The 72,089-nt window shown below is 42.0% G+C and overlaps 2 protein-coding genes and 1 pseudogene across 4 annotated transcripts; 2 read left to right on the forward strand and 1 right to left on the reverse strand.

The window, feature by feature from the left end:
- Positions 1-15,275: 15,275 nt before the first annotated feature.
- On the reverse strand, positions 15,276-40,656 carry LOC122906554 (phosphatidylcholine transfer protein). Of its 3 annotated transcripts, XM_044248631.1 has the most exons (7): positions 40,407-40,495; positions 35,269-35,396; positions 24,654-24,771; positions 21,738-21,817; positions 18,624-18,795; positions 17,650-17,717; positions 15,276-16,557 (listed from the first exon to the last, which is right to left on the reverse strand). In XM_044248631.1, the coding sequence occupies exons 3-7, from the start codon at positions 24,694-24,696 to the stop codon at positions 16,492-16,494; spliced, it is 429 nt and encodes a 142-aa protein (XP_044104566.1). In that variant the 5' UTR covers positions 24,697-24,771; positions 35,269-35,396; positions 40,407-40,495; the 3' UTR covers positions 15,276-16,491. The 3 variants fall into 3 exon arrangements, with proteins under 3 accessions (XP_044104566.1, XP_044104565.1, XP_044104563.1); XM_044248630.1 differs by lacking the exon at positions 35,269-35,396 and having other exon boundaries at positions 24,654-24,768; positions 40,407-40,656; XM_044248628.1 differs by lacking the exon at positions 35,269-35,396 and having other exon boundaries at positions 40,407-40,656.
- On the forward strand, positions 25,452-40,303 carry LOC122907277 (annotated as a pseudogene).
- A 28,068-nt stretch (positions 40,657-68,724) lies between the features above and the next one.
- On the forward strand, positions 68,725-71,371 carry TMEM100 (transmembrane protein 100). Its single transcript, XM_044248632.1, has 2 exons — positions 68,725-69,290; positions 70,712-71,371. Exon 2 carries the CDS (start codon positions 70,779-70,781, stop codon positions 71,181-71,183), a length of 405 nt encoding a protein of 134 aa, XP_044104567.1. The 5' UTR covers positions 68,725-69,290; positions 70,712-70,778; the 3' UTR covers positions 71,184-71,371.
- The last annotated feature ends 718 nt before the right edge of the window (positions 71,372-72,089 follow it).

A 72,089-nucleotide genomic window follows, 5' to 3' on the forward strand; every position in this document is an offset into this window, starting at 1 on the left:
GCCAGTAGATGCCAAAGTCAGTATGAGTCCTACCTAGTCCATCACCAATGCAAGTGTTCTTTCTGTTACATGCCAATTTCTCCCAAGAACACAGGGGAAAGAGGCTGCAGTAACCTGAATTACAAAAAAAGTAAAGCAATATAAACAATTTTAAAAAGGGATATGTACAATTGCATCGCTGAAGACTCTAAAAGAAATATAGCTTGTAAAGGATAGGCAAGTTTTCGCCCAACATTTTCTTATGAAGATTTCCAAACATACAGAAAAGTTAAACAACTGTACAGTGACCACCCATCAACCTACCACCTAGACTGTACAATTAACAAACACTGTGCCATTTTTGCTTCATCAAGATTGCTCTTTTTTTTTTTAAGATTTTATTTTATTTATTTGACAGAGAGAGATCACAAGTAGGCAGAGAGGCAGGCAGAGAGAGAGAGAGGAGGAAGCAGGTTCCCTGCTGAGCAGAGAGCCTGATGCAGGACTCGATCCCAGAATCCTGAGATCATGACCTGAGCCGAAGGCAGCGGCTTAACCCACTGAGCCACCCAGGCGCCCCAAGATTGCTCTTTTTTAAAAAAAGTGAAATTCTATGTAATCGCTAGCAATTTTAAGTATAATAGTAAGTCTATAAATGATTATAAAAATGTAAATACTATACCATAAGTCCCATGAGGTCAAGAACTATGTTTGTTTATCTCTGTATAACCAATGCTCAGCTTGGCTCTTGGCACAGAGTTGGCCCTTGACAAAATTTTATAAATGGACGGATAACATAATTCCAGAGAGTTAATATGGGTTTCAGCTCAAGAAGCTCCTATAGTATGTTCTCTGATAAATGAATAATAGAGGAGAAAATTTTCTATAGCTGGAAGGAGCCACAATTCACTGGAAATCAACATATCAGAGGAGTATCAGTTTGGTAAAGGCAAAAATAAGCTGAAGCTCGTTTTTCTGCCAGCATACACTGCACCAGGATGTGGAGGTTAAAACGAACATGGTAGAATGCCTCAGACCTTAGTGTGAAGTCTTTCATTTCAGCGAAGGATCATTACACAAGCAGAGGATGGGGCAAGTGTTGCTTGACAGAATTTATCTATTAAAATTTGGAAGGAGGGTGGAAAGGGAATTGATTATTATGAGATAGTAGTATAAATATGTAGCATAAAAAAGTCTGCCACACTTGGACAATATGAGTGAGCAAGGGGGGTGGGGAGCATAGATTATAAGAAGGAATAGTCCCACTGTACTCTGAGTATTCCTCTCAACACAGCAATCCATAATAGTGTTATTCAGTAAACTAACATGTCTACAGGAAGAGAGGAAGTGGTTTTGGTGAAAAGGGGTCAGAAAATTATCTTAGTTAGCATCATGAAAGGAACTAGGGATATAATAAGGTACATCACGGTGTTCACAGTTAACACTGCTGTGTGTTACATAGCAGGTTGTTGAAGAGTGGATTCTAGGGGTTCTATTGTTCTTATTGTGTGTCTATGTAGGATGATGGATATTGGCTGAGCCTGTTGTGGTGGTCTTTTTGCAATCTATGAAAACAAAGCCATGATGCTATACACCTTAAATGTGTATGCTGATGAAGAAATGGGCAGAGGACATGAACAGGCGTTTCTGCAAAGAAGACATCCAGATGGCCAACAGACACATGAAAAAGTGCTCCATATCACTCGGCATCAGGGAAATACAAATCAAAACCACAATGAGATATCACCTCACACCAGTCAGAATGGCTAAAATCAACAAGTCAGGAAATGACAGATGCTGGCGAGGATGCGGAGAAAGGGGAACCCTCCTACACTGTTGGTGGGAATGCAAGCTGGTGCAACCACTCTGGAAAACAGCATGGAGGTTCCTCAAAATGTTGAAAATAGAACTGCCCTATGACCCAGCAATTGCACTACTGGGTATTTACCCTAAAGATACAAACGTAGTGATCCAAAGGGGCACGTGCACCTGAATGTTTATAGCAGCAATGTCCACAATAGCCAAACTATGGAAAGAACCTAGATGTCCATCAACAGATGAATGGATCAAGAAGATGTGGTATATATACACAATGGAATACTATGCAGCCATCAAAAGAAACGAAATCTTGCCATTTGCGACAACATGGATGGAACTAGAGCGTATCATGCTTAGCAAAATAAGTCAAGTGGAGAAAGACAACTATCATATGATCTCCCTGATATGAGGAAGTGGTGATGCAACATGGGGGCTTAAGTGGGTAGGAGAAGAATCCATGAAACAAGATGGGATAGGGAGGGAGACAAACCATAAGTGACTCTTAATCTCACGAAACAAACTGTGGGTTGCTGGGGGGAGGGGGGTTGGGAGAAGAGGGGTAGGGTTATGGACATTGGGGAGGGTATGTGCTTTTGGGTAAATTGGAAGGGGAGGTGAAACATGAGAGACTATGGACTCTGAAAAACAATCTGAGGGGTTTGAAGTGGCGGGGGGGGGGTGGGAGGTTGGGGTACCGGGTGATGGGTATTATAGAGGGCATGGCTTGCATGGAGCACTGGGTGTGGTGAAAAAAATAATGAATACTGTTTTTCTGAAAATAAATAAATTGGAAAAAAATGTGTATGCTGATGTATATGACTTCCCCAAAAAGCTGGGGAGGGGGAGGAACTTGGGATGTTTAGACTGAGGAGGAGAAAACAAGGGAGAATATGATAATGATCTTTAAGTTATCTGGGGCCAATAAAAAAGGAAGTAGAGGGGTGCCTGGGTGGCTCAGTGGGTTAAAGCCTCTGCCTTCAGCTCAGGTCATGATTCCGGGATCCTAGGATCGAGCCCCACATCGGGCTCTCTGCTCAGTGGGGAGCCTGCTTTCTCCCCTCTCTCTCTGCCTGTCTCTGCCTACTTGTGGTCTCTGTCAAATAAATAAATAAAATCTTAAAAAAAAAAAAAAAGGAAGTAGAGATAATGGTCTCAGATGGCACATAAGCTGACTACATATACTCACACATTTATGGATATAAAATATACACATAGTCATACTTTATATTTTTTAAATACATAAAATATACACATATAAATACATACATTGGGATTCAAACATAGGGGTTGAAACATAAGGACTATTATACTTCATGGTCCAAAAACAAAGAGAAAATAGATGAGATAAAATTGCCAAGAAAGCTGGAGGTCAGGACTCATGGGAAGAAAGCACTTGTTAAGGATAGGGACACAACAAGATAACCCAAGTTCAGAGGTAGGCTACCTCTGGTATCTCCCACAAGAGGAGGAGAGCAGCCAGGCAGGTTAACCACCATCTATCCCCCACCCTCTACACTCTAACACCCCAGAAACACAGGAATCTGTCTCCAGATTCCAATGATGAATGTGGGAGCTTGAGACAGAAAAATATGGTAGCTCCTAGGCGCTGCTGCTCCAAGAAACCCTGTGATGGCACCAGAGGTCCTGCCATGCCCACTGGAAACTGGGTGGGAAAAGGGTTACAGCTACAGCTCACACACTGCCTCTCCAGCAAGCAGAAAGATGAACTTGCAATCTCAACTGCAAAGATGAGTACAAAATGAAGAAACACCAAATAGCTAAGAAAAGTTTCGAGCATGAAAGGAGACAATAAATTCAACAAATAAAAACTTAAACCTGAAGAAGGAGAATTAATAGGGCAATTAGAACAGTGCTTCTGGGGCGCCTGGGTGGCTCAGTGGGTTAAGCCGCTGCCTTTGGCTCAGGTCATGATCTCAGGGTCCTGGGATCAAGCCCCACATCGGGCTCTCTGCTCAGCAGGGAGCCTGCTTCCCCCTCTCTCTCTCTGCCTCTCTGCCAACTTGTGATCTCTGTCTGTCAAATAAATAAATAAAATCTTAAAAAAATTTAAAAAAAAAACCTATAATCGCTGGGTCTGACATACAATAGCCTACAGTAAGTATTTGTTGAATAAACTTAAGCACTACCAGGGCAAATACATGTCCATCTTCTTCAGACATGAATAAGTGTTCGATATTCACACCTAGCGGGTACTGAGTTTTCACTCTAGTAAAAAATCCAGCTAATAAATAAATATGTAATATAAATGTGAGTGGTCATAACTGTCATGAACAAAAATACAGACGGGTAAGGCTACAGGGAACAATATATGATTAATTTTGGGTTGTTCATTTTCTTTTTCAGTTTAGACTTCTTCAGAGAAGGAGACATCTGAGCAGAGGCCTACCTAAAGTGAGGCAGTATATTAGTTATCTGTTGCATGTAACAAATTACCCCAGAACTTAGTGGTTTAAAACAAAACCTTTACTATCTCGTATTTCAGAGTGTGTGCACCAGGGCATGGGTTAGCTGATCTGTGTCCCTGGTTCTGCGGCTCCTGCTAGGCTGCCATCAAGAAGTCCTCTTGGACTGCAGTCATTACAAAATCTGACAGGGAAGGATCAGCTTCCAGTCTCACTCAGAAGGTTGTTGGAAGGATTCAGTTCCTCCCAGGCTGTTGGAATGAATGTCTCAGTTCTGACTGACTGTTGGTCAAGAGCCCACCTTCGGCTCTTTGTTATACCAGCCTCTCCATAGGGCAACTTGCTTCACTGGAATAAGTACCAAGAAGAGTCAGAGAGTGTAAGCAAGAATGAAGGCAGTTTTTGATAACCTGAGGCCTATATGACATCACATCACAGTAGCTACTCTTGACAAAGCCTATTCTATTCCATTCCATTCTTTAGAAGCATGTCATTAAAGTTCAGCTCACTTACAGGGCAGGGCAGTTACACAAAGGTGTAACTACCAGGAGGTAGGAACACTGGAAACCATGTCAGAAAGCTGCCTACCATGGGCAGAGCACTGTATACAGATCTGGGGAAACAGCATTCCAGATGTTGGGAACAGCAATGCAAAAAGCAAGGCGAAGTTGAGGTACAGAGAGAGGGTTGGAGAAAAGTAAGAAAAGGAGATAGAGCTCAAAAGGCAGGCAGGGGCCAGATCCTAGGTCACATGGAACTGTTGAGGTCTTGGCAGCTTGGATTTGATTATGAGTGGTGAAGAAAATTACCTGGAGAGATCTGAGCAGAAGAGATTAAACTAACGTTTTCCTTTATGAAATTGTGGTGATAGTAAATGGCACAATCTATTCACTTATTTGTTTGGTTTGATTTACTTATAATGACCTTTCTGAGAGGAAGCTGGCAATTCCATGTCCATAGTTGGTCTCTATATTAAAAAATTATTTTATTGGTTCCTACCATACTGAATCTGACAAACTGGTGTTCTATAAAGAGATGATTCAAAACCACAGACTTTCTGTCATGTGAGCTCCCCTTTGCTGCATTTGGGGAACAGGGACTCATTAATTTATTATCATTATTAATGATTATTTTGTGATTATTTACTGCAATCAACTGAGCCTGTCCCACTGCAACCTCAAGCAAATGTCAGGGAACACAAGGATGAGGAGTAATACAGTGAAGGCGATCCTGACTGCGTATGTGGAGTCACTGGGTAAGTCCACCCATAGCCCATGAATGTTCAGGGAATGGAGGGTCTACTTCCTCCCAGAGAACAAACACGCTTAAATTGCTGATACCTTCTCCCTAGTCATCTGGGTCAATTACTCCAGCACAGAGCTGCCAGCTGAGCTCTTCCCTGGCCAAGCTGCTCTGCTTTGAAATTCTTCCCCAGGCTACCTCGCCCAATGATGTCAGCCAGGGTGAGCGCCCTGCCAGCCCTTCCCTACCACAAGATGATGTGCAAGGGGAAATGCACACTGTCTGTGCTCAGGAAACATCTGGTTGATCTGCTAGTCCTCAAGCAGGTCTCTGGCTGTTTTATAAGTTAGGGGAACAGAATAGGATGGGAAGACATGGAGCTTCAGTGATTAACCAACCTCAATGGCGAGCTACAAGCTGAAAGGAGATGTGAGGAAATGGCCTCCCTGGCAGGCCCTCTCCAGGGACCTTGCACCACTGCCACACAGTCACATTTCCTAGCTTGTAATGGAAAACAAATGCTGTTTACAAAAGCTCAAAGTAGCTGAAATGGGAATGTGAGCCAAGCGGTATAGTGGAGGGTGAACTTCTACTTGGAAGCTTTCAGCAGTCCAGTAATGATTCAGTACCAGGCCTGAAACACAGGTTCCTGATGAGAACTACTATTCACTTTCCCTTGAAAAATGAAACACCACATTCACTGGTACGCAGAATCCATGACCACCTAAAAACAGATCCAGCCCCTGGTAAGCTGTCTGACAGCAAACAAAAGATGCTGTATGTCCTTTGCTGAGCTCTAAGCACTGTTTTTGTCCTGCTTGGTGTCTACTGGTTTTTTTCTCAGTTTATGAACCACTAGAGAAATCAGGTAAAATAGATAGGAAAAAATGGACTTGTGTGCTGCCCCCTCCCCCACAAGCCTCCATACCTGTCCCTGGGGGAATACAGGTTTTCTGAACATTCAGCATTCTGGCCTGCAAATGAAGAGCTCTTCTCTTCTCCTGCTTTGCCTCCTGCATCCCCCGCTTCCCCAGTTCAATAAAAGCTTTCCAGTGTGAGGACTTTTAGATAGTCAGTATAAGTCCTTCAAGGGTGTTGAATCCAAATGGGTAAGAAAAAGGATTTTTTTTTTTTAATTTTAAGTAATAAAGAAAAAAAAAATCCCTGAAAGACAAAATGATTCTAGCTTTAAAAAAAATTCTAAAAATTCATTGGTTCTCAAAGGCCGGTAAGAATTAGGTGGAACACAGGATTAAGCATAAATGTTTTGGGGTGCCCTTCTTTCTGGCATAGTGGTCAAACTGAGATCATGGGGCTTTAGGGTTGCTGCACCACGGATTCATTCATTCCTTTAGCAGACACTCTGAATATTTTTTGTGTTCTGTATATCAAGAATATAGTTTGGAACAAGACAAGGTTCTATTCTCTCTCAGAGTCTTTATACATGAACAAAGGTGAAATGATCTAATGTATGCAAAGTGCTAAGCCTGTGCCTGACATTTCCTAAGTGGTCAATAAATGTTAGCCGTTATTAGCTACTATGCCCAATTGCCCATGTCTATCTGTTTCTCACTCTCCAGCCTCTGCTTTGCCGCTCCAGCTTTGCTTTTGTCTGTGAAGAAAATCCTAAGTTTTGTCAAATTTCTGTCCAAATGCAAGATTTATCATAGGAAATTGGCTCACATGATTATGTAGGCTGAGTGGTCCCAACAAAATTCTGGAAACTAATTTTAAGTAGACCTATCATAAAATACAGTTACTGTAAAGTCATTTATTTATAAAGGTCACTTATAAATTTTTGGCTTACTCAAATCTACTTTATTTACTTGTTCATAATAATTACTTTTAGATTACTCACGAAAATTTCAGGAGACATGAAACAGCTAACCATCTAAAGTTACCTTTATTGCTAACAAACTCTGTGACAGAATTTGATGTGAATTTAACATGAGTGTATTTGACTCTTAGTAAGCTGAAATAGAATAAAAGTATTATATTTAATACTGATAACTCTAAAGATATTCCTGTTTTAATTAAACCAATAAACTTAAACTAGCTTTTATTTCCTGAGGACTGTCATAGATCATGTGAACTCGCAAATTATTTGTGTTAGTTTCTGTATCTCTGAGAGTGTACTTATGTAATGCTTATCTGTCTTTAAGCCAATTAAGTAGAACGCTTTACAAATTAATTTTTGCAGGTTAAAAATAGAACTACCCTACAATCCAGCAATTACACTACTAGGTATTTACCCAAAGGGATACATTCACCTAGGGATTATAGCAGCATCATCTACAATAGCCAAATTATGGAAGTAGCCCAAGTGTCCACTGACTGATGAATGCATAAAGAGAATGTGGTGTATATATAATGGACTATCACTCAGCCATAAAAACGAATGAAATTTTCCCATTTGCAATGACATCAATAGGGCTACAGAGTGTTATGCTAAGCAAAGTAAGTCAGAGAAAGATAAATACCATATGATTTCACTCATAAGTGGAATTTAAGAAACAAAACAAATGAGCAAAGGGAGGGGGTAGAGAGAAGCAAACCAAGAAACAGACTCAGCTATGGAGAGCACACCCATGGTTACCAGAGGGAAGGGAGGTGAGGAGATGGGGAAGATAGGAGATGGGCATTAAGGAGTATGCCTGTTGTGATGAGGGTGATGTGTGCAAGTCCTGAATCACTATACTGTATGCCTGAAACTAGTATTACACTGCAAGTTAAATGGAATTTAAATAAAAACTTTCTAAAAAATGCTAATTTTGGTGATACCAGAGATACAAAAAAAAAAATTTATCTGTAGCATACATACATAACTATACATACATATACAAACAGTTTGAAAGGATCTTACAGCTTTCATTTTATTTAAAATTTTAGCCATGAGACAGGTATGAAACACAAAAGTTTATGAAAGGACAGGAGCTTATAACAGGACAGCTGGATCCAAACTGTGTTTCCAGCAGATGGAATAAGCTTACCTGCTCAGATAGCTTTTTATTAATGTTTGTGAAACAGACTTAAGACTTTTCATATAACTAGTTTTCAAAATAGCCTTTTCTTTTTTTCCTCTTCTGTTAAAAACTGTCTTGGTTCCTGGAAAAAACTACCTAAAATACTTATATCACAATAGGCACAAAGAAAAATGCAAGCTCCCTCCAGAAGAATTCTTGTTCCCTAAGTCCAGATCTTTCACAATATCTACATACCTTTTGAGATGAATACTGGAGGTTTAGGGACTGGTGAAAAAGACAAGTGGACTTGGAATTTGTTTTCGAAACCACATTTCTGTTCTTATAAAGACTCGATTTGTAAGATAAGTACAACTGCTTTCAATGCCTCGAAGAACTGAGTTGCAACCTGAATGATACAGAGACTGCTCCACCCATTCAACGATACTACCCTCAGCCTGCATCTTTGTTTCAGGGAGAAGACTTTCCATTAAGGTGAAAACCGAAAGATTCCGATGTTCTAGATTCAGAGCTATGTGTCTTTGGAATGTTCCAGTAAATCCTTATACAAAGGCTCCAGAATGTTATTCTTTCTTTTTGGGTCCAGAGTTTCATTTACCTTAGGGAGAAGGCCTAAACTAACATTTCCTGTCCGGCTCTAAATACCAGCTTCCAGTCTGGCCAATGTTTGACCACAGAACTACTTAAAAAGGAAGAAAAGCAAAAAAGGAATCCTTTCGAAGACCTTGTCAAGTTTCAGTCTTGGACGGGCAGTAAATACTCCCAGCAGAAGAACCCCATAGGCACAAGAGGCAAAGATCCTACCCTTCAAGATTCATGGTCACTCTCCTAAGAAAGACAACTGCCCTGAGAGCTGGAAACCGTCCGTAGGATCCCAGCCACAAACGGAGAACAACCCACATTTCTGTACAGCCATATCATCCGGGTCCCCAAGGTGACTGCTGCCAAGCCAAGTTCTCAAGACACAAAATGAGACCAACAAGAAGGTAAACAGCTGGGGTGCCTGGGTGGCTCAGTGGCTTAAGCCTCTGCCTTCCGCTCAGGTCATGGTCTCAGGGTCCTGGGATCAAGTCCTGCACCCAGCTCTCTGCTCAGTGGGGAGCCTGCTTCCCCCTCTCTCTCTCACTGCCTCTCTGCCTACTTGTGATCTCTCTCTGTCAAATAAATAAATGAGACCTTTTTAAAAAGAGAGAGAGAGAAAGAGAAGGCAACAGCTGTAGCCGGGAGGGAAGGGACTGGCCACCAGTGAGTACCCTAAGTACACATTCACCTGTGGCAATTCAGAGACCTTGTTCTTTCAAACTTTTTTTTTCCCCTCCAGTCTGAACTTAGAAAGGAAGAGACAATGTGAAATGTTGCCTTTTTCTCTCTCAACCACGCTCCACAGACACAGACAGAAGTGGGAGAGCTAACTTTGGTCAGAATTCTTACCTTCCGCGGGCTTCTGCCAGTTTTCTCCGGATCCCATCCGCAGGCTCCGCGTGGGCGAGGGGTGTCTTGGTGTGTCTCATCCTCGCCACCAGAAACGTTAGTGGGGGGAACAACAGTTTTCCCTCTGCCCTTTAAAGGTGAGTGCTTGGTTCTAGGGCACCTCCTAAGTGGAGAAGCTTATGTAGGTTAAAAGTTCTCCATTGTGGCCTCGGGAACTCAAGATTATCTTTGGTAAGCAGAGCCTGCTTGTTCAGCCCCAGAACCTTTTATTCACCTGAGGCCTCTCGCGGGCCACCGCCCGGCCCTGATCAGTCAGGTTTCTAGGCTGGACCCAACCCGCCCCCATCCGGTCCGGCGTCTAAAGTGCACCTGACGCATCCCCATCCGGTCCGGCTTCTCAGCCAACCCGGTCCGCCACAGCCCGGTCCGGTTTCTAAGTGGGCCTTTCCAGTTTCTACGACGGACCTAGGCCACCTCGGGCCTGCTCCGTTTTCTAAGTCGGGCCCAGTCTCCTCAGACTGACGCAGGGTTCTAATACGGAACCAGTCTGCCCTCGCCGGGTCCGGTTGCGAAGGGGGACCCAGTCTGTCCTCGTCCCGTTTGGTTTCTAAACGGAACTGGTCGGCCCCCGTTGGGCCTAGCTTCTAAGGGGTACCCAGTCCGCCCCAGCCCGGTCTGGTTTCTGAGTGGGACCCAGTGCGCTTCCGGTTTCTAGGACAGACACAGGCCGGAAGAGAGCTGCTCTGCTTTCCAAGTCTGGCCCAGGCTTCTCAGACCCACTCAGGGATCGAAGTTGGACCCGGCCTTCCTCTGGTCTCTTCTAGTTTCTAAGTCGAACCCGGGCTGACCCAGCACCTGGTCCAGTTTCTAAACAGAGCCAGTCTGACTCCAGCCGGTGTCCAGACTCAGTCCGCAGAAAGAAGTCTGAAAGCAAAGCTGCAGAGCCAGGATCCAAGAGGGCCTTCAACCTCCCTAGGCAGCGGAAGAGCCGCAAGCTCAGGGGCCGCACCAGGTAGGGGAGCCTGGTTGCTGCTTGCTCCAGGAGCCTGTGGAGGGTCTCCTTCTGTTTCCTCTTCTGATCAGAGCTGTTAAAAGATAAGCAGCAATGGCCATGGTCGCCCAACTGTGGAAAGAACCAAGATGCCCTTCAACGAACGAATGGATAAGGAAGATGTGGTCCATATACACTATGGAGTATTCTGCCTCCATCAGAAAGGATGAATACCCAACTTTTGTAGCAACATGGATGGGACTGGAAGAGATTATGCTGAGTGAAATAAGTCAAGCAGAGAGAGTCAATTATCATACGGTTTCACTTATTTGTGGAGCATAACAAATAGCATGGAGGACATGGGGAGATGGAGAGGAGAAGGGAGTTGAGGGAAATTGGAAGGGGAGGTGAACCATGAGAGACTATGGACCCTGAAAAACAATCTGAGGGGTTTGAGGCAGTGAGGGGTAGGAGGTTGGGGGAACCAGGTGGTGGGTATGAGGGCATGGATTGCATGGAGCACTGGGTGTGGTGCAAAAACAATACGGTTATGCTGAAAATTAATTAATTAGTTAGTTAGTTAAAAAAAAAAAGATAAGCCGAGGCACATTAAAACGTTTAAGAGCTTGCTTGAACAAAAGTCGATTCAAATTGGGCAGCATCCAGTTGAATAGAGAAAAGAGCTCTAAGGAGCTGTACAGGATAAAAAGACAAAGGCAGAAGGAAGGGAGAACAAGGAAGTTACGCTGCACAGCAAAGCAGGTTGGTTATTGCAAGGTCACTTTTCCTTTAGGAAATGGCAGGGGTTTATCAGGCAGATTACCCAACTAGCGCTGATCAGATGATTCCTGATCTTAAAAACCTGACTGGACAGGTTTAAGAGTTCATTTCCGGGTGAGCAGTAGCTGTAGTCAGGTTAAATCTTCGTTTGGTGAGTGGCGTTTAGCATAAGCGGTTCCATTTTGGACCTTTTGTCCTCTTTTAACAGCAGTTTGCCACAAACCCCTAAAATACTGCATGTTTTCTTTTCATAAGCTGGTGATCACATTCATTATCATGAACTGTGCATATATGTCACATGCTCTCTAGACTGCTAATTCCCTGGTAGAAGAATGTATTCCACTTTTAAGAACTCCGCTGCCTAACATGGAACCTGGCTTATGTTAATGCCACTTAGTTGTTCCATTATTATATCTTATGAAATGAAGTACATTGTGTACCCACGCAGAGACATACAAAAATACACATAGATTAGCAATATAAATGACTTGAAGCCCTCCCCATTTTGTTCTAAACTCTGAGAACCTAAACAATATCACTGTCTTCTCAAGAAAAAAAAAAAAGCTCTTCTTTTATAGTTGGGCAGGAGTGTAGAAAAAACAGCTTTAGCAAAAACAGGCATGCTTGTATTTTTTATGCCTTTCTTTTTTCTCTCTGTCTTCTGGATCTTGAAATGGCTCTGCTCATATGGGCTGCATGATACAGCCATTGGAGGGTATGTCATATACACCAGCATGGGCCGGGAGAGACAGAGGGGATGTGCGTGCATGTTCCCTGCCTCTCTTTTTTTCTGGTTAGACTTCAGAGGCTGATGCTCCACTTTGCAATCTATATGTGGGTGTGGGCTACTCTGCCTGCTGCCTGCTGGTGAAGAGGATTCCAACTAACAAGTCTTAAAACACTGCGGAGAATATGCCCATGATGTTGGAGGGACAGTCAGAGGTGGTGAAGAAAGAACTCTGGGTGGGGGACAGGGGAATGAGCAGCCATTAAGAAGGAATAAATTCATCAGGTCAATGCTGATATTAGGTCAGGCTACAATCCTTCAAAGCTTATTGGTGTTCTGAGTATAAAGTCCCAAATCATGGCTCTCACAATCACCCATGGCCTGTGTTCTTCAGTCATGGGTGAGGTGCCTTTCTTTCACACCCATTGCTTTGGCCATACCGGCTTTGGTAGTTCCTCACATGTGACTGGCTCTCCAGCTGGAGGAGCTTTATGCCAATAGTTCCTTCCATGCAGAACAGTTTTGTTCTCCAACCTTCATGCAGCCAAGTACAACGTGTTCTTCCCTGACCCCTCAGATTTGGTTAGTGCCCCCAGTTTTACAACATCTGGCACACTTTACTTGCCCTGTGTCAAAGCTCACCAGTCTTTCAACAGCCTGCCCAGTTTCTTAAGCTCCTTGAGGGTAGACACCAAGTCTGTCTCATTCATCACAGGAACTTCCATGTCTGTCCCTTTGCCGGGTAGACACCATACTCAAGATATATGTTAGGTGAATGCACGTCTCCACACTTTAAAGTATAATTCTCTGACCTGACTGATAGTATATCAATATAATTCTCTGGTGCTACCAGAAACATGAGAAGTGAATGGTTTTTTTCTGCTTTGTCTCTCCCAAATCCAGCTGGGAAGCAGGTTTGAAGGACAGCATTGTAGATAGCAACTCTGGGTGAGGACTCCCACTATGAAATAGGAACATTTTCAAGGGAAGTGACCCTTTGCTGCAACCCCTCAATTCCACTGTGGTCAATAACTTATTGGTATGCAGTGTGAATAATTCACCTGTGGAAGAAATTAGGTCCAAGAGTAGTGCTACTTCTTCACTAAAATCCTGAAATCCTGGAGCGCCTAGGTGGCTCGGTTGGTTAAGTGTCTGACTGCTGATTTCAGCTCTGGTCATAATCTCAGGGTCATAATATGGAGCTCCGCTTCAGGCTCCATGATGGGCATGGAGCCTGCTTAAGATTCTCTCTCTCCTTCTCCCTGTGCCCCTCTCCCTGATTATGTGCCCACTCTCTCTCAAAATAATAGTAATAATAATAATGATGATGATAATAGTGATCCTGACTAATCTCAACTGGACTCAGTCCAGACTGTGCCTTTTACATAACATTAAAAAATAACCTATAACTGGGGATGCCTGGGTGGCTCAGTGGGTTAAGCCTCTGCCTTCGGCTCAGGTCATGATCTCAGGGTTCTGGGATCAAGCCCCGCATGGGGCTCTCTGCTCAGCATGGAGCCTGCTTCCTCCTCTCTCTCTGCCTGCCTCTCTGCCTACTTGTGATCTCTATCTGTCAAATAAATAAATAAAACCTTAAAAAAAATAACCTATAACTATACCAGCGAAGCCACCCTTTAACAAATAAAGGACCAATGAGAAAGAGCCTGAGGAATCTAGAACCCCCTCCCCCAAAAAATGATGACTTGGGGAAATAATTTGGCCTGAATTATTAAATAATAGCAATTGTTGTTTAAGGTAATCAAATTAAACCACCATGTCTAGATGGACCTGGCCTTCTGGGTGTGTGTTATTTGGTTAATCTTATCTAAATTATTTAGTCACTCATTTGAGTGCCTACTGTATAGTCCCCTAGGGGGCAATAATCAAAGTGAAATAACTCTTTCTACCCACAGAGATCTTATTATCTATTTGGAGACAGGCATGAAAAAACAAGTGTACATTTGCAACTTCCAAATTCCAAATGATACACCCAGCCCTTGTAGAGAGGCATACCCTGAGGAATCAGGAAAACCTCTAAAGCATCAGTTCTACATTTTCTGCATCTCTGGCATTTACTTACTGGCTCACAGGTTCTGTTTCCCACATAACCTTGTATTTCAATGCTGTATAGTCTGTGGTCTTCAAATTAGCACACGTAAATGCCAAAAGGTCAAAACTCTACTGATTATTGCAAACTCTCTTTTTTGTAAATATTTAGACACCCCATATTCGTAGCATTTTTGTAGTTCTTAACAAATTCTCAAACACTGTTTAAAGATACAGGTTGCATGACATCAATTCATGTTAATTCTCTGATCAAAAACTGTAATTTTAGTGCATATGTTTCAATGACTCTATACTTAAAATTTCAACCTGACCCTCTATTACAAAAGACATTTAGATTTCATTTATCTAAAATTAAATGCCAGGTACATTACTGATAATATTACTGATATTTTTAAAATTGGTAAATATATGAGGGAGTCAGTTATTTGCATAAATCTATCCATGTGAGCACAGTGACTAGGGAAGGGACAGGCACATGGTTGAGAGAAAGTCATAGAATGGTGTGGGATTTGCTGGAAAGAAATGCTGTCTTTTTGCCTCAGCATGAGTCTGGGAAGATGAAGGCCTACCTTTTGCTGTCAGCAGCAGTCCTGCCACCAGACACAGCCCAACATCAAAGATAACCTGAAGATGAATGTAGCCAGATTTTAATGTCCGTTTGAGCACCTGTATCAACCCGAACATGAGGCCACTCTGCCCCGGCCTTGCATGCAAGTGTGCCTAAAATTCTTATGTTCAAGTTCATTAGTTAGGTTGGATGTGCCATGCAAACAGAGGAGACCTTATTGATTCCATCTCACAAAAGGAACAAGGTAGGAAGAAAGCTGCAAGGAGGATATTTTTAAGTCATTCTGTATTTATTGGTATTCAATTTATTTTTCCCAGAGAGCAGACATACAATCTGATGTATTCCATTTTAATAAATCCTCTGCTTCTGGATTTACATCCTTAATTTCTGTGACCTCTAATTAAGGAAAGTGCCATCACACAGTGGTTAAAATTATTCCCTGAGATCATGAAGGCTGTGCTTTTAGCCACAGAATATTTTGCCTTACCAAAATTCAGAAGAAAACAGAAAACAGGAAGTCTTTTAGTAGTAGAAGAGACAGGCAACTTAGGTAGAATTCCTGAGAAAAAGTGTAGAGTCAATTAATCCACTAATTAATATTTCCCTGACTATGAACTATTATCTGTTCAATATCGCTAAACATTCTAGAAGGGAAATTCATTTTATTGCCTAGAAAGACACTTTATCACAGTGCTGTGTGAGAGCATCTTGACTTTTACTAACTGTCAGAGTTGTCATGATGCCTCAGTTTCCAATAAAATGCAGAGTTAGTACTAGTGGATGTGGGAAAAAGAAATCCAGATACAGATGATGAGAAAAAATGGTCATTACATTTAGTGCTTAGCCACGTGCTCGCTTCGGCAGCACATATACATTTAGTGCTTAGCCAGGCCTGCAGTGTTTTTCAGAATGGTTTGAAGTCAGAACAGCTCATGATCCTCCTTGACAAGTAGGAACGGCAGAGACACTTCCTGGATTATCACCTCAAACCCCAGCCAGATCAGCACACGAAAGCATAAGGCATACGGACATCAGCCAGTGTCTTCCAGTGTTGGTGCACAGACAGTCCATTTTGAAGGGGAAGGGGCTCCCAGCAGCCCCCTCTGGGTTTCAAGAAGCCACATTCCGGGAAGGAGCCAGCTCTGCAGGATCGGCTGCTCTTGCATTGTCATGGTTCCTCCGCCCACCATCCCCTGAAATGGCACAATGGAATGACTGTGTTCTCTATTGAGGACTTCCCTTTTTAAAAATAAACAAGCAAAAGTTTCCCTAATCTGACCCATATTCAATAGTGGGAGAAGGCAGCCAGTCCCAGGGTGGGGAGTGGGAAAGGAAGCCAGGCGTCAGGCAAACACACTCAGGGACAGGGACGACGTGCAGGACAGTGTGCAGGCCTCTGAAGACAGAAAAGTGAAAGGAAAGCTGAGCGTCGATGGGCTGTGGCACTCCCAGATCATCGTTCCGTGGACACACAATTTCCTTTCTTAGGTTTTCTTGCGGTATTTCTGACAGGCTTTTGCTATATCCTTCAAGAAGTTAGGAACACCATTCTACAAAACAAAGGAGACTGTCACTTCTATGTCTTCACGGTCATTACTCCTGATTCTTTAGGCTATGGCAAAGGTAAACAAAGATGACTCTGAGAATGATAAATATGACTGTCCGATTTCTGCAGAACATGACAGAAGACCCAAGGCACAGGTGAGACACTGTTACATATCTTGGTTTTTGCTAGTAAAAAGATAAGATGATTTAGAGAGACTATTTTTTGAAAAGAAAAAACACAGGAAATGGTATTGGGTTGGACTTTTGGGATTCTAACCTAGTAATCATAGAAAGGACTTCTTTTACAGAATTAGGAAATGGTGAGGGTATGGGGCAAAGGGTAGACTATGTTATTTCTTAGTTCATGCTGAGCATTGTGCAAGACATTCCCCAGATACTTCCTTACTTGCCACTACTCTACAGGGTGGTAATACCCGTCCCCATTTTCCACAGGGAAGAAATCAACAGCTTCCCTAGATTATACAGACAGAAGCAGGACAAGGACTCAAAATCACACGTGTTTGACTCAAAGCCTGTGTGCTTTGCACTCTCCCAGGGAATGTGCTGAGCCCTCTGGGCAGTAAGTAGGACTCCTACAAAGCATTGAATGGTTCCCATAAAGCCAGGTTCTCCGGCAGTCTCCAGCAATCTGGCCCCTACTGCAGTCCCCTCTCCTTACAGAGAAACAAAACAATAACAAAACTGGAGGCTTCCAAGCTTGGACACATCTGGTTGTCTCTTGAGCCAGGTGCCCGTCAGATTCCTCCCTCCAGAAGCAGACAGAGGTTCAAAAGGCACCATTTTTCATTTTTCCTACAAGGAAAAGGCTACTATCCAGAGGATACAGAGTGTGATCCTGGCAGGGTCTTGCTGGTAGGAAGGGTCTAACATTCCAGCTAAGGATTCTTCTCTTTCGTCCCAGCCTTCACATCCTGGGTGTTGGCAACCTTAGTCCCAACTGTAGTCACTCAACCAAGGTGCTTCATAAAAGAGCCTCGTTAGGCCGGAGACACAGTGTCTCTTCTGTCTGACAGCCCTGTGAGCTAAGTCAACATTTGTCAAACACACTTCCCCCCGCCTGCCTCCTGGGATCTCACCTTGGCGACCCAATTAATGAGCCAGGAAGGAATTTGGCCACCCGGGTTATCGAAGTAATACATGAAAACTAGAAAGGAAAATCAGGAGGAGGAGAAATGTTAGAAAGACAACAATAAACCCTGCAAAGATTCCCCCTCTATCTTCAGGTCCCAAAAGTAAGGAGGGAGGGAACATGGGATTCAGGAGAACTTCTCTCCTCTGCCTTGCCTCCCAGAATATGTATGTATGTATGTGTGTGGGTGTATATATACACACACAGTTTTGAAAACATAGCCACATGCACATTTTGCTGCTACTTATTAAATGCCTGTCAAGTGCTAGACACTTGGATATAGTCTCTCATTTAATTATTTCTCTCATTAATTATCTTAATAGTACAAGGGAGTTGGTAAGATTAAACCCCCACTTATAAAGGACAACATGAAGACTCAGAGCATTTGGGTGGCATGTCCAAGGTGAGAGATCTGAACAGCTTCAGTATTATGGTTCAGACATTGCCTCACACACAAAGCCATACTGATTCCCGTAGGGCGAGTGGCTGGCTGCCCCTGCTCTACTCACAGCTTTTCTCTGTGCGGCTGGAACTCGAGGCAGGCAGGTCCTGAGTCTGCTGAGCAGGAGCTCTGTCCTCAGGGGCAGTCATGCCAGCCCCCTTGCACCCCACCCCTGAAGCCTGATGTATGTATCCCCACAACTAGCCTGAAGTGAATTTCTCATGGTTTGATTTCCTCTGGGCAATGCAAGAGTCAATAAAGAATGGGCTGAGTCAGATTTAAACATCTACCGTACACTCAAGCCAGGTTTCTAGGGGTGAACTAAGTCTTTCCCCAGGTTTTGATTCCTTATTTGTTTTATACTCATGCCTGTTCTCTGACCTCAGAGAATAAGCATCATGCATTTTACATGCCTAACAGTCAGTATGGCCTACATATGGTGGCCCCAGCTGCTTTGCCAACATGCTCCCCAGCTTTACCTTTGCTCCCTTTCTTGCCATCACTCTTGATCACCAGGCTCTGCTTATACTGATTCACCCGGATCACACCAGACCTCTCAGGAATCTGTGGCACAGAGGTGCTCTGGGCCAGGACTACATGGATCTTCTGCCCGTCCATGTCCAGGTCTCGCCGCTGCCGGATGTAGATGTACTATGCTGTTAGTCAAGGCATGATATCAATGCCAGCATTTCAGATGAACAAAAGGAAACCCTACAAGCCAGAAGCAAAGTGAGATGATTCTATTCCTCCCAACTGGCCCTTGCTCCCTTTAATGGTTCCTCCATTTCTCAGCCCTGTGTCCCTACCTGCACTGAAAGACAGGCCCCATACAACCTGATATTCTCATTTGACAGCATGCATTACCTACTTGGGAATGATTCCTTGAGGCTTTCAATTATATAGGGAAACTACTCCTCCTTTCTCTAAGAAGGCACTATGAGATACGAGGGACTGCTTGCTCACCAACGGTGTGATTCTGCATTTGTTACTCAACCTTTCTGAAGCTGAGTTTCCCTCTGTAGGGAAAGGGGGCTATATTCCCCAGCAGGCAAGCTTAGTGGGGGCACTGGAGAAAGACTGGGGCAGAACAAGTACTCGATAAACACTATAGTCATTTCACTTTGTCCTGCCCTCCCGCAAAGCTCTGGTTAGTGACCTCTATGCACAGAAGATGGTCAAGCAATGTTACTTACACCTAGTGGTCAGAGGAAGAGCATGAGAACCTGAGTATTCAGTAAGCAGAAGTCCTCTCTGGGTTAACATTGGTTAACCAAGAATAACCAAGCCATTTCATCTCTATAAACACAGAGCACTCACTATGTCTATGGTACTATAATAGGGAAGGCAAGTGACTCCTAAGAAACAGTGAGAGTTACCATCTATTAAGCCCTTACCATAAGCCTTACATATAGCATCAGTTTTGATTCTGAAAAGGTCCCTCTGAATTTGGTGTAAGTATCCTCATCTTACAGATAACAATATTAAAGCTCCAAGAAGTAAAGAAATTTGCCAAAGATCCCATCGCTCAACTGGAACCTGAGTGCAAACCCAGATCTGGCTCTGAAACCTAGCTAGACTTTCATAGCTGGACAGACCTCAACAGAATTTTAGGCATTCTGAAGGAATTCAAAGCCTAAACAATAATATTTTTTTTTAAAACTCTAAGTATTACGTAATACACTCACTGTAACAGCAGCAACCATAGCCCCATGCCACCGCAGAATCTCTGCAGCACCCACGGGTCCCAGCCCTCACTCAGGCACCCTGCAGGATATGCTACTGCCCCCGACTCTGGGGACATACAAGTAAAGTTCTTAAATGTTTTGCGGGAGATATGATGTTTCTTTGGCTCTGGATTTCTGACATCAAGACCTTTTACATTTTCCTCAAAACAAAAATTGTCCCACTTTTTCTCAAAACTTGCTCATCTCATGTGACAGGTATCACCTGACACTTCATTGAGGAAAAATCAACCTGATGTATTGATTAAAACTTGGCAGAGTCTTCAAAAAGTTGGAAGGTCCAGCCTACCAGAGGGCTTATGACCAGAGAACCACCAGTTCACTGAGGCCCAGAGAAGTGAAGGGACTTCCAAAGTCACACAACAAATCAGAGAATGAGCTCACTTTCAGTCTGGGATCTTTGGTTCCAAACGAATGTTCTTTTCCTTTGCACTATTCTCTGTTCTCAAAAATTTAACCACTAGTGGAGAGACATGCACATAGAAAGGTTAAAAAACTCATCATCAGATTGTGTGGTATTGGAAAACCAAATATATAGAACTTGAAGTAGTCCCAAGTATCTACCCCTAACACCTAACCATCAGTGTCACACTGAAGTCAGAGAGATGGGATCATGGTCACTGCCTGATCAAGGTCACCACCTCTGGAAATAACTGGATGTGCTTCCAAACCTACCTCTGCCACCCACTAGTTGTTAACCAGAGCAAAGTTCTGGACTTCTCTTTGCCTCAGTTTCCTTAACTGTGAAATGAGGATGATGGTTCTTACTTTGCACAGATGTTGGCAGGATCAGGGAAAACCACATAAAATCTGAAGGATTACTTAATCCACAATTGGTTGAAATACATACCATATGTTGTACAAACTACCTAGCAGTATGTGAACAAGAAATAAGCCCTTATGGAGTTTATAATCTAGTTGGGACCAAGGAAAACACATAGACTTAGACACAAAAACACATGCAAACAATATACATAAAACACAGCAACACTCTCCTTCTCTTTCCAGAGAATAATTATGTAGGAAATACAGACTTATACAAAGCTAAAGCTAGAAGAGATCCCAGTGATCATCCAGTTGGGTGGTTTCCAAACTTTTTTTTTTAATCCACACAACCCTTTGTTGACAGGATCTTCTGTGGAAATTCAGCGTATGACATACTCTGCTGCTGTGATTGAAGAGGACAGTGAAGGAGTGGAAATCTCACCTATCAGTCACCCTGCCCCCTCCCTGCTTGTCCTCAGATTTGCATCCCCCTTCCTAGGCTAGTCCTGAGAGGGCTTCTTAGAACCTTGGAATGTTAGCTAAAACTTCCCACAGTCCATTCAACTGTTTTAATGGTAAATGAGGGGAAGAAACATACACCCAATCTGCAGAGCCAACAGTCAAGTAGGGATCATGTGGGATCAATAAAACAGGAGGGGAGAAGGGGAGAGCTGGAAAGTGGGGCCTGAATTCGAGTTCCCACTTGGCCAATCATCTATACTTATGCCTCCATCACTTTATCTCTCTGGGTGCCCACTTCTACCTCTGGATTGAGGGAATGTATTAAACACTCTATAAAAAGTTCTTTCCAGGTCCCCAATTCTGTGGCCCCAAAATTTCAAGTCTTAGAACACCTCTCAGGAAAGTTTGAGCTGCCCTCCAGGACCACAATCACAGAGGCTCCACATGGTCAAGCCCAGACATCACACACACTGAGGTCTCCAAAAGTCACATAAGAAGCAACAGTTTTAGCATATGCTTCTACAAGAATCAAGGACAATGCTGTCCACACCTGCTGGGCATGCTACCATTGGGCTATGACCAAGGGGCACAAGAAACACTTAGAAAGCCAAGTAGGAAGGATACGTCTCTGTTGGACATGGGAAAAGGGTACTTCACTTGCCAGTAGACCACGGTTTCTCCATTGTATTCGTTTTCATAGAGTTCTAAGGAGAACAAAAGAAGTTAATGTATCTGGAGCTTCTGGGCTCCAATTAAGCCTAGGTATGATGACCTCTGAGGATATGATAAACCACTAACTCATAAGGCACAGAATTCTAGAAAAAATCAGACATTCATTAATGCCGAAAGTTTATTGCCCAACAGCAGAGTCTGGTAGACATAAAAACACAATAAAAAAATAAAAAATAAAAAAATAAAATAAAATAAAAATAAAACAACTCAGCAAAACACGTGCACTGTATAGCACAAGCAAGATCCCCAAAAAAGAACGCAATAAAACAAAACCAGGCATCCAAAAATGAATGTTCAGGTTTTAAAATCAGGGCAACCACCAGATGTCACTAGAATCCCAATAGTTTTGCTTTTAAGACCTTCTCTCTTTAGATTTCTTGATCTTTTACAACTAGCCTGGGACTGAGTCACCCAGTCCAGTGTGTTCAGCTGGGAAAAGAAGGTTCCAGGGATGGCAGTATCCTTCCTAAACAACTAGAAAGTGGCGTAACTGTGGCAAACCCTGGGTGTCTTCCTTCTCTCCTATTTCTTTACATTTTACCACAGCTATAAGGACCAGAATTTCTTAATATTCCATCATTATATTATGTGCAAATAGCAGCCGACTCTCAGTTGGAGAAAGCAAAGGAATTCAATGACAAGCACACCCTCTGACCCCAAGCTGTGCAGTAAGCTTCAAACTAACCATTTAGAGAAGAAACTAAGTCAAGGCTGCTGAAGTAACCATGAGAACCACTTGAGGAGCTCCTGAAGGGGAAATGCATTATTTAATTCAGCTTTTTAAAGAAAATCTATTAGAAGCAAGTCATGGATTAAAGAGCTTGCCAGGGCACTGGTGCCACAGGAGGCTAACAGCAGCCCTTGAGAGGAAGGGAGAAGTGGACATGTTACCTTTGCACGCTCAGCCTCACCTCCCCTTTCCTGGACCAGCAATCCCAATTCTCCCCCAGGGAATCATCCTTCCCCTCCTCCTTACTATGTAGTTTAAGCAGGACTCGCTCAGCATTAATTTCAGGGCTGGGAAAATGAGCAAGACATGGCCCAGTCATTTGTTCAGGGATGGTGCGTCTGGCCAGAGTCTAGCCTTGTCACTCTAACAAAGTTTGGGCCAAAAAGTGGTTCAGTAAAGGCTCTCAGGTAACTCACAAATATCTAGAAGGATCAGAGTTGGGCTTAGAACCTAAGGACTGTACCAGAGAAGCCAAGCTACTGTTGTGACTAGACTAGACACCCTAGCGTGAATGGCTAGGCTCTGTGGTATCTCCCCCAACATCAGATACCTTAGCCCTACGATCACCAGGAAATTGATCATGATGCTCCCCGCTTGCTCATGTTGTGCTCTCTCAAATTGAAGCTGCATGTTGTCTTATGGGCAACATCTGTATTACACCACTGAACCATGGCTGCTAAGGAGACTGGGACGGAGAACATCTGGCTTCTTCCCTAAACAGAGGAACATCACAATTCACCCCAGACAGGAATGGTATTTGAAAACACTAAGAGAGCAAAACCATGACAAACATCTACAGGATGCCATGACAGCAAATTGTGGGAATCTGGCTACCATGAGTAGAAAAGTGGAATGTTCATTTCTGTTCCTGTGGGGTTATTTATATGGTGAGACTATAAGTCTGGATCATCTGGGGGCCGTATTTGCCATGATATAACAATCTGCCTGAGAACTGGGTCAACTCAGAAGAAAATTAAATCCAGATGGAGAAAGCATTTAAACATTAGATGCAGTGTCCTGGAGGTCAGAAACCCCTGGACTTTTTAATGCCATGAGCTGATACTCTTTTTCCTTTTCTCACACTGGCATTTGTTAAGTTCTTGTTGCTTGCAACCAAGCATCCTGACTCTGGCAAGAATCTTTTCAGTGCCCCAGGGCTAGTTCTGCAGTTCTAGTCCTCCATGACTGAATGGTGGACGCCAAGCCAGCTCTAAGTGACAGGAGGATCACCTCTTTCATGCCTTTGCTAGTTGTCCATCACTTTCAGGATCAAATCTAAGCATTGTAGCCTGGTGACCAAGATGGGCCCCTGGGGATCTGACCTTTCTCGCACCCTAGCTCTAGATTCTGCTACCCCAACAACCCAATAAAACCAAATTGCTCAGTTTTTTAACATGCCGTGCTGTTTCATGCCTTCCTTGCTTTACTCATGATCTTCCCTGGGCCTCAAATGGCCTCGAACCACTCACCCCTTTACCCTCTCAGCTTCTCACCTTCTCTCCTATACGTGTTCTTGTTTTGTGTTTGTTGTTGTTGTTGTTGCTTGCATTCCTGTTGTTTATAAAACTTTGATTCAACTTCCAAAACAAAGCTTGGACACTACCTCCTCCAAGAAGCCTTGTGTGACTACTTGGATATATGGGTTGATGACAAAATTACAGTGAGAACAAAGTAGGCCTTGGAGCAAACTGAAGAATGGCATTTGAGAGTATGCAAGGAATCATAAAGACATGTTTCAGCCTAGGATTCAAGACTTTCATGCCAAAATTAAAAATGAAACAGTAGAGATTAAACCGGTTGCTTTCTACTGGCTAGAGTAACAACAGATTCTACTTTCTATATGACTTTAAAAAACAGTAAGTCGGGGCGCCTGGGTGGCTCAGTGGATTAAGCCTCTGCTTTTGGCTCAGGTCATGATCTCGGGGTCCTGGGATCGAGCCCTGCATGGGGCTCTCTGCTCAGCAGGGAGCCTGCTTCCCCTTCTCTCTCTGACTGCCTCCCTCTACTTATGATCTCTGTTCCTCTCTCTCTGCCAAATAAATAAATAAAATCTTTAAAAAAAAATAAGTGTCACTCACCTTTAACATATTGGTCCCACTGCTTTCTGTAGTCTAAGTCCATATAGATATCTGCCAGCACAGCCGGTGGGCAATCATCCAGAATACCAAAGACTTTATACGCATAAAGTCCAGTCTGCTATAAAAACAGAACAGGCAGAAATAACCTATTGATTCCCAAATTGACAGACAGCTGGGTTACACAGCATATAAAGAACAGCTGTACGCGCAACACCATTAGTGACTACATCCTCTGTGGTCTTGGTGACATGATGATGAAAAAGCAGATGAGGTTCCTGCTCTCTCATGAGTCTTATATTTTCTTGTAGACATTGGTGGTGGTAGTGGCTATAAATGCTATCTAGGAAATTTGAATAGAATATTAGAAAAGTTCTATATTTAGTGGTGCCTGGATTGGTGGGGAGGGGTTTCCCTATGTAATTAGGTGGTCAGGAAAGGCTACCATGAGAGATAACCTTTATCTCTCAGCCAGCCATGGAAAATTAAGGAAAACTCATTCCTGGTAGGGAAAAAGCCCTTAGACTGATGGACTGGCATGCTGATAGAACAGAAAGTCACAGGGTCCAGAGAACCATGGATGGGGGGAGAATGGTCAGAGTTGAGTTCACAGAGGTAATGAGAGGCAGACTTCAAAAAGGCTTTGTAAACCAGGGAAAGGGGTAAGGATTTTGTTCTAACTACTAAGGAAAACCAATGAGTGACTTTAATTGGGGGGAATAATAAATAAAGAGACGATTCTTGCTGCTTGGTAGAAAGTAATCATAAGGGAGCAAGGAGATGGATTTGAAGACCAGCGTAATGGTCCAGATAAGAGATGATGGGGATCTGAACGAGGAGGTGACAATGTGATGGAGAGAAGTCCAGTGATTTAGGGATATATTTAGAAGTAATGTCAGCAGGAAGTGCTGGCAGATTGCCTGTGGGTAAAGAGAAAAAGAAGAATTACGTCTTAGAACCTCTGCTTGAACACCCAGCACGGGAGCTCCATGTTCTAAGACAGAGAAAAGTTGGGAAGAGGTGATTTGTGGGCTGTGGGGAAATAAAAAATTCTACTTTTGAGTTTGAGATGCTTATTAAACATTCCAGTGAGAGTGTCATATAGGCAGCTAGCATTCAGGGGGACAGGTTACTATTTTGGACATCCACAGGTCATAATGAAACCCAACACGTTGTTTTTATCAGTTCCAAGACAAAATTTTTCAACAGCTTCTTTTTTACTTAAGGAATTTGTGTATAAAGGAAATAACAGCAGTGTCAAATCACATTACTCCCCTTTATTCAGGGGGAAAAAAAAAATTTCTAGATTTGAAAGTATAAGAGAGTCTCCCCCCACCCCTTTTTTTTTTTTCAGGTGAGGCTGTGAGGTTCTGGGCTGGAGTAGGCCATGCTACACATTTCACTATCTGTCCAACAGCAGCTAACAATTCCTGACTCTCCCATTGCCTAAAGGCTCTGTCCTTAAGATTAAACCAAAGGCTTTTAGATTAATTTCCATGCAAAAGCAAATAAAAATGATGCTTTCTGAATGACACATTATTCCACGTGTTAAAGAAATGTTATTGACTAGTGAACATGAATAAAACTATCCTCTTAAACCCAATGCCAAAGAGTTACATGAAGTCAAGAGGTAACATGGTGAAGCTTTCTAGAGATCTTGAGGCTGCAAGTGCTTCCTTGTTCAGGGAGTATAACCCAGGGAAATACACTTCCCAGTTCAGGAATCTCACAGATACATTAAAATACCTGGTAAGAAATAGAAGATGGCATTGGAACTGAATTCATAAAATTCTTCCAGATCTAGAAGTATATGACTTTATACCAAGGGTTTCCAACCAGCAAATGACAAACTAGTAGATCTGAACCCCTCACGCGCTTCCATGGATACCCCAAAGGAAGGGCAGACATCAGGAGAAACATCTCCTTCTCTCTTCTGTCCTTTCCCCTACACATACAGGAAGATAGTGAGGGTTTATACATACCCACTTGCTTATAAATCATCTTTGGAAGAGAAACCATTAGTTCCCTATTCGAACATATTGGGGCCCCACTTTCTGTACATACTGACTGAGCAAAAGGGATAAATATGTGTTGAGATGGTCATCTCAGCTCACATGAGTTAACTGGTTATGTGGATAAATTAAGACAAACTGTTTCCTTAAAGTGGTTCCCTTCCCCCTTCTGAATTTAGTCACTGACCTAAGTGACCTCAGTCCTATACATTTTACAAAAAAAGAAAAACAGAAAGCCCTCTTAGGAAGAGAAAAATAGAACAATGTGATTTACGTGAATACAGAAGAATGAACTATTGTTACAATTTCCTTTAAACACTCCCTTCGTGGCAGAACTGAGAAATGCCAGGACTCAGAGGAACAAAATACTTGGTACCACTTCCCTCACTTATCAGTTAAATGTTCTTTTCAAGTAATGTAGAGGCCACCCAAATTCTTGGATCAAGGCACTTTTTCGCCCATTATTTCTTTCTACAAAGGATCTCAGCAAATTGTCTTTAAAAACTGAATTTTTTATAACTGTAGAAATAATATTCATTATAGGAGAAGTAGAACATGCCAAAAAAAGAGAGTAAGGAAAATAAAAATGGCACGTTACTCCATAATCCACAAAGACCTACTTTAATATTTGACATATTTAAGCACATAAATACTTGTGTATGTTACAAAATGGGAATGATACAGTTTGAACTTGTATTCTTATTTTTAACAAGCTATGGAGAGATCAAACCTAATTTAATGCTTCTCATGAGTCAACATCCCCAATATTTTTAAAATATAAATATTCCTGGAATAATCTATCGTTTCATATGGACCAAGTTTGTCCACAATTCTAATTTTTTCATTACAAAAACTTCCTTAGAAGTTTGGGGGTAGATGTTATTACCATTTTAAGGTTCTTTTTTTTTTTTTTTTTAAGATTTTATTTATTTATTTATTTGACAGAGAGGGATTACAAGTGGGCAGAGAGGCAGGCAGAGAGAGAGAGGAGGAAGCAGGCTCCCTGCTGAGCAGAGAGCCCGATGCGGGACTCGATCCCAGGACCCTGAGATCATGACCTGAGCTGAAGGCAGAGGCTTTAACCCACTGAGCCACCCAGGCGCCCCATTTTAAGGTTCTTTATGCTTAGAAACCTTTAAGAAGTTTGTACCAATTTTACTCTTGCCAGTAGCACAGGAGCATCTCAAAAGGATTGGGTACCATTGTTTATACAAACAATTTGATAGGGAAAAGGATGAAACTTAGCTTGATTTGGGCAGTTTTTATTACTGATGTGTATGGTCTCCTTAAAATTGGAAGATGGGGAGGAGAAGTGAGCTGGGGGAAATCGGAGGGGGAGACAACCATGAGAGACTGTGGACTCTGAGAAACAAACAGAATTTTGGAGGGGAGAGGGGTGGGGGGTTGGGTGAGCCAGGTGGTGGGTATTAAGGAGGGCACGTATTGCATGGAGCACTGGGTGTGATGCATAAACAATGAATTTTGGGGCACACACAAAAAAATTAAATTTAAAAAAATTAGAAATAAAATCTTTCTGCATATATGTCTCTAAAATTACCAGTACTTCAATAAATGATTCCAAAAAAGTTTAGGCAAGAGGTTACTGCCTTTCCTGAAGTTCCTCCAGAAACCATTTCTAAGCATGTCTCCATTTCTTTATCATGTTGTAAAACATGGTGTATACTTTTGTAATGCTCCATTTATAAATAAAGTAAAAATTATTCAGTGGTAGAGAATCAGTAAATATCTTCTGTAGAATACAAGAACCAGAAGAAACAGAAGATTTCGCATAGCATACAGTACCTTCTTTCTTGCTAAGAGAACCTCTGTGGCAGTATACATAGCTAACTTTGCTGGTCTCCTATGCAGGTTTGAATATGGATGTTTGGAGCTGCAGCAGCTGTTTTGTAATGAAGAGGTAACCAACAGGAGGATAAAGAGTAAAAAGACGCAAGCGTTTTACTGGCATCACTGATCAGCTACAACAGTGCCAGCAACCACTGACTTCTGCCCTACTTTTTTTTTTTTTTAATTAACATATAATGTATTATTTGTTTCAGGGCTACAAGTCTGTGATTGATCAGTCTTACACAAATCAGAGCGCTCACCATAGCACATACCCTCCCAAATGTCCATCACCCAGCCACCCCATCCCTCCCACGCCCCTCCCCTCCAGCAACCCTCAGTTTGTTTTCTTAGATTAAGAGTCTCTTGTGGTTTGTTTCTCTCTCTGGTTTTGTCTTGCTTCATTTTCCCCTCCCTTCCCCTATGATCCTCTGTCTTGTTTCTCAAATTCCTCCTATCAGGGAGATCATATGATAATTGTCTTTCTCCGATTGACTTATTTCACTCAGCATAATACCCTCTAGTTCCCTCCACATTGTTGCAAGTGGCAAGATTTCAGGTTTTTTTGGTGGCTGCATAGTATTCCTGTGTGTGTGTGTGTATATACACTCACACACACACCACATCTTTATCCATTCATCTGTTGATAGACATCTAGACTCTTTCCATAGTTTGGCTATTGTGGACATCGCTGCTATGAACATTGGGTGCACGTGCCCCTTCGGATCACTACATTTGTATCTTTAAGGCAAACATCCAGTAGTGCGATTGCTGGGTCATAGGGTAGCTCTATTTTCAACTTTTTGAGGAAACCCTATACGGTTTTCTAGAGTTCTGCCCTACTTGTTAAGTGAGAAAATTAAACCCCATTGAATTACTGTTAGTACAGTTTCCTGTGGTATTGCGATGAGACATATAAGAGAGGAAGATTTGTGTCATAAGATTCATATTTATATTGTGAGTCACATGGGTGTTTACCATGTAGACTTAGACCACCCTTCAAAGTAAATCTGCCCATAAAGTACACCATACCAGATAAATACCAAAAAGTCTTAAGTATATCCTATTCAAACTTAGAAAAGAAAAAGAGAAAATTGACCTATAGAGGAACAAACATGTGGATTACACCAGGCATCTCATCAGAAACCATCCATGTAAAAAAAGAGCCTGCTTCCTCCTCTCTCTCTCTGCCTGCCTCTCTGCCTACTTGTGATCTCTCTCTGTCAAATAAATAAATAAAATCTTAAAAAAAAAAAAAGAGTGGAGTAAAATATATAATATACTGAAAGTAAAAAGCCATCAATTTGAATTCTATATCCAATGAATCTGTCCTTCAAAAGTGAGAAGAAATAAGTTTTTCAGACAAATAAAAACTGAAGGAATTCATCAGCAGAGACCTATTCTGGAAGAAATGTTAAAAGATGTTCAAAGAGGGCGCCTGGGTGGCTCAGTCGGTTAAGCCACTGCCTTCGGCTCAGGTCATGATCTCAGGGTCCTGGGATCGAGTCCCGCATCGGGCTCTCTGCTGAGCGGGGAGCCTGCTTCCTCCTCTCTCTCTCTGCCTGCCTCTCTGCCTACTTGTGATCTCTGTCTGTCGGATGAATGGATGGAATCTTTAAAAAAAAAAAAAAAAGATGTTCAAAGAAAAAAAATGATAAGTAAGGAACTCAGATCTACATAACATAAAAAAATTCCTGTTTTATTGTCTTGAAGCTTCCTGAAGGTATGAACTTTGTCTTACTCATCAGGTATCACCAAGGCTTAGCATAATGCCAAGTACACAACAGGTCCTAAAGACCACTTGAATGAGTACATGGACAAATAATTTGGAGTTGTTTTTTGTTTTTGTTTTTTTTTTCATTAACCCAAAGGTAGCTATGGAAACATGCCTATCCTAAACTAAATGGCAAGATAAGGTTGTTAGGTTTATCTCTAAGCTTTTTAGGGTCTTAAAAATACACTAAAACTCCCAGGCTAAAATTCAAAGATTCACATTTGCATGGATGCTCCCTTTTTTATATATATAATTTTTTTAAAAGATTTTATTTATCCATTGGAGAGAGAGAAAGTGAGAGAAAGCAGGAGGGGGAGAAGGTCAGAGGGGGAAGCAGACTCCCCACAGAGCCGGGAACTCTATGCAGGATTTGATCCCAGGACTGGGATCATGACCTGAGCTGAAGGCAGTCACTCAACCAACTGAGCCACCCAGGTGCCCCGGATGCTCCCTTTCTTACAAGAATATATCCATTTGTGGGGCACCTGAGTGGCTCGGTCATTAGGCGTCTGCCTTCAGCTCAGGTTGTGATCCCAGGGTCCTGGATGGAGCCCCGCGTTGGGCTCCCTGTCCAGCAGGAAGCCTGCTTCTCCCTCTCCCATTCCCCCTGCTTGTGTTCCCTCTTCTGTGTCTCTGTCAAAATAAATTTAAAAAAAAGAAAGAAAAGAATATATTCATTTGCATAATTTCTCTGAAGGATAAACTAGCCTCACAAAATAATGTCAGGGGATGGTGAGCTTGTGAAAAAACTAACTATTCCCACTGGAGGTCCACTAGAATTCTCCTTCTGCCCACACATGGTGACTCTGATGTCAAAAGAAGGTTGGAAGACCAAGCAAGAACCTTATTTCACTCTCCATTGCTCTAATTCAGCCCTGGTTCACCCTGATATTGGTATGGTATCATGACCAAGGATCCAGAATGTCCAGATCCTTACTGACAAGTCACTTCTCCTCTCAGAGGGTGCCCAAGGCCCAATGACAATCAGAGTTTTATTAATAGTCACCTCCTGTGAATCCCATATAGGAATTTGATGAAGGACAGGGTAAGGGCACAAAGCTTGGCTTATATCTAGAGACAGAAGGGGGTGTCCTAACCCCTCTACTCTCATCCCCCCAATTTAAATCTTGGGACCAGCATTCTCATACAGTCTCATACCACATGTTCATCCTGAGAGAAGTGAGGAGGGGAAGACCTGAGGCTCTGACACATCCAACCAGTTGTGTGCTCAGGAAGATGGAAAAGGATGAGGGAGAGAGAGTATGAGCAAGAGAGCGTAAGAGCTGGCCTCCATCTCTACCAGGTAGAAGCGTGCCACACATGGGTGCTCTGCACTCAGACATGGCCCACTAGTAAAATATGACTTGGTAAGTGTCTCGGGTTCAATAACTGTTCTATCACTCATGGTGATAACTCCTCTTCCCTTAGCAGAGAGGCAGAAGGGTGAGAGAAGGGGCAGAACTGTCCTAACATCTGGGAGGCACTCATGACGCAAATCAAATTATGATATCTCCTGTGGGGGTGGTACTGAAAACTTTTCATCCACAGAGATAAATCTGTTCTTGTGGGAGTTTAATCTGTGTTTCCCTCTGAAAGCCCAGACTTTCTCTTACTCAGCCTGGCTAAACACAATTTTCCTAAGAGTGCTGGGGTTTTGTAATTCAGTAGGTGCACAGCATTGAAAAGAACAGTTCCTGGAAAAGAATGTCTGCTCCTCACCACACTCTTTGATTAGAAGACCCGATGAAAGGACAGAGGCACAATGCAGACAGTCCCTTCGCACAGTGCCACACATTCAGACTTATAAATGTTAAGTCAAGCCATTAACCAGATCAGCTCAGACCACTATTCGCTTGGTCTAAATTGAGGATGTGAAGCCCTGCAGACTGCTTTCAGACTGTCTGTTGGCATGTCACAAGGTCCACTAGGATGGTAACACAGCCCAAAGCTCCAACAAGACCTGACTGTAGATCACTGGGAAGGCTTTTGTAAGTGGCCTGTGGCCCTTCTCTACCCGCAGGACTGACTGCTCAGCACAGCTCAGAGGTCAACATTCACTCCCAAGTGGCCACTAACTTAAAAATCAAGAAGAGTGAGCCATCAATTGGACGTTGCTTTTGTCTTACAATATTCCTTTTTTCCACTCTAACCTTTCCATTTCTACCTCTTCTATAAGGTACTCCCCTCCTCTTGACATCAGAACCCCCACCCTCCATCCCCCAACACCATGCTGGATGTCCCATACATCAGTGATACTCAAAGTGTAATCCCTGGACTGGTAGCTTCAGCAGCACTTGGCAACTGGTTAGAAATAAAACACCAACAGAAAAAGAAAAAAGAAATATAATGCAAACTTTCATGCCCCATACCAATCCACTGAACCAGAAACTGGGAGTGGAGTCTGGATGCTTAATTTTAACAGACCCTATGGGTGATTCTGCTGCATGCTGAAGTCTGAGTACCACACTGCCGTATATCATTTCATTTCATGACTGTTGAAAGGTCAGTATCATCCTGAAAGGTAAATACTGCCCTTGTTTTGTAAGAAAAAGTAACTTTATCACCCTACTAAAAAGTGGGGCCTGGCTCCTGGCTAGTCTCCAACCCTAGCTTTACCCATCTGTATCCTTCTGGCTCTCCCAGGAAAACACGGCAAGCTCAGCCTGGCTCAGGGACTCACACTCAGCATTCCCTCCACCATGATGATTTAAAACCCAGCATGTCCATTTGAATCTCATGGGAAGCCTTAATGTTAAAAACAACAACAACAAATCATTTTATTATGAAGCATTTCAAACACGCACAAAAGTAGGGGGGAAAAAGTAGATGAGCCCCAATAATGAAAGGGGAATTTTTCCAAAGGACTACCCAAGCCCCAACCCAGATCAATTAAACCTGGGATTCCAGGATGGGGTGGTCATGTCTTTATAGCTTCCTGGGTGATTCTAATGTGCGTGAGCTTTGACAAACACTGTCTGGTACCTTTCTGCTCCAGAAAGTTGCATGATGCCATCTCCCACTTCATTCCTTTCTCCACTCAAATGTTAATCTCTGCAGAGGGGCTCTCCAGATTCCCTTATCTTAAACACATCACATCGCCCACAGCTACCACTCCCACACCACCTTTCTATCCCTTCATCCCAGTTTACTTTAATCATAGCATTTTTCACCCAACATTTCATTATATACCATGCGTTTATTCTCATCAGTGAGTGTCATTCGTTCAAACAGTGGGCACGTCTTCCTGTTCACTGCTTATCCCCAGTGCCTGTGAGGGATGGGAGGCATCTGGTGAACATTCTCTGAATGAAAAGATGAATGATAGTGGATATAATGGGGATTTTAACCCAGGACAAGCTGCTTCCAAAACCCATGTTCTTCCCATAATACTACATGGCAGCTTGGGGCTGGTTTCCCCCAGTCTCCAGAAAGTAGTTCTTGCCTTGAACCAAGCTGTAAATCTGGTGCTGAGCTTACCAAAGTAGGCTGGTTCGTGTCTAGTTCCCAGTCACAAGGTCTCATGCTGCTCACGTCACAACTCTGGGTCTTATTTCTAACTATAAAATAGGTAAATAAGCCTGTCCCTACCTACCTTCCAGATTGGTTTACAGGGATAAAGGAAACTTAACACGAGACAGCATTAAATTAAATCACCATGTAAAGGTAAGTTATTCATATTACTACCTGGGGAGGAGAAAAAGAGAAAAGAGAATGGAAACAGAGAAGGCAAAGGGAGTACAGAAAAGAAGTGAACGGAAAAGATGATGGTGTTGGACAGAATGGTTTCAAAGAAACTATCAAAGTCCAAAAATTCTGTGATTTAATAGGAAAGGAGGAAATTAAAAAGTATCCAAATATTGTATATCAAAAGTAGCCATCTGTCCAAGAACATGATTCAGAATTAGTTATCTACTTTTAAAAAAAGCTATAATCTTTTTAAATGCTAAAATATAATTTAATTGTTACAGTGGAAAACTCAAATGCCTCTATACTTACTTCAACCTTTTCAAAACATGCAATAAAAGATCATCATCAGAGCTCACGATGGACCAACATAAATGGCTAAACATGATCCAGATGTAGGCCTGGCTTTATTACAATGGGGATACTCATCTACAGAATATGGTCCTTGGGGCGCCTGGGTGGCTCAGTCTGTTAAGTGTCTGCTTTTGGCTCAGGTCACAATCCCAGGGTCCTGGGATGGAGCCCTGCATCTGACTCCCTGCTCAGTGGGAGGTGTGCTTCTCCCTCTCCCTCTGCACCTCCCCCACTGCTTGTGCATGCACTCTCTCTCTGTCTCTCTCTCTCAGTCAAATAAATAAATAAATAAAAATCTTAAAAAAAAAAAAAAAAGAACATGCTCCTTACACAAATCATGGTAAACACTTTGATAAAGAGGGTCCCTTTTGCATGGGCACTACATGTAAATTTACTCCCGCAAAACTCAAGCAACCCAACAAGATTTACCAGATTACCTGTCTCAGTTTCCCTTTATGGGTCTTACAGATGCCAAGAAAAATTAGAGTAACTAGGGGCGCCTGGGTGGCTCAGTGGGTTATGCCTCTGCCTTCGACTTGGGTCATGGTCTCAGGTTCCGGGGTCAGGCCCCACATCGGGCTCTCTGCTCAGTGGGGAGCCTGTTTCCCCCTCTCTCTATCTGCCTCTCTGCCTACTTGTGATCTCTCTCTGTGACAAATGAATAAATAAAATCTTTAAAAAAATTAGAGTAATTAACAAGAAAATGGGGAAAGACGGGGGACTCAAGGCACTCATCTCAACAGAGTCAAAATCTTTAGATGGCTCTTTAGAAACAGGATGAATAAAGCAGATATTGATGGGGTTGAGGAAAAAGGCTTAATACAGCATCTTCGAAAGTTAGGGACCCCCTGGTGGCCCTTCAACATTAAAGGGTCCCAGATAAGTCCACTCTGTTTATCCCAGTTGTTGGAAAACAAAGACTATAGTAAAAAACCTTACCTGGACTCACCTGCACAAATGGTCAGGTAGATTAATCAAGATGAAGATTGACAGAGGAGCCCTGGTCTTCCGGTCTGACCCCCAGCTGAACCTTGGCCTGAGGACCCACGGCCATATGCACTCATGTGGGTAAAATGGCTTGGGTGGGTAGAAGAAAAGACATGTAACAGTAACATGAAGAGTGAATTAAACACCACTGGTGCATAAGACAGATAAAGGGCTTTGGGGCAGATAGGGGCAGGTTTACCCAGAGTGTGAGGCAAGGTAATTTCACTTTTGATAAGATGTGGTAGTCAGAGGAAAAGATTTCTTAACTAGAAATTAGAAGGAATTCCTTTCTGGGAGTAAGGTAAAACATGGGAGTCAACCTGGAAAGAAAATGAAGCTTTAAGCAAAGTGGGCCAGAGAGCAAATAATGCTGCTAAAACCCAGTAAGGATTCTAGGAAAGGGCTCATACCCTGACCCAACAGAGCCTCTTGCTATTTTAATACAGACGGAATTCAAAGTGGCCATGGATGGCCCTTCATCCTAGCTGCTGAGGCCCAAGGGCACACCTAGGAGAATCCCATGGCCCTTTAAACTTTAGAGCAGTTACCTGGGAGCACCTGTGATTTACATCAGTGTAGCATGACCCCCCCCCCATCACAGAGCCGGTTGAAATAAGACATATACTATGCTTAGTAAGGGTGGGAGCTATTCTAAAGACCACTGAAATCCTCCCACCAGAGGGAAGCGGGCCCTGCTACGGAAAAATACACAATGAAAACAATACACAGTATGAAGCCAGGCACTGCCTCAGCTCACAGGCACAAAAGCAAAAGAGCACAGATCCGGTGGAGGGGTAAAGAGTAGAGTGGTCTGGGCTGGCTAGAGGACCAGGGATGTGCAGATGAGTCAGGGACATAAAGCTGGAAATGTAAGTTGGAACCCAACTAGTTCAGTACAGTCAACAATTTCTGACAGTACAGCTTACCATTTTTCCAACTTTACAAAATCACAAAAGCAATATGAATTCAGTAGAAATTGTACTTTGAGTTTGGAATTTTGATCTTTCCCAGGGCTAGTGATACGTGGTACAGTACCTTCTCCTGTTGCTGAGCAGAGGCTGTGAGCCACAGGGTCAACAACTGATACAACTGTTCTGCACCCATACGATCATTGTTTCTCACTTTCAGTACACTATTCAATAAATTACATGATATTCAACACTTCAGTATAAAACAGGTTTTGTGTTAGATGTTTTAGCCCAACTGTAGGTTAATGAAAGCATTCTGAGCACAGTGAGGATCAGCTGGGCTAAGCTATGATGTTTAGTAGGGGAAGTGTATCAGATGCATTTTTTTAAAAAGATTTTATTTATTTATTTGACAGACAGAGATCACAAGTAGGCAGAGAGGCAGGCAGAGAGAGAGGAGGAAGCAGGCTCGATGTGGGGCTCGATCCCAGGACCCTGGGATCAAGACCTGAGCTGAAGGCAGAGGCTTTAACTCACTGAGCCACCCAGGCGCCCCAGATGCATTTTTTTAAAAGATTTTATTTATTTATTTGACAGACAGAGACCACAAGTAGGCAGAGAGGCAGGCAGAGAGAAATAGAGGAGGAAGCAGGCTCTCTGCTGAGCAGAGAGCCCGATGTGGGGCTCGATCCCAGGACCCTGGGATCATGACCGGAGCCGAAGGCAGAGGCTTCAACCCACTGAGCCACCCAGGTGCCCCTCAAATGCATTTTTGACTTAAGATATTTTCAACTTATGATGGGTTTATCGGATGTAAACCCATCATAAGGTGAGAAAGATCTATATAGCCTACGTGGCAGCATTTGCCTTCTTTCAGAGAGGGAGAGCAGAAAGGAGCCTATTTATAGCACAGGTATGGAAGTAGACCGCTGAGCTCTGATTCCAATTCAAACCCTCAGCAATCAACCTTTCCACATACCCCTTTTCATATAGGTAAAAAAGGTGATAATTACAGTATCTTATATTAAGGCTGATGTGAGGCTACTAGGTATCTATTCATACAAGATACCAAGTGCTGACTGGAAGAGGCACATACAGCCCAACGTCTACGGCAGCATTATCAATATAGCCAAAATATGGAAAGAGCCCAAATGTCCATGGACTGATGAATGGACAAAGAAGATGTGGTAAATATACACAAAGAACTATTACTTTGCCACCAAAAAGAATGAAATCTTGGAGAGGTGTCATTTCTGTTCAGGCCCTATGTACTCTAGTCACGGCATGATGTTTGTTCTCGACTGCAAGGTGTTCAGATTCTGTAAATCCAAGTGTCATAAAAACTTTAAAAAGAAGCAGAATCTTCGCAAGTTCAGGTGGACTACAGCATTCCGTACAGCAGCTGGTAAAGAGCTTACAGTGGATAATTTACTTGAATTTGAAAAACGTAGAAATGAACCTGTCAAATACCAGTGAGAGCTGTGGAATAAAACTACTGTTGCAATAAAGAGAGTTGAAGAGATCAAACAGAAGTGCCAAGCTAAATTTATAATGAATGGATTAAAGAAAAATAAAGAATTAGAGAAAGTTCAGGACATCAAAGAAGTCAAGCAAAACACTCATCTTATCCAGGACCCTCCTGCAGGCAAAGAAAAGCACCTGGAAGAAAAAATGGTGCAGAAATTACAACAGGATGTGGACATGGAAGATGTTTTTTTAAAAATCTCACTAACTCTTTCTATAAGCGCTTTTGAAAATCTCCTTAGGAGACTAAGAACTTCTAAATCATCAATTTATATTTTAAGTAAGGTCACGCAAATGAAAGGTAATTAAAAACACGTCTCTCCGACATGGATGGAACTAGAGGGTATTATGCTGAGCGAAATAAGTCAATCGGAGAAAGACAACTATCACATGATCTCCCTGATATGAGGAAGTGGAGATGCAATGTGGGGGGTTTGGGGGGTTTGAGAAGAATAAATGAAACAAGATGAGATCAGGAGGGAGATAAACCATAAGAGACTCTTAATCTCACAAAACAAACTGAGGGTTGCTGGTGGGGTGGGAGAGGGTGGTGGGATTATGGACATTGGGGAGGGTATGTGCTATGGTGAGTGCTGTGAAGTATGTAAACCAGGCGATTCACAGACCTGTACTCCTGGGGCTAATAATACATTATGTGTTATAAAAAAATTTAAAAATTATATTTTAAAAAAAACACATCTCTCCTACATTTCTGTCATTATGGATGTTAGATTGCATCTCCATTGTTAAACCCACTCAGAGTTGCATTTATGTAAGTCATCAAAATTCTCTTTGTAAATACAAGTGTGGACATAAAATGGTCCTGCCACTTAGATAGTGGCACTAGGCAGATTTATGTGAACCAACGACAAAAATTCATGGCTAGCAATATGTAAAATGAATTTTTTTTGCAGTTAAAAAAAAAAAGAATGAAATCTTGCCATTTGCAACAATATGAATGGAACTAGAATGTATTATGCTAAGTGAAATAAGTTCGAGAAAGACAAATATCAAGATTTCATTCATGTAGAATTTAAGAAACAAAAGAGATGAACAAAGGGAAAGGCAAGGGAAAATAAAAACAGAGGGTGGCAAACCATAAGAGAGTCTGTAGTTAAGAGACTGGGGCTGCTGGAGGGGAGGTAAGTAGGAGGATAGGCTACATGGGTGATGGAGGGTACTTACTAGGATGAGCACTGGGTGTTGCATGTGAGAAATAAATTACTAAATGGTTCTCCTGAAACCAATACTACAGTATATAAAAATTAACTAACTTGAATTTAAATAAAATTAAAAATTAAAAAAAAAAAAAGACTGACGTGGAGAATAGGTCAATACCTATAAAGCACTTAAACACTTCCTGGAACATAAGAAAGCCTGCAATGTGTGAGCTATTACACTAGATAGTTTTAGCATTAATTCTGCAACCAACAGTGCCACTGAAAGCAGAGTAGTTAAGACCACAGGTTGTCCTTCAGGTGCTTGAGCAGACTGTAACATGTAGGAGGGAAGGGATCAGAGAGGTGGAAGGCCAGGAAACTAGTTGAAGAGGTCACGGCAATTTTAGGTGAGAGGTAGCATCCGAAGTGGCAGCCACAAAGAAAAGTAGAGGGAAGGGAAGTGGGCCAGTTACCAGAATGTCTGAGCAGTCACATTGACAAAACCTGGCAAATGCCTGAATGTGGTTGGTAAGGAAAATGAAATAGAAGAATAAAGGATTTTGTCTGAAATGATGTCCATTTTTGCACCAAGCCAACGAATGAAATTACACTCAGTAATTAATTCTGCCTGCTCTGGGCTGTGAGCTTGTTCATCTTGTACACCCTGTGGCTCTGCTACACACACACTCAGAATGCCTCCTTACTTCTCTGCCAAGAAGCCTTGATTTCACTTACCCTGCCTAAAGGTGACTTTTTAACCTGTGCGTCATAAAGCTGCTGTCACAGGGTAACTGATAACAGATCTCAGGTGCACTGCAATCTTTCCACCTGGATAGCTTGCTACCTAGCTTCAAAGCTAGCTACCTGGTTTCAAAGGCCTCTGGGAGCACCTGGCGACTTGCTTAATAACCAACTCCATTCCTCTTGCCCTTTAAAGTAATCTTTCTCCTAAAGCTTCAGCCGAATGTATTAAGTGCATCTTGCAAAGATGCGGCAGCCGTGAACAGAAACAAGCCACTAAAATGGGAGATGACAGTAGCTTCCTTCCCAGGCACGCTGCTCCGCACTCACACGATCATCCTGCACACCCACCCAGTCTCCGAGAAGCCCAGTCTCCTTGCCACCTATATGCAAACCCTAAGGTCCCCCCACACACACACCAGTGGCACCCACCCGGGAGGGGTACCTACGTCCCTTGCAGGAAAGTGCATGGGGCCAAGACTCAGGAAACCCACGTTTTAACTCCACGCTTAACTTCCAGAGGACCACTCCCCCTCCTTTATCCAAAGCCAAATGCAGTGCTCGGGCCCTCAGACCTGAGGTTGAATTGGATGCCCTCCCAGCGGCAGGGGGCAGTCAGCTGTGTTCGCTGCCCCCTGTGTTCGCTCCTCCCAGCTCCGCGTGACCAACTCAGGTCCTGACTTCCGCGTCCGGAACCCCACACTCCCCCCGGGAAGCGTTCCCCTGGCGAGCTACAGCCCAGGCTCCTCCAGCGGGCCAGGTGCTACCTCGTCCAGCCGCCTGTAGATTTTGAAACCTTCGTGCTCCATCAGCAGCTCCCAGTCATTCCCAACCCGCCCGAACTGCTGGAGCTCGTCACAGGCCTTCTGGAACTGCTCCTCGGAGAAGCCTCCAAACGCACACTCCATCTTTCCACCGCCCCGGGTTGTCCGCCTGCCGCCGAGGCCACTGACCTCCGGCGTGTGCGTTCGGGGCGGGCCGAGAGGGTGGTCCACCGTGATTGGCAGGGAACAGAGGCAGGACGGGGAGCTAGCAGGACTACGGGGAAGGAGGAGCCTAGGGAGAGGCGTGGTCACGGAGGGGCGGGCTCAGAGAGGCGGGCGGGGCTGAGCTGGAGACTGCAAGGATGGGAGGGAAGTAAAATCGGAAAAATATTGGACTCGATCATGAGGGAGGACAGAGGGGCTGGGGAGGTGAGGAGGCCTCTCGACAGAAGGGAAATGAAAGAAACTAATGTCACTTCAGAAACCTCTCCGTAGCCCATCTCATACTCCTCCCCACCCCCATACCCTCCAAACCTGCTTGAGTGTCCCTCCTTTATCTTCTCTGAAGAAGATAGGGAAAGCCTCTGAGGTGATGGGTACACTCGGGAGGTGAGATGGACAGAGCAGATATGCTTGAAAATCTCAAGCATGCTAGATGCTAGCATGAGTGCTATTCAAGGATCAGATGCTAAAACTGAATGCTCAAAGATCTTTTTGTTCCCTCAGACTTTGGGGTATTACTATATGTCCTACCAGCGCACTGCATTTGGCTTTGGATAAAGTAGGTAGTTTAAATATAACACCACATGGGTGCCAATAAATTCTGAAAACTCATGTTTCCTAATCCATAAAATGGGGTAAGAACTGTGCAACCAGTGAGAACTGAGGAGGTGACTTAGAACATAAACCCAGAACATGTTTGCCCATGTTTGGGCAATGCCTATCAAAGTAAGTAAATTTCAATTAAAAAATTGCACTTATTTTACATTACTATATTGAAATGTTTCTCCTTCTAAACGTACAGACTTGAAATTGAGGACAAACTATGCTCATGCCAGTTTCCAAGAAGAGAAATAAGATCAGTTGTGTCAGTAAAGATAAGTTCTCTATTCAATTCAGTGCTGGTTCTGTTCTGTTTTATGAAGATGGGAGAAGGGATGTGGTATTTTCCTAGACTGCATGCACAAGAGATGAGAGACATACTTTCCTAGTGTTTTTAGAATGTCTTTTAAGTTCTCCTTTATATAAACTGCTCCTTAGTATTAAAACTAAAATGCAATTGCTTGAATAGAGCAATTTCATCAAAACCCATTGGCTATGAACTATTTTCAAAAATCTTCAAGGAATCCCACTATAAAGTTGTGCTTTGATGAAGCTGCACCTTTATCACAACAGATTAATGAAAACAACATAAGAGTGTAAATGACACTGCGCAAAATATGAGATATAAGACCAGAAATTCAAATTGCATGCATCAAACATGTTTAAGAGTGTGTTTACCTACTAGGCTCGGCAAGCCAATACACATATATTTGGATATGTTGAGATCTATACCCATGTTTATTATAGTTAATAAAGGAAAGAATCATATTAGCAAATAGCTTTTATTTGGTGCAACCTCCAAAGTCTAGAAAAGACCTGGAGAGAGGTCTAAATCAGCCTGTTCTCCTTTAGCACTTCCCTATTTTAATAGACCATCCTGTTTCCTTTGTGAAAACATTCTCTAGAGGAACTTCCAACAACATGACAGCTGAAGCTCCTGGCCTCAAACATGGAAATTCTGGGCAAAATATATCAAAAATAGTCTTAAATATGCAGTTTAACTGAAAATAAAGCATATACACCAGATTTCAGAAAGGAAAAAGAGAATGAAAGCCAGACACACAAGCACATTGGATAGCTTTAGAAGGGATTGACTATCCCCCACCCCACATGCTCATGGCTTGTTTCTCAGTGAAGGAACTTTCTTCCTTTAGAGTAATACTCTTGGACTCACTCATTGGCTCCCTCCTTCTCATAAGAAGAGGGGTGATTTATGAGTTTGAAAAAAGGAACTGCCAGGCATGTCTGGATCAAGCCCTTCTGGCTGCTCCTTTCTGGTACCTCTCCATCTGTAGAAAATGTGCATTCTCATCTGTCCTAGGTTATACTGTAAACTCAAGAATGCAGGTGTGCTACTAGAACTGAGACTTTCCCATGCTGCCTGTGCCTGGAGGGCAAGTTTGGTTATAGGCAGTGTTGTAATTCTTTGTTGCCTCTGTTCTATAAACTGCTTCATTGTAGTAAAGGTGAAATGCTCATTTCCACTGTCAGACTTCCCCATCTATCTCAGTGGATTCTCTTCAGAAGAGAGGAAAAATGTATTTGGAGTTTCCTAAATTCCAAAAAGACAGAGGCTCCAGGGACTGGGGCTGGGGTTAATACTCACCCAGGGACTTAAGACTGAAGACATGGCACTGGGCCATAAGTGGTGGGAGGTTGGCAGGGGACTCCTTCATAAAGCCTGGATCCCTTGGGGCTCCTGGGTGGTTCAGCAGGTTAAGCATCCAACTCGGTTTCTGCTTGGGTCATGATTCCAGGATCTGAGATCAGACCCCAAGTTGGGCTCTGCAGGCTCAGGGTATGGAGTCTGCCTGAGATTCTCTCTCTCCCTCTCCCTTCTGCCTCTCCTCTCCTCCCATGCTCTCTCAAAAGAAAATACAAAATAAAGCCAGGATGCTTCAAGATCTGCCCCTTCCACTCCCAGGAAACCAGAAAGCTCCCAGCCTGTACACTGTGGGGGCCTCAAGGAAGCACATCTTTTTTCTGAAGCCTTAAACAGAAAGAAATAAAAAGACAAGTGGGAGAAACTAAACCCCAAGTGTATGCCAGAGATGGGACCTAAATTCATGTAACCTGTACTGTATGGGAACCACAAAGAGATAAATTAACACCAAATCTGATTCAGGACCATTGAAACCCCTGGGATCCTGTGGGAATCAGAGCCAGGGACACTTTCACAACTAGGACATATGGAATTACCCGGGAGAAAACAACACCCACAGAAGATGCCTATATAATAAGTGAGTTATGAAGATCTGAGGGAACAACTCTCCACATGAGAGAGTTAACAGATGTGCAGACAGGACTATCAGACCAAAGAACTACAGATAATAGGCCAATATGAGTAACTTTCTTTCTTTCCTTATTTTTTTTAAATTTTATTTATTTGACAGAGAGAGAGAGATCACAAGTAGGCAGAGAAGCAGGCAGAGAGAGGGGGAAGCAGGCTCGCTGCTGAGCAGAGAGCCCTATACAGGGATCGATTCCAGGACCCTGAGATCATGACCTGAGCCAACCAGGCGCCCCTGAGTAACTCTCAGTATGCATTTCTGACAACTAACTAAAGCAAAGAAGGTCTAGAAAAGGAATACTAAGAAAAAGATAAATGAACTTGAAAAAGAAACTTCCACAAATGAAAAATACAATAGTTACTAAAATTAGAACTTTAAAGATTGATTGATTGATTGATTGATTGATTGATTTGACAGAGAGAGATCATAAGTAGTCAGAGAGGCAGGCAGAGAGAGGGGGAAGCAGGTTCCCTGCTGGGCAGAGAGCCCGATGCGATGCGGGGCTCAATCCCAGGACCCTGAGATCATGACCTGAGCTAAAGGCAGAGGCTTTAACTGACTGAGCCACTCAGGCACCCTAAAATTAGAACTTTAAAAGAGAGGTTGTTCAAGAGAAGTAAAGGGATAAGAAGGTGGCAATGAGGCCGTTCTCTAGAAAGCAACAGGGAGACAGAAAGACATGGAAAATGTGGGGCACCTGGCTGGCTCAGTCAGAGGTGCATGAAACTCTTAATCTCCTGCTTGTGAGTTCGAACCCCACATTGGATATAGAGATTATTCAAATAAAAACTTTAATAAAATAAAATCAAATCACAATGAGATATGACTATGCACCTATGATCAAAGCATGTATTGGCAAGAATGTGGAAGAAACATAACTCTCATACACTGCTGGTGGAACAGAAATGATAGAAGCACTTTGGTAAACTGACAGCTTCTTTAAAAGTTACAGGCACCTGTGTGGCTCAGTCAGCTAAGCATCTGACTCTTGATTTCGGCTCAGGCCCTGATCTCAGGGTGGTGAGATCAAGCCCTGCATCGAGACCCACATCAGGCCCCACACTCAGCAGGGAGCCTGCTTGAGATTCTCTCTCTCCTTCTCCCACCACTCTCTTTCTCTCTCTCTAAAATAAATAAATAAATAGGTATTTTAAAATAAATAAATAAAAGTTAAACATATACCTACCATACAATCTAGCCATTCTATTCCTAGGTATATACCTAAGAGGACAGAAAAATAGCATTGTCCAAAAATGACTAGTATATAAATGTTGATAGAGTTTAATCTGTAATAGTCAGAAACTGGGGTGGGGGTGGGGGGAGGAAGATGTCCTTCAGTGAGTGAACTGATAAAACACATTGTGAAATATCCATCAGTGACTTACCAAGAAATAAAATGTTAAATGATTCAAATGTGTGTATATTATTGTGTGTACATATGTGCATGTAACATTATATATAAATTATACATCAATATTACATATATAAAAATTATATATAAATTCACAATCACAATGGAACATTTTAAGGCTCTTTTCTAGGAAATCTACTGATTGAGCAGGCAAAAAATTGGCAAAGATAAAGAAAACATTATTTGCAAACTCTCATCAAATATTCATTAAAATTTATGATCTTGGTACCCACAGAGGATATTTTCAACAAACACTAAAGAATACATCATTCTCTGATGACAATGCAAAAGCAAAAGGAAGAAAAAAGAAAAAAATAGCTAATCCCTGCCCCCAAATATTTGATAGCCAAACAAACAAAACAAATACATACTTATTCTAGGAACCTAGCTGGCAATTAAGCCTCTGCATCAAATTCCTTTCTGCTTAAAACACCTAAGGAAGGGTTCTTGTTTTCAGTCCTTACGCCTGTGTGGTATCTTATTCATAGATTAGGATATTTAATTTTTTAAAAAGATTTTATTTATTTATTTGACAGACAGAAATTACAAGTAGGCAGAGAGGCAAGCGGGGGTGGGGTGGGAAGCAGGCTCCCCATTGAGCAGAAAGCCCAGTGCAGGGCTCGAACCCAGGACCCTGGGATCCTAACCTGAACTGAATGCAGAGGCTCTAACCCACTGAGCCATCTAGGTGTCCGAATATTTAATGTTTTTTAAAAAGACCATTTCTATCAATTTAAACTGTAAATCCAATGAAATTTAAACAAAAATCCATTAAGAGTGTTCAAGGAATGTAACACACCAATCCTAAACTTCACAGTAAAGGTACAGGAATCAAGCAATTTGAAAAAGTAGGAAAGCAACTTTTTAAGGTGTGGGTGGGGGGGAGAAAACTGCCCTATCGGATATAAGGATATATAAAGGAAATATGATAATACTGACTAGGAAAAATAAATAAATAATGAAAGAGCTTTTCACCTAGGAAAAAATCCATATGCATACTGAAACTTAGCATGTGAGAGAAAATGGACAATATGAAAAATAGTATTAGGGGCACTGTATGGGGGTGAGTGGTAGCTACACTTGTGGTGGGCAGAGCATAAGGCAGAGAGTTGTCAAATCACTACATTGTACCCTGGAAACTTATGTAACATTGTGTGTCAACTATACTTCAATCACAAAAAATGGTAAAGAAAAAATGATATTGGAATAATGGACTATCCTTATACAAAAATGAAGTTACATTATCTTATCACATATAAATGTGAATTACAGATGTACAAAGAACTAACTGCATAAGGCAAAATGTTGAAATTTTCAGGAGACAATATAAAAGTAAATATTTATGACTTAAGGGTTAAGAATGATTTCTTGGGGCTCCTGAGTGGCTCAGTTGGTTAAGTGTCTGACTCTTGATTTTGGCTCAGGTCATGATCTCTGGGTGTAAGATCGAGCCCCACATTGGGCTCCACACTGGGCATGGATCCTGATTAAGATTCTCTCTCTCTGCCCCTTCCCCTCACCCTCTCTGTTTCTCTCTCTCTCTTAAAAAAAATTTTTTTTTCTTAAAAACATAAAATAGCACAAACCATGAAAGGAAACATTAACTGACCTACATTAGAAAGCAAAAACTCCTGTTCAACTATACACTATAAATAAATCAAAACCCAACACAGAGTTTAGTAGAAGACATTTGTTACACTGACAACAAAGGATTAGTATTGATTATATAAATGGAATTCCTATAAATCAATAAGCAAAACCCAGTAAGGCAATTAAAAATATGAATAGGGGGAAAAAACCAAACGGCATATAAACACATAGAAAATTGTTTAACTTCCACAGTAACTGGGGAGATGCAAAACAAATCACATCATTTCATTTCTATTAAATTGTCCAAAACTTAAATAGTAGAAGTTGGTAATATACAAGGAAATGAAAGCTCTGACATAAAATGTTCTGGTTAAAATGTAAATGGCAGGGATGTCTGGGTGGATCAATTGGTTAAGCATCTGCCTTCGGCTCAGATCACGAACTCGGGGTTCTGGGATCGATCCCCACAGGTAGGGCTCCCTGCTCAGTGGGGAGTCTGCTTCTCCCTCTCACTCTCCCTCTTACCTCTCTCCCTCTCTCTCAAATAAATAACTAAAATATTGGGGCACCTGGGTGGCTCAGTGGGTTAAGCCTCTGCCTTCAGCTCAGCTCAGGTCATGGTCCCAGGGTCCGAGGATCGAGCCCCGCATCGGGCTCTCTGCTCAGCGGGGAGGCTGCTTCCTCCTCTCTCTCTCTCTGCCTGCCTCTCTGCCTACTTGTGATCTCTATCTGTCAAATAAATAAATAAAATCTTTAAAAAAAATAACTAAAATCTTTTTAAAAAATAATAAAATGTAAATGGTAGTTTGAAAAACGAATTGGGAAGACCTGTTAAGACTGAGTATCCACATACTTCCTGGCCCTGCAGGAAGGCACACTTCAGAAAGTGTACCTGAGAGAACCACTAATGCTGTGTGAAGATACACATTGTTCTAGTAGCAAAAAAATTGGAAACAACATAAAATATTCAACAAACAGAATAAACTGTGGTATATTCATTTTATAACTTTTGATATAAAAAAGGAACCTATTTGTATATCACGGATAAATCTTGAAAACACATTTGAATGAAGAAAGCAAAAGCAAGTTGCAGAAGGATGTATGAAGTAAGATACTTTGTATTTATAGCATTTAGTCTGAAAACTTCACAAGTGAATGGCAAGGATTCATGTCAATGTCAAAAGTAGCTGTACCATTCTTATTTCTTTAAAAAATTATGGTGTGAGTAAGGTGTGATATTAATGTATGTGCTGGGTAGTAGGTTGATGAATGTTATATTATTCTCTGCACTTTTCTATATATTTGAGACTCATGTAATATAAACAAATTAAAGAAATAACTCTAATAAAGATATAATACTATCATTCTCATTAAAAATAGAAGAAAAAGAAAAACACTACTCTGGAATACCTAGCAAAATGAATGAGTGAGTGATAAAGGTTCACAAAGGCCTAACTTTGCACAGAGAACAAATACAGATTACCTGTTGTGATTGATCAGTTTTGTTGTTGCGTGTGTGTGTGTGTGTGTGTGTGTTTAATTGGGGGACTAATTTACTAGTAGAAGCTGCTGGTCATCAAGCAACGGAGAAGAGAATGAACTATAGGGTCTCATGGATAAAACAAATGGGTAAAGATCAGAACTTCTCACTTTCCGTAGGGGTATTTTTCACAGGATAGAAAGAATTTGGTTTGTGGATCCGCAAGACAGAGTCATGATCATAAAAGCTAGCTTTGCAATCAAAAGATTGGGGTTCCAGTCACTCTAAGAAGCAGGCAGATCACTTTAATTTTTTAAACCTATTTTCTCAACAGTGATATAAAATAATATCTGTCTCGGGGATTTGCTGAGAGGATTACAAAAATAATACAAATGAAAGCACTATGTAACGTGAAAGAGGACCTTACAGAAATGTATTCTCTCAGTAGTTGTAGATACATTCTACAGCTGAGTTGAATTTAATCTGTCTCGCGGGTGGTCCAAATCAGTTTACTTCTTTTCTATTTAACTTGTACGCTTGAATGTCTGCTCCTACTAAAATGATCAAGAGTTTTGCCTTGCTAGGGCAGTGAGAAGCAGAAGAGGATGATGAGGCTGTTCTGGGCTCCAAAGCTTATAAAATAACATCCTGTAAGTCGCTTAATAATACCTTAATCCTGCTGAGTACTCATTATGAGCCAGAAACTATGTTAAGTGTTTTCTTTTAATCCTTGCAATATCCCCTCTATAATCAGTTCCATTATGATCTCTAGGCTTTACATAAAATAAAGTTTAAAGAAATGAAGTAACTTGTCCAAGGTCACATGGGTAGGTCAAAGGCAGAGTTTAGGCTGAGAGCTGTTTCTATTGGGTTTGAGAGTCTACTTTCTCATACCTGCATCACCTACTACCAACACAGGATCTATAGACATGAAACACTGAAAGTAGCTGCTAATTCAATTCTATCTGTAAAGGTTTCCACTCTTAAAAGACTTTTTATGAACCATTCTAGCCATAAAACTATAACATTTAATACCAGAAAAGGATTTAGATATTGCCTTTAATTTGTTCTCATTTATGTATTCATGTACTCACTTCTTTGACAAATACTGATTAGTAAATATTTATCAAATAAGTGAGTACATTAGTAAATAAAAGAATAAATTAAAGGCAATATCTGAATCCTCCTTAAGTATGAGTTTAAAAAAAAAAGATTTTATTATTTATCAGAGAGAGAGCACAAGCAGGGAGAAGGGCAGGCAGAGGGAAAAGTGGGCTCCCTGCTGAGCAAGGAGTCAGATGCAGGACTCAGTAGATCCCAGGACCCTGGGATCATAACCTGAGCTGAAGGCAGATCCTTAACTGACTGAGCCACCCAGGCACCCCTAAGCTTTTATGCTTTTATGCCCGTAACAGCAATTGTAGGGTACAAAGAAGATGCAAATTCTCATCCTCAGCTTGCCATCCTCATGAACACATGAACAATTAATTTGAGAAATTATTTTATGTATGTATTATATATTATCTAGTCCATCACTTTTACTTTTTGGAACCAGTACCATACTGTATCTGTGACTAGAGCTTTGCAATATAGCCTGAAGTCTGGAACTGTGATGCTTCCAGCTTTGTTTTTCTTTTTCAAGATTGTTTTGGTTATTCATGGGTCTTCTGTGGCACCTCTTTTATTTTATAAGGAAGAATTAGAATAAGAGAACAAAGGCATAAAGAGATAATACCTTGGATAACCACCTGGTTATCTGGTTAATCAAACCATGTGGTCACAGACCCACACAGACTGAAGGTCCCTAGTCCATTTAGCCTGCTAATATAAGGAAAATAAGATATACAAATCAGGTGTTAAGAGAGGTGAGTTTATAGCTTTGTCTTTTGGGACAGATATTGTATGTGAGCTTGATTAAAACTGACAGTTCAGAAAACCAGGTGTTTGAATTCTGCAAGGGATCACAGAATAAAGTCATCAACCACCTTCCTTCCAATAAAGGGATTCCAGAGATGAACTGGAAGTATTGTATTTCTCAAGCCCTTCCGCTGCCCTGACTAGTCACTGCGGGGGATCAGAGTTCAGCACTAGGGCATTTCAGACAAAAGTTTAGGGTTTCACTTGGGCTCTGGTCCCCAGACTGCACGCTGATACTCATCAGCATAAACACCACTGCCCTTTGTTTTCTGCACACCTGGAGTCCTCTCTCAGTGGGCAGGTCTCAAGTCTGGGTCAGAAGGCTCTCTGTCTTCCCCCAGAATATAAACTAAATTCTTCGTGAAGTCAGACAACTGACAGCTGAGGTCAGTTGCACCCGCAAAGGACTCATTCGGGTCACCTCTCCTTGCCTCCATCTCCCTATGGTGGCATGCCCATCAGATCTGTTTGGAAGTCTGAAACCTCACACTGATACTGCTTTCTTTCCTTCAAGCCTCGTGTACAATTAGTCAATAGTTTTTCCTATTGATACTTTCCACATAGCTTAGGTTTGTTCACTTCTATCGGCACTGCCTACTCTCGCCAAAGCCACCATCGCTGTTCCCCTGACAGCCTGGAGCTCCTTCCAACCAGTTGGTAAGAAGTCACCCGCCCCCCAATGGAGAGATAGAGAGCACTGTAATACAATTCGGAGTCCACTGCTCCTGGCATTCCTCTCCTGACAACCGTCCACAGGCTTCACGTTGCGAAAAACTTTCAGAGTTCTTACCCCAGCTTAGAGCATCCTGTGCCACCTGTCTAGACCTCCCTGATGGTCTTCTAGTCCGGTTCCCATCTTCCCCGTTCTCCCCACTCTGCCTTCCAGCCCTCCAGTTCCCTGGTGTCTGGGGTCAGGCCACATATTCCCTCAGCTTCTCTCAGTCTCAGCCGCCCTCCCCACACTCCTCACTTATTCCCATTCTCCATTGTTTTCTTCTCCAGCCTCTTTTATGTGCTATCTCAGCCTCTGGCTTTTTTTTTTTTTTTTCCTCCTGTACAAAATTGATTTCCAGCGCCTGGGTGGTTCAGTCAGTTAAGTTGTCTTACTCTTGATTTCAGCTCAGGACACAATCCTAGGGGCCCGAGATCGAGCCCCGTGCTGGGCTCCCTGCTAGGCATGGAGCCTGCTTAAGATGCTCTCTCTTCCTCTCACACTGCCCCCTCTTTCTAAAAAAAATTTATTTCCACCTGTGATTGGACCTGCATCCCACTGGGGGCACGAGGAAAACAATAAAAGGTAAACAAATAAATGCTAGTTTATTTCTAGCACTGATCTTGATCTGTAATTAGCTGAGCATCTTTCTCCCCCACCAGAGCATAAGCTCCACATGTCCATCCCTCTCACCACTGTGTCCCCAGTTATTAGCACACAGCTGGTATATAAACATCTGTTGAGTGAATTAATAGAAGAATTCTGTTGCTCTGCTTTCTGATATTCATTATTAAGGGATATTCATATATTCATTATCAGAATATATACACACATTTATATGAATTGTATGTGTATATATTCTGTTGATCTTCATATATATGTGTGTATATAGATGAATACATATATTTGAATATATATGTATAAACTGACCACCATACTAATTCTTTTGTTTGTTCCGTTTTTTTTTCCAATTTATTTATTTTCAGAAAAACAGTATTCATTATTTTTTCACCACACCCAGTGCTCCATGCAAGCCGTGCCCTCTATAATACCCACCACCTGGTACCCCAACCTCCCACCCCCCCGCCACTTCAAACCCCTCAGATTGTTTTTCAGAGTCCATAGTCTCTCATGGTTCACCTCCCCTTCCAATTTACCCAAATTCCCTACTCCTCTCTAACGCCCCTTGTCCTCCATGCTATTTGTTATGCTCCACAAATAAGTGAAACCATATGATAATTGACTCTCTCTGCTTGACTTATTTCACTCAGCATAATCTCTTCCAGTCCCGTCCATGTTGCTACAAAAGTTGGGTATTCATCCTTTCTGATGGAGGCAGAATACTCCATAGTGTATATGGACCACATCTTCCTTATCCATTCATCCGTTGAAGGGCATCTTGGTTCTTTCCATAGTTTGGCGACTGTGGCCATTGCTGCTATAAACATTGGGGTACAGATGGCCCTTCTTTTCACGACATCTGTGTCTTTGGGGTAAATACCCAGGAGTGCAATTGCAGGGTCATAGGGAAGCTCTATTTTTAATTTTTTGAGGAATCCCCACACTGTTCTCCAAAGAGGCTGCACCAACTTGCATTCCCACCAACAGTGTAAGAGGGTTCCCCTTTCTCCACATCCTCTCCAACACATGTTGTTTCCTGTTTTGTTAATTTTGGCCATTCTAACTGGTGTAAGGTGATATCTCACTGTGGTTTTAATTTGAATCTCCCTGAGGGCTAATGATGATGAAATGGATGCATTCCTGGAAAAATATAAACTACCAAAATTGAACCAGGAAGAAATCGACAACCTGAATAGACCGATATCTAATAACGAGATTGAATCAGTGATCAAAAACCTCCCAAAAAACAAGAGCCCAGGACCTGACGGATTCCCTGGGGAATTCTACCAAACCTTCAAAGAAGAAATAACACCTATTCTCCTGATGCTGTTTCAAAAAATTGAAGCAGAAGGAAAACTTCCAGACTCTTTCTATGAAGCCAGCATTACCCTGATCCCCAAACCAGGCAAGGACCCTACCAAAAAGGAGAATTTCAGACCAATATCACTGATGAATATGGATGTTTGTTCCGTTTTTAAGTTGTTCTCAGTTTTCTACACAGACAATCATATTGCCAGGGAGGAAAAAATGATAAATTCACCATAGCTTTTCCAAGAGCTATACCAATTATTTTCATATTTCATGTTGTTAAATGGATTGGAACAGTGGTTTTCAAACTACCTGAGGAGATACCTCTGGTTCCATCATGGGAGGGAGGGCAAACCAGCAGGTTGAGTTCCAGTCCTCCATCCCTGCTTCACAACTAAGAGCTAAGCTTTTGCTAGTTTTCCTCATTCGAGGCCTGCAAAAAAGTTTACAAGGGGAAATTTTAAAGTATACCTTCACTATTCTTGAGCTTTTAATTTTGATTAATCCTCAAAGTCCTATAAATATTGACAATTGGCATTTAGTATTAGGGGGATTGGATTGGCTTGTATTTCTCTCTAAAATACATATTTTAGACTCTTGTAAGAGTCTCTGTTCTTATGGAAAGTTCAGTTTGTCTTTTACATTCAAGAGTTTTGCCTGGTTATACCTAGGCATGTGTTCCATTTACTTTCAGTGAACCATTTTTAAACTTCAAACTCAAATATTTATTTAGCTCAAAAATTTCTTCTTCTGTTGCTCTTATTTTTGCTTGTGTTCTCATGGTTCCCGTTCCTGCTATGGAATTCCTACTTTGCACAAACTACACCTTTCAGGCTTATTTCCTATCTTGTTCTCTCATTATTTTCGATTATTTATTATTTCCTGTGAGTCTTGAGGAAACACTGAAGTTTATCTTCAGCTTCACTAATTGAACTTTTCTCAGTAAGACAGAGGATATTCATTCCTTCATTGGGAGTGAACATGGCAAATGTATTTCTTTTTTTCTTTCTTTTCTTTTTTTTGGCAAATGTATTTCTAATTTTTACCCAGTCTTTCCAGACCTCTGATTTTTTCTTGCTTATGCTGTCAACTCTCATTTTGGAGATGAAATATCTTCTTCAGTCTTATTGGGAAAAATACTTCAAATCTTTCTAAAATGTTCACTCTTTGCCTATGATAAATATATTTTAATACAATTTAGTAGAAAAGGATAAGCAGTAAGTGCAGGAAATGGAAACAGGCAGTAGAAATATTTGACAATACAGTATATTGAGATCTTGGTGCTGGTGTATCATTTTTTGTCCCTAATATTAATTATGAAGTATTATCAATTTTTGCTTTTGCTTCTGACCTATCTTTATGGACAGTATGGGGCATAAGAGTAAAATTAAAAAAAAAAAGCAATCAGAAAAACTGAAACCAGACAGAACATGTACTTTATAAATATAGAAAAGTATTATGGGACATCCTTGCAATGGCACACTAAGTAGCCACTTCATGGTCCATTTTATTGACATGGGAAGATGTTTACCATAAATAGTATCAAAAGAAAGTTTGTAAAAATTATATACAGCATAACCCTATCTTTGTAAGAAAAATAACGCACATCTTACATAGAGAAAATAGAATAAAGATACAGCAAATGCTGACAGTACTACTGAAGGCAGAGTTTCACATTTGATTTTTTATTTTCTATTTAAGTTTATCCCTATTTAGTTTTTACATTGTGACTAAGTTTTCCTGGTATTATTAAAAAGGAAAAAAAGAAGACACCATGATTCTCTGAAATGGTAATTTGTGTGTTAGGACTTCCAGTCGTGGGCTGGGGAAAATTGTGATCCCTTTGTTCAAAACAGTTAAAGTTGCTAATGAAATACAGGTCTTCAGTCGGCAGAGGGCGCAGATGAGTCAGAGAAGGAAGTAAGGTGGAAGAGCTGATGTGTAGCTGGTTTTATGGTTCCATAACTTAAAGGTTATTTTGATATCCTGTTCACTCATGTATCCAAAAAAATTTCAAAAGGATCACAGACATATAATTTCAGCTTGGATATCACTTACATTGCAAAATGTTTGGCATTTATATTATCTGGAGAGTCAAACATGTACTGTAAGTGGGTAAAGGGAATAAAAATAATTGTCTATTTTATGCCAGGCACTGACACATACTTTATATACTGCCGTCTCCTATGAAAAGTGTGTGTTGATAAATTTCATTCAACACTGTAGACAGATTAACACAACTCTGATAAGGTTTTAATTTAAAAAAAAAAAAAAAAAGAAAGTCCACAAAGTTTAGAGATACAAAATCTCACAGCTGCAGACCACTTTGTAGTTTATTAAGTGCTTGGAGATTTATAATTTCATTTTACACAATACCCTGTGAAATAGATTGTGTTTTTAAAGAGGAAGATACAAACAGGTTAAGTGGTCTGTGGAATGTGGCAGAGTTAGCAGTCCTCCCCACCCCACCCACGTCTGTGAGTCTAGGCATACTGATTCCACACGGTTGTTTCCCTAGTAATCTAGAAATCTTTGAACATAATCAACACTTTGGCCCCACTGAAGAAACAAATGATATGAGCAACAGTTAACACGAAGGCAAATCAAATAATTTTGCCCCCCCTTTTTTTAAAACAGGACTGGACATTATAACTCCCATCTCTGACTCTTGGATTAATTAATCTAGGTTAGGTGGTTTCAGCATGCTCATTTGGAGACATGAATTCAAAATGTGAAAAAGTAAATCAACGTGGTGAGATTATATCCTGTTTTGTTTTTTGTCTTCGAGCAACAGTACTCCTTTTAAGAAACAATCATGGCTGTGGATAATGGTGCCCTTCCCCCTCCCCCTCCCCCCTCCCCCCCCCCCCCCCCCCGTTTAGCAAACGAAAAGTTTGAAATCCCGTCAGTCTCTCCCCACCCACTGTACTTGTTTACTTCTCTGAGTCTCCAAGGAAGCACCACTGAGGGTCAGCAATGAGCAATCTTAGACTCTCCAGGGGCAAGAGGCTGCCAAGTTTCTTAGGACATCCATGAGCTCTTCAGGTAAACTAACAGACAGGTGCATTCCTATTACAGTTCTTCAAAATTCTCGAATAGAAAACATTTTAGTGGCTAATGAGTACTGCACATTTCCTCAACAGCTGTCTTCTTATAAACAAATCCTGCTAATCTGCCCAAGAAGATTTTATTTTTTTTATTTTTTTTTTAAAGATTTTATTTATTTATTTGACAGAGAGAGATCACAAGCAGGCAGAGAGGCAGGCAGAGAGACAGGAGGAAGCAGGCTCCCTGCTGAGCAGAGAGCCTGATGCGGGCCTCGATCCCAGGACCCTGAGATCATGACCTGAGCCGAAGGCAGCGGCTTAACCCACTGAGCCACCCAGGCGCCCTGCCCAAGAAGATTTTAAAAGAAAGCTGTAAGAAAAAAAAAATTGAGGAAAAGAATAGAACTATTTTCAATTTGCATGAAAAGAACTGTCCCTTGGGGATAGGAAAAAAAAACCCCAAAGCCTTGTTCATCCCTCTGTACCATGTGCTACTGCAGACCTAAATACACGGAGCTCACTATTTTAAAAACACCTGTCTCCTTTTTCAGATGAGAGACATCCCCAAACCCTGTATTGAAAGGAAATTCTTATTTTAAGCTTAAAGAGGGTATCGGGTTTTTTTTTTTTAAGATTTTATTTATTTATTTGACAGACAGAGATTACAAGTAGGCAGAGAGGCAGGCAGAGAGAGAGAGTGGAGGAAGCAGGCTCCCTGCTGAGCAGAGAGCCTGATTCGGGGCTCGATCCCAGGACCCTAGGATCATGACCTGAGCCGAAGGCAGAGGCTTTAACCCACTGAGCCACTCAGGTGCCCCTAAAGAGGGTATCATGAAGTATAGGAAAAGATGGAAAATAAAAATTAGCTGTGATGCATTAAGAAAGCAACAGAATGATTGAGATTGACTTTGAAATCGTAAGAAACTGCAAAGAAAATAGTAATGAGTGAATCCCCAGATCTGTTCAGGCTTCACTGTTCCCAACTTGAAAATGAAAGAGCTAGACTAGATGATTTTCAATTCCCCCCACCCCCTGCAGCCTAAAGAATATGTATCTGGCACTTACTGATTCATTTGCGTAGAATTTTACAATTTGTCCGTAGCCTCCATGTTCGGGGCACGAAATGGTTAATGGAAAGCCCTAACCAGCAACTGCTGGAGGGCGGCTGGTGGTGGCAGAGTCCACATCTCCCTGGTCCTTCTCAGCTGAACTCAATCTGGAAACTAATTTCTCTGCTCAAAGAAGAGAGCAAGATATATAAACCAGCCCACCACAGTGCTGGGAGAACACAGAAGCCACACTGATGGAATGCCCAGAACATAAAAGGAAGTCATAAAGCAAGTAAACAGAGAGAGAGAGAGAAGTCCTTCTTGGAGATAATGAAATAACCAGAGAGGCATTTCATAGGGTGAATTAGAGGGGGGTAGAAATCATCCTTCAGAGTGAATGAGTCTCACTACTAATACTGTGAATCCTGAGCATTTGCAGATGCAAAACCTGTTTAATTTCCTACCACTGATATTCAAGGCCAGCATACCAAGAAGCACCCATCCCAGCACAAAGCAGAAAAGAACCAGAGCCAAATGAGGGAAACCAGAGCACAGAGATGCTACTTGATTTCTCCACAGTCGGCACATTTTGAGCAGCAAAGTTGAACAAAATAAGCTAAAATCTAGGTCTTCTGACACCTGGCACCTCGAAGTTTTGCTACGGAGGAAATGTGTATTATATGCCTACTGTTTGCATTGGGTATTGTGCTGTGGCACAGGGGTCATGAGGATAAATTCTGTATAGCCCTGCACTTGAACTCAGACTCTTAGAGGAGATAAATAAGCAAACAGTTACTTCCTGCATAACTTGGTGAGGACTACATGTAAGTAGAGCAGTGTTCTCCATCTGCTACAATCTTGCACCCAGGGGACAGTTGGCCATGTCCAAAGACATTTTTGGTTCTCCACTCTGGGGTTCCCACCTGCATCTGGTGGGTAGAAGCCAGGAACCTGCCAAACATCTTACGATGAGCAAGTCAGCCCCTCCACAAAAAAGAATCTTCCAGCCCCAAATATCAAACATGCCCGCTTAAGAAACCCCAGCTTCAAGCAAGAAGTGGACACACGAGGAGGGAACTGAAGCCTACCTGATCTGAAGAGGGAGGAAGACTTATCAGTGAAGGGGATACTTGAGGTAGTCGGGAAACAGCAGGTCACATCCCTGGGAGTCTCAAGGAGTGTAAATCAGCAAGTCACGAGGAACAAAGCGTGTGGTAGTTGTAATTTGTCATTTGACCCGAGCTGGAGCAGAGGGTGGGGAGGAAGGGTCTTTGTGCTCTGTGTGTCATGCTGAGGTTCCAAACCTTCCATGAAGAGACACCATTGATGGGTTTTACCCAGAAGAGTCCTGGGGTTTGGCTCCAGTACTCAATGGCTTGCTATACTAGCATCAAGCAGAAGATCTCAAAACTTCATCTGGACACATATAAAACAATGCAGACTCCTGACCTTTCAAACACACAGATTCCCATACACATACATGCGCACCAAATATCCTGAGGCCGTCAGGTAGCACGTCTGGGCTGGAGCCCAGAAACCTGTGTTTTTGACAAGTATGCTGTGCAGTTCTGATGTGGGGAGTTCAAATCCTTGCTGGGGTACAGAATATACTTGATGGCGCTAAGACTGTGATACCATCCCAAAGAAAATAAAAAGGAATTTTAGAAGGAGAGGTATATACAGACTATCCTTCTCTCGGCTCTAACCCATAAACGTGAGAATGTGAACTGGGCACAGTAGGAATCCACTGAGTCAGGGCAAGTCACACAGTGAATGGCACAGTTGCTCTTTCTGGATCTTATGGCCTGGGAGGGGAGAAGTGCTTACAAACTACACACTCTGTGTGATACCCTTCCAGCAACTTCTGGAGAGCCCAGTTGCTCTACAAAACCTGTCGCAATTCTCTGTCCCAGAGCCTCATTGGTATAGCTGTATCTGCTTCCTGTTCCCAGAGAAACTCACCCTTAGGCTTTCCTATCAGTCCTTCCTAATGCCGGCCACTCCTGTGTCCTGTCACATAAAACTGTGAACTGAGGTCTCCAACTTACGTCATGCCATGTCAGTTACAGGACGGTAATGCTCCCCAAGTGGAAATCTGGACCTCTGCTGCTTGACTTCCAAATTCAATTTACTATTTATCTTTTTACTGATCTCCTTGGACACCCCACACTCCCTACTGCACTGGCTTTGGATCAGCAAGAGTGGAGATTAGTGTGTGATCACTGCAAACCTAGAATTTCTGACTGGAACTGAAGAAAACCTTTGCACTGTGGTCAGCCTCTGAGCCAGATGTCTGTGACTCTCTTCACTGGGAAAGAGATGAATATCCATAGTAAAAGGTCAATGGCTTCGCTGACAGATGCTGAACCAGGGATTTTTTTTTTCCTTTTTTTTTTCTTTTAGAGGCTTCCTACAGCTGTTCTGGTAGCTTGGGTCATAGTGTTAGCGGTTTCCCCCAAGCTGTCTTGTCTATGTTCTCAGATATTATGAACCCAAATAGGATTTTTAAAAACAGAATAAAAGGAAAGAATAGTAAAAGTTCTACAGAAGAGACCCTGAAGTCTGATAGACGAGACTCTGAAACAGAGGAAAGAAGATTTAAGTCCAAGTTTCCTGACTTTCTGTTCATGGCTGTTTTCATTGCACAACCAGAGTAGAGAGCCAGAGATGTTCATTTTGTTGTGGAAGCAATCCAAAACCTTACCCTGTGACCCCAGGAAAAAAGATTGAATTAAACTGTAACTACGAAGAAAGTTTTCCAAACTTAAGTTTAACTTGCAAAATAAATACCAAGAAATAAGGGAAGAAAGCTTCTCCTGAGACTCCTGAACCCATCACATTGGAAATCATCCAAAGTTATCGATGGCAGCTTTACCCACAAAGCTCAAGAGGCCAGTAGGAGTTGAAAGTGAACTTGAGTGCCCCTCAAGACACCAACAGAAGAAACACTGTTCTTGTTTTGTGGCCACTCCACTGTTTTGGGATCATTAGTTTGACCAAGCTTTACAACTGCTTTTACAAAGACAATGATGTCTGTTTCCTGTATAGTTTATTTAAGTAAACAAAAAGGAGACAGCAAGGTACCATCTCCTCTCTGAAGCAAAACTTTAAAATTTTTATCTAAAGAAAGAAAGAAGAGATCTGTTCTCTGCATTGTCCCATAAGATAAACTCATAAGATAAATAGTTCTATTTTGAATGAAATCAAGCTGGGCAAATGGCTCCCTTTCCTACTGCCCACCCATATTCTGGATATCAGATTGTGAGTGGATAAAAGTGTTTTCAAACAGTCTCTTGAGCTGACCCTACTCTCCATCAGTGGGCCCTTCTATGGGAAGTTTCTGTGGGAAGGTGACTGTGTATTTCTTCTGGCAAAACAATCATTTTAAAACTCTTTGGATGAAATATAAACTCCTTGTGAGCAACAGAAAGTGTGCACATCAACTGAACACAGAAACAATATTGCACAGGGATTAAGGGGAAACTTTGCAGTCCAACAGGCTTTGATTCTAACCCTACCCTCTACCATTTTCCAAACGATGACTTTCGATGACTTCCCCAGGCAAGTCCCTTCACAGCTTCTCTTATTTAATTGAACTATTTCTAGCATGAACTCCTGGATTATTTGTATTAAATGAAATAATAAATCTATAAAAGGTATATAACATAAGGAAAGTGCTCAGTAAATATGTTTATTATTAGGTGAAGTCTGTGGCTGGAGCTACATGGTACCTACCAACCAAAGACTACTAAAAAAATGCCAGTAGTAATTGAATAATTAATGTACTTAGCACTAAATACTGGTCATTTTGAAATTATCCATTTGAATAATGTTTTGAGTTTCCAAGTTTATATCTGATTTCAAGGTGCAGTCAGTCTTTTATTTATTTGTTTATTCATTTGGCAAAGACTTTCTGAGCACACAGAATTGCTGATACTATCCTTGAGGATGTAGGAGACTTTCCAGTCAATATGATCTTGGTAAACCCCAATACAAAGGCTTGCTTACATTGCTTGAGGACCAAGCATGACATTTCTAAAGAAATCCACAGAGAGTTTGGACTGCTTTTTTTTTTTTCCTCTCTCTCTCTCTCTTCTTGGTTTTTTGCTTTTTTTCCCTCCTTTTTTTTTCCTCGGTTGTTGTTGTTTAGTATTAGCTCAGCGGGAACATAAAATTAGTTCTTGGTAAGACAAAGTCTTTTCTCCACCTGTGATATGGGGAGATTGGAACTTCCTCATTTAGTCTTCAAACATGAGTAGTCCCTAGCTTGGGGTAGTGATCAATGCAGGAGAAAATACTTTCATTCCCAGAAAATATCTGTGGGGTTTTGTTTGTGGTACACTCCTACACAAAGGAATTGCTATTTATGTTAACATTTTCAAAAAGTTTAAAATTGAACTTTAAAATGGGATCAATATATTCTTTGCACATAATCAGGACAACCAAAGACTTGAATTGCAATTCTTCTTTTTTTTTTTTTCTTTTCACTAATGTATAATGTATTATTTGCCCCAGGGGTACAGGTCTGTGAATCATCAGGCTTACACATTTCACAACACTCACCATAGCACATACCCTCCCCAGTGTCCATAACCCAACCACCCTATCCTTACCCCTACAACCCCCAGCAACCCTCAGTTTGTTTCGTGAGATTAAAAGTCTCTTATGGTTTATCTCCTTCCTGATCCCATCTTGTTTCATTTTTTCCCTCTCTGCCTCTCCAATTCCTCATATCAGAGAGATCATATGATAATTGTCTTTCTCTGACTTATTTCTCTTAGCATAATACCCTCTAGTTTCATCCATGTCATTGCAAATAGCAAGATTTCGGGTTTTTGATGGTTGCATAGTATTCCATTGTGTGTATATATACATACCACATCTTCTTTATCCATTCATCTTTTGATGGACATCTAGGTTCTTTCCATAGTTTGGCTATTGTGGACATTGCTGCTATAAACATTCGAGTGCACGTGCCCCTTCGGATCACTACACTTATGTCTTTAGGGTAAATACCCAGTAGTGCGATTGCTGGGTCATAGGGGAACTCTATTTTCAACTTTTTGAGGAACCTCCATACTGTTCTCTAGAGTGGCTGCACCAGCTTGCATTCCCACCAACAGTGTAGGATGGTTCCCTTTTCTCTGCATCCTCGCCAATACCTGTTGTTTCCTGACTGGTTCATTTTAGCCATCGAATTGGAATTCTTAAAATATTGACTTTCTCGTTGTATGAAAAAAGTTAGCAATGTCAAGTCATGTGTATATATTGTATATGTGTCAGCAATTGTGTGTACATGTATGGAATGAAGTAAATTATAAATTCATTCATAATTTTAGAGGCAAATTTACCTGTGAGCTCATAATGACATTATTTGGCAGGTCAGACACTGGTTTGCGAATTAGTAGGCAGGCAATAATGCATCTCCACTGGAGACGTGACCAGCTGTGCCAGCAAAATCCAGCATGCATCCTCCACCCTACCTGCTCTTTGTCCTGGCCTTCTGTTTCTGGTGACAGTATCACCAAGCGATTAATTGCTTACGCCTTAAAACCTTACCATTCCCTCTCCCTTGATAACCTCCCCCACAGAAAATTCATTGCCAAGTTCTGCTGCTTTTGCCTATTATGATGTCTTCAGACTTGTCCACATTTCCTAATATCAGGTCCCTGGTGCCTCTCACCTGGAGAGAAGTTTCCTAACTGGTGTCCCAGTCATACTCTCTGACTTGCCCATTTTTACTTTCCAAGTTGCATTTCACATTCTCATGCCAGGCTACCTGCGATAATGCAGAGAGCTCAGCATGCCACTCTGCTCAAAAAACACTATTCTTAGAATACAGTCCCACCTTGACAGCCCATAATCTCATCATAAACCCTTTCCAGTCTTAATTCGGACTGCTCTCTGTCTGTCCTTGGCGCTCTACAAGTCAGCCACAAGGGCTACTCCAAGCTCTCTACACAAGACCTGTACTTTTCTGAGCTATGTTTATATGCATCCTTCCACCTCTAATCACCTTCTCTCCTTCTCTACTTATAATATGTTTGATGTCTGGGCATCTGGGTAGCTTAGTGAGTTAAGTGTCTACCTTGGGCTCAGGTCATGATCCCAGGGTCCTGGGATTGAACCCCACACTGGGGCTTCTCCCCCTGCTTGTGCTCTCTCTTGCTCTCAAATAAATAAATAAAATATTTTTTTAAAAAAATACTCTCGATGTCTGCTTGCCATCAAGCTCTCCCTCCCACCTACACTAAACCAACTTGATTTTCCCTGGGCTTCCCTATAGCAGTTTGTTATTCCCTCTAGTAAAAAGGTCACTCACATAGGTTGCCCTATGGCTTTCCTGTCCTACACTATGAGCTCCCTGAAAGCAGAGACTGTGCTTTGTTTACTGGTTTGTACCTTCTCAACTTAGAGCATTAAACAAGTCCCTGGCACCTGAGAAGAGTAAAGTAAAAATGAGTGGAACTTAATGTTCATGAAAGCACAGGAATGGCCTGGTGACATCTGAAACGTCCCTAGTGCTGTGGCATCTGGCACAGACTCCACTGGTACCAGACCTGTGTCTTAAACCTCCTCAAATCTGCTTAGATACACAGCTCTATTTCAAATCCCAGATGCTGATGAGGCAACATACATGGTTTCAACATCCTAGAAGCAATAGGTACGCCTTCTCAAAATACTTTTCCAAAATGAAACCTAGTGAGACTATGTCATCCCGAACCCAAGAAAATGGGACGCCCTCTGAAGTTAGTTAGAGACACACAACCTCATAAATAATCCTACCCAACAGAGTCCTCCCAGCACAGCACAGGAGAAAGAGGCACTTGGACTGGAATCCTGGCTTTGCCTCTCTCCCTAGCAGTAGATCCTGGGCAAGTACTTAACCCTGGGCAAGTACTTTGAGTTTCAGTTTCTCCATCAGCAAAATCAAAATATGAACACCTGAGATGGGGTCTGTGTTACGGGGGGTGCACACTGGGCACCAAGCAAGTGTTAACATGCTCCTCCTCTCTTCCCTGGGAGTGTTGTAGGGGGCAGCTCACAACCACGGCATCCGGACTCTGGTCTTAAACCTGGGAACAGTGATTTCCTCCGAACCTCTGCTTCTACAACCATGTTTCCATTCTATATTCACATGGGTTTGATGAGTTGCTGGTAGCTGAAAGTTGACAAAAACAATTCATCACAATTTACTTGATGTCCCTCTTGCCCATATATAGAGAGCTTAAAGTCTATAGTTTCAATTGTAGCTTTCATGATGTGGGGGAGGCCGGCCCTGATGTACCCATCCTATGTGGGTCATTTTAAGACCATCACGACACAACTGAGAGATGGTTAATTGGGTCAGAATGTGTATCCTGCTCTATGGATGTGGAACAAAGGAAAGCTAACTGACCCTTATAGGATGTCACAGATCAGCCATTTTCAGAAAATTTTACCTGCTATAGGGTGGTTTCAAATTCCCAGCACTAGACTCATGTTGAAGCCTAGAAATTATGTGCTGATCAGGAGTAGACTGAGGTCGCACAATGGGCACCCCAATTATTTTATGGACAAGGGACATTTCTCATCAGAGGCTAGGGGGAGATGGCTTCTGTAAAAAGGCCCAGTAAGACCTCAAGTATCAAGAGGAGTGGCAAAGGAGTAAGCTCATTCTCATCCCTTCCTTTTCCTCTCCTGGAAAAAAGGCAAATATGGTGGGCTTCCCACAAGCCCCTGAATACATGACCCATAGTCTACTAGGGAAGGCTAACCCGAGTGGTAGGTACCTGTTTGGGAAAATGTCAGCCCAATTTTCTATAACTCTTGACCTTTGAGGTTCCTCATCTTAGGGCTCAAAAGAGTAGTAATACATAAATGGAAAGGATTATGCAAGATACAGGGGGATGTATCAGGAACACAGCAGGTTCAACATATATTCAGATTTTGAAACAAGAAAATCAGTTCTCATCTGAGGCTGGAGTGCCCATTAGCTCCTTGTTGAAGTGGGAGGTGATTTCCTCAGCCCTCCCTAAGGTTCCACTGTGTCATTTGATTTAGCAACTCTGTTTTTTTATGTTTATATGATCATTCATAGTTACTCAGAACAAAATGGGTAAGAGAATGGTGACCAGGATATGTATCTAAAAGATGTATGTTGTCCTTTCTATACACACATGGACTTCATGAGTTTCCGGTAGCTGGAAATTGACCAGCAAATAGTAAAATATATATTTATACCTAAGGCATATCCATTGTTCCTCTTAGTGCTATCAGATCTCTCTATTTAATGTCCCAGAGCTCAAAGAAAAGTGCCTGGGGGTGGGGAGTGGTGTGGGGGGAAAGCAGTAATAACATGACCTGCTATCCAAAATGAACACACACACACAGATCACTTTCCAAAATGTTAGTGATTTCAGAACATAAATGCAGACACACCCTTAAAAGAAGCACTGCAAGGAAGAAAAACTGGCCAGCTTCCCAAAGTTCACTGAATCCAACTGGACTGGGTGATGACCCAGATCAAAGGCATGCAGTGATTGGACGGAGTGCCGGAAGGACCTGGCATCTTCAGAGCTGCTAGAAATTAGCCAACTCAACCACCCCAAGCAAAAGCAAACTGAAAGCAAATATGGGCGAGTAATTGAATACACATGGGGGTGCTCTTCACAAAATGCAAAGCTTGTGTGCTCCCAAAGGAGCAGTTTCCAGGTCTTCAACAGCATAAAGGCAATGGCAAAATCAAAATGCCCCCCCCTTTCCAGCCCAGAGACTGAACCTTGGCTTCTATCTAAGGCAAGGGGTGAAATCTCTTCTATGTCATCACCTTCTTCTGTGCCCCCCTCCACTTCTGTATCCTCTGCATTTAAAAAGCTTCGTTCCTAATCTAATTTCTGAATGAAATAAGATTTTTCAAATTTGGGGAAATTCTCTCCAGAACAGCAAGCTCTGCTGATGCCTTTGGTGGAAATATTACATGTTGCAGGGTGGTTTCAATTTCCCACCACCAGACTGATGCTGAAGCCTGGAAATTATATGCTGATTAGGAGTTCAGTTCCTCAGAGATATGATTTTCCAGTAAACCATCATTTCCATGGTGCCTTGCCATCCTCTAATGAAGAGCACTGATCAGACCACTACTGACTGGGACTTTAGGGACAGGGTCCACACATGGACCACATGCCATTTTCACCATGAATCCTCCTCTCCAACTACCCCTCTGCTTACTTGCGTATCAGGATGAAAGAGATTAGTTTACACCCAGCTCCCCTTGCCCCCATACCTCCTGAACCCCCCCCACCTGTCCCCACCTCCACCCCCCACCCAAGCCTGTCTGGAAGTATAGAACAAAGATGACAAATTCTTTTCTGCAGGTTCCAAGTAGGGCAGAGGACTATCAGGATATGGGGGCTTTGGGTAGGGAACATCTTGAAAATGAAAATGAAAAGCCTGAATGAGGCTATAAAGAGAGTAAAACAAAGCAGGGCATTCTTTTCAAACTTGGCTCCCTTTTTAAAAATATGGATGACATTCTCACAGAGGGAAATAGAACAAAATGCAGCAGCACTTAAAGGATTTCCTCTCTCCAAATTTTCTCCGGTCCCTTAATTGTATTTCAGCCTTGCTGAGTACTTTGTTTACGGTCCCTAGTGTGGTGATTTGCATCCCCCTCTCTGGGTTGCTGTTGGCCGGAGCTGGCAGCTGTCTCAGTCGGATTCTGGCTGGGAAAGGTAAGAATCTTTGCCTTGCTTTCTGAAAGATCTGGGAGAACAATGTTGAATGCCTACAGAAGGGTAGTAGGGGGTGGTGGCGGGGCATCGACTTAATTCAAGCACTGGAAGCTTTCTGAAAAGTTCCCCAAACTTAAAAGAATCTCCTGGAGCCATGTGTTTTAAAAACAACCAGAAAGGTTTCTTCTCCCTTCTGAAAGGCTTGCAGAAAGAAGACTTGGTGCATTGTAGAGAAGATTTTGTATTTGGGGGCAAGTGTCCCTTAAGCAATTCCCAAGGGGGTTTAACATCTTACAGGCACAGAGTGGAAGCAGGTAAAAATATTCAAAGACATCAAGCATTGATGACTAGGAATTCTCCCTGAATTTCAGTTCAAAGAGGTAAAAGTCAGTTGAAACTGTATGTCGCAGTAGGTATAATGATCAGTGCCCATGCTTCACATACAACTTCTGTTTTATCCCAAAACTTTCTTCGTCTTTGTATTTATCAATACAAGTCATCAACTGTCTACTTATGGAGTCTGGAGATGTGCATCTGTGTACCTAGGCATATGCATACTCTCTCTGAAGAATTAGGGTGAATGAGATGCCTGGAGCCTGGAAAGGCTGAAGAATACTTTGGTGTTACAAGTAGTGACAGACTTGCCTCCATTCCCAGCACACAGATACACTCACTGTCCCTTATTATAGATTCAGCCAAGGGCTCACTGTGGAAAAAGGCTGCCTCTGGTTTCTCTCTGGCAAAAGTTTGATTAATGTAGCTTTGATTTTAGTAAAAGGGGGATATGATATTCAGCAAGGTAAGGTGATATTGAGATCTTCATTGGGTTTAATGGATTATTTGGGGGGTGGGGTGGAGGAAGAGACCTAAGCTAGGAGACAGAGAGGAACTGTGCCCAAAGTTCACAGTCTACAGATGGGAGGGACTGATGCTTTTATTAGGAGTGTTCCCAAAGCCTCTAGTGTATGTACCCAGCAGCTTCCGTATCACCATCTTCCCAGGGCAATGTTGGCCAAGTGCTGAGAAGCCCAGGTCCTAAGCATCCCTTATCCCTGACACCAAGTGACAGCATTTTTCCCGGATGATGGCCTCTTGTGGTCCCACATTTTAAAAGTACAAGGATGGCAGCTAGGAGGACCTCCAGGTAGTTACTGTTCTCAGCACGCTGGGCTCCCCTGAGTCGGTAAAGTCAGACCTCAGGGACTTTTCAACTTTATTTATTTATTTAAGATGAGGAAGCCCTCTCTCCGACTTCCGTTCTAGAAAAAAAGGACTTCTATTCCCTCCCCCTTTATGACAAAATCATCAAGGTATTTTTACTAGATGCAGGATGTTATCTTAAAACAGAAGGGGGATGCCTGGGAATGTCCAAGACCTGCATCAATAATTAAAGAAATCTAACAACCCAAGAGAAAGAAGGGAACAAATCTCTTCTGAGATTTAATTTACATTTGCAGATTCACTATATTAATTAAAAAGAAGTTATTACAACTTGCACAGATTAAAATAGAGAGGATGGATAACTTCTAGCTCCAGGAGTATAGGGATGAGCTTTTAAGTGTCCCAGTATTATCTCATTGTTCTCTCAAAAGGGCAATCTGGGGCTTTAAAATTTCAAATAGCTTATCTGTAAAAAAATATATATATATAAACCTGTAAGGCCACTTGAGGAATAGGTGAATATAAACCTTTAACTTCATTGAGAATGGGATGCATCAAGCCATGTGTCCTTGAATGTTTCAAGTATCTTGTTCCTAAAAGTGGGCCAAAGAGCAGCAGACACCATGGCATAAGCCAGGAGCTTGTTACAGACCTACTAACTCGGAGTCTACACTTAACGAGCTCTCCACATGATTTATGTGCCCATTAAAGACTGGGGCTCAAACCAAGGGTTTCTTTCTGTGTGACCCCTATGAGATTATTTAACCCCTCTGAGCCTCATTTATACACTATTTAAAACTCATTTGAAGCTAGTGGGATGAACACTGTATGGGTCACATCCATAGGAGGTGCTCTGTAAATGCCCGCGATGAAGGTGGTGATGATCGTGATGATAATTTCAGCATTGCCAACAGTACTCACCTCCTAGCACAAGCAGTAAGTGATTATGTTTAAATCAAGATGATTGGTTTCTCTCTCAACCATAAATGTTTGGCATCTCCTACCCTCATTCCTAAGTGAACTAATATCAAACAAGGGAGGTTTTAAGCCTTGGATGGCTCCACACACATATAAAGAAAGAATACTGGGGAAGCCTAGGAACATGGATTTTTGCTGGCTTCCAGGCTGAATTCAGCTGCCCCATGACTTCACAGCTGTTCCTGCTGCCCTAAAGTGTCTGTCCCGTCAGCTCTGTCCCCTCAGTTGGGTCTGCAACGCTGACTCTGGGATTTTCTTATGAAAATGCCTGATAGGTGGGAGGAAGATCTGGAGGTTAGCTGGGGAAAAAATGAGTAATGCAAAGCCATCTACTTAGTAAATGCTGCAAAAGAAATAAAAGTAAAAGCTGGCTCCTGTCTCTGGGGACTCTAGAATGATTCTGACTTATCATGTCACAGAGCAGAGTTAGGGAAAGCCAAAACTCGAAATCTGCTGGCAAGGAAGAGAACGAAGGAAAAAAAAAAAAAATTACAGGGAGGGGCAATCCGGAGGGGGAGGAAATAAAAAGAGAGAGAGGGAAAGACAAGCGTCATTTAGGAACAGAGGTAGAGCGAAAGAAGGAACTCCAGGATCTGAAACCAAGCACACGGCACAGTATTTTTCTATCTTTTCTTTTCCCCAGAGCAGATTCTTGTCCTGTCATTTTATTGACGGACGTGCTATTACAGGCTCTTTTCCCAGAAGTTGACGGAAGAAGCTCAAGGGCTGCTGTTTCTTCCCTCCCAAGTCCGGTGGCTCCCCTGGTAATGGATTGCTTTTCTCTGAGGTATGTGTATGTCGTCTGGGGACAGATCTTCATTTGCAAGTTAACTTATGCCTCAGCACTGGGGGCAATTTTTTTTTTTTTTTTTTTGCTTTCTTATATAATCTCAAATGCCCTTTTACTGGTGAAATGATGATTCTAGGGTATTTCTGGACAGCAGTGATTAATTTTGGTGACTAAAAATTATATGCAGGCAGGCAGTTCTAATATCCAGCTTCATTGCACAGGGAGTGATATGTTGATTTGGGCTTGAATCTGTTTTCAGTGGTTGCTTCATATGTTCAAAGTATTAATCTCATTGAAACAGCCTCAAGAATCTTCCTCTAAATTTCTTCAGTGACTGCAACTGCTCAATTCTTTGGCTGCTCCATTGCTTCTCAGGGACAAAAGAGAATGACTTAACATGTCTGAACAGCAGACAAGAGCATTCACTGATTTCTCCTAGGCAGCCTTTCAACCAGATGCTTTTGACCAAGATTTTCAGATTTTGTCCTAAAATGTTCTGGTTCAAAATACCCAGAAATGGCAGCAAGGGCACGGGAAAATCGAGAAAGTCTAAAACTTTGCTGAAAATCTAGCATGCTTATTTTTTAATACATGTCATGGTCTGCATAGTGTTGAAATTCCTTGTTGAGTTCCATGGAAGTTTTTGAATTGATAGCTCATTACTCTAAGAGTTAATCTTATCTTTAATATAAGTACAAAATTATATTCTACAAAACTGAATTTTCCCCCCTGCTCTTCCTTTTTCAAATGGATTGGAAGGTATTGCCCCATTTCAGATCACAAATCCTAATCTCATTGCTGCTGAATTTTTGCTGACCTGCACCCCACCATGGTCCCAGGGCACATATTGCACTGTGAAACAGTTACAACAATGAAGACTTACTGACAGTCATCTGCTATAGAAGAACACCATTTGTACACTCACCGCTTGTCTTAACACTGATTTGGTGGGCAGTGAATTGGTGGTAGTTTGGAATAAATGTTATGCCTGAAAACATTGGCAGAATCTAAGTTGCTATGAGTTTTGGAATGAACTATCTGAAGGATTGTTTATAGTGCATTCCCCCCATGAAGAAGGCTGTCTTTTGGATTAGGATTGAGACTTTTCCGTGTTTAGAAAAATGAGAAGCAATAGACAGAGCGGAAAGCCTTGTAAAACATTTGTAGATCGTCAGAGTATATTGAATGCTGTAAAGTGCTTCCTGCTTTTTATATCTTCCCTTTTTTTATGGCTATCATTTTATCTTGCATTTTGCAAAGAGAATGCAAACAATCAGGAAAAGAAAATATGAACTCTGATTTTCACATGCATCTGTGTGTCCTAGAAAAGAACCCAAGAGATGTTTCCCCAGCTCTTTACTTCTACTTATAGGGCTCACTCTGATGCATTCACCTGATATGTTCTGTCTCCTCCACAGTTTCCACTCTGGAGAGAGCCCCCAGGCCTAGTCTGTGAACCCAGCTAAGAAACATCGCTAGTAAAAAATGACTGAAGACCCCATAAAGGAGATCCTGGGAAGCCCAGCATCTTCCAAGCCTGTGACAATGGAGAAGAACCCCAATAGCGAAGTGGTGGTCACCACGGTCCCCTTGGTCAGTGAGATTCAGTTGACAGCTGCTACAGGTGGTGCTGAGCTCTCCTGTTACCGCTGCATCATTCCATTCGCTGTGGTGATCCTCATTGCCGGGATAGTGGTCACTGCTGTGGCTTACAGCTTCAATTCCCACGGCTCCATCATCTCCATCTTGGGTCTGGTCCTCCTGTCATCTGGACTTTTTTTGTTAGCTTCCAGTGCCTTGTGCTGGAAGGTGAGGCAGAGGAGCAAGAAAGCCAAGAGACGGGAGAGTCAGACGGCTCTAGTGGTGAATCAGAGAAGCTTGATTGCTTAGGACGGAATGAGACCAAATGGGATATGTGGCCTGGAAAACTTCCTCTCCCTGTGTCATCCAACTCACCCAGAACTAGAGTGGGAGAGAATGAACGGCGCGTTGTGGTATACCAGAGGAAGAGAGATGAACTGAGTGCGGGAGGGTAGAGGGGGTTCTGTTTTATAAGAACCTACTTGTGTCTTCTTCAATGACAAACTTAACTCTAAGGGCTATTTCTAAGACTGAAAAATCAGCTCTTTCTCTACATTAGACATTCGAGGGGTCATGGGGGATGCATGGCATTAGGCAATGTTCAGTTCACCTTGGAAAGGAGCCAAGGAAAGATGAGAAAATAGATAGGTCGCACCAGCGACCTGCCTCAAAAACAAAAACAAAAACAAATACAAAAGCCCACACTTTTAAGAAGTTGTAGCATAAAAAAATATTCTGCTGAGAGTCTAAATCATCTTGGATTTTACATCCTTCTATGAAATTCTGTGATAATTTTTTTAATAAGTAGATTCTCTGGCATCTTTTTTTTCTTTTGCTTTTTTTATTTTGAAGATTTTATTTTCTTTTGCTTTTAATAACTCATCATCAGTGGTACTTTTTCTTAAAGAATAAAACTAATTTTTTTATGTTTTAACATTGGACAGTTTTAGATGATTGTAATGAGTCAGAAGTTAAAAGGTAAAAGATGTAGCTACTAAATGACATGGGGGGTTAAATTAATGTTAAAATAATCCAACCTAGCACTTTTGATTTTTATATAAAGTCTAATATACATTTCATTCAAAATAATAAATACTTATTGCTGCTGAAATTTCTTAAATGCTTGTTGCTGTTGTAGTTATGTTTATTGCAGTTCCAAATTGCCCATCTTCCCTTGCCTCATTGGAAACATCTCAAATACATTTCTCTCAAATG

This window comes from Neovison vison, chromosome 5, assembly GCF_020171115.1.
Source record: "Neovison vison isolate M4711 chromosome 5, ASM_NN_V1, whole genome shotgun sequence".
NCBI classification, from domain to species: domain Eukaryota; kingdom Metazoa; phylum Chordata; class Mammalia; order Carnivora; family Mustelidae; genus Neogale; species Neogale vison.

Coding starts and splice junctions, on each gene's coding strand:
- LOC122906554 (XM_044248628.1), bottom strand. CDS start 40,547: ATGGAGTGTGCGTTTGGAGGCTTCTCCGAGGAGCAGTTCCAGAAGGCC. Junction 17,718..18,623: donor TGGCAAGAAAGGGAGCAAAG/GTAAAGCTGGGG, acceptor TTTCCTTTCTAG/TTTTCATGTATTACTTCGAT. Junction 16,558..17,649: donor TCATTAATTGGGTCGCCAAG/GTGAGATCCCAG, acceptor TTTGTTTTGTAG/AATGGTGTTCCTAACTTCTT.
- TMEM100 (XM_044248632.1), top strand. CDS start 70,779: ATGACTGAAGACCCCATAAAGGAGATCCTGGGAAGCCCAGCATCTTCC.